General features: G+C 38.5%; 1 protein-coding gene and 1 pseudogene across 1 annotated transcript; both read right to left on the bottom strand.

The window, feature by feature from the left end:
* Positions 1–20901: 20901 nt before the first annotated feature.
* Positions 20902–27626, bottom strand: LOC102124272 (proline-rich protein 20E-like). Its single transcript, XM_065532978.1, has 4 exons — positions 27498–27626; positions 26164–26315; positions 24620–24675; positions 20902–21667 (listed from the first exon to the last, which is right to left on the bottom strand). Exons 1-4 carry the CDS (start codon positions 27624–27626, stop codon positions 21018–21020), a joined length of 987 nt encoding a protein of 328 aa, XP_065389050.1. The 3' UTR covers positions 20902–21017.
* A 5537-nt stretch (positions 27627–33163) lies between these two features.
* Positions 33164–35604, bottom strand: LOC102123869 (proline-rich protein 20E pseudogene; annotated as a pseudogene).
* Between the last annotated feature and the right edge of the window lie 36485 nt (positions 35605–72089).

Here is a 72089-nt window from a genome sequence, read left to right as displayed (position 1 = left end):
TAAATTTGTGACCTTAGATTGATTCAGAATTAATGAGCCATTTTCTCTCAGCTGGAAAAGGAAAAAAAAAAAGCACAAAGGAATACAGTTAAACATGTTTAAAAACTGAAAAAAAAAAAAAATGATGGCAAGCAGGTATTTTAAAACTTCAATATGCCAATATTTTATATTAGGCAGTCCAGAAACACAAAAGTAAAATTATTGACTACACACATTTTTATATGTTTTATAGATAGCATGACTTTTTCCCCACTTTGGGGTAGATCTTTTATAGAGAATGTGTGAAAACATATGAGAACAACACCTTTCAAACAACCTGCCAAATCAGAAAAACTGTCTTTAAGAAAATATTTATACCATCTTGGAATTATATTCTGTGCACAGTTTTCCAATCAGGCAAAGAAAGTGTTTGGCCTAATGCAGTTTAAGATACAGTTAGATGTGCTCTGATTTATAGGTCTATGTAATCTAAAACTTAGATATAAAATGATACTTTTTCAGAGACTGAATGCTATGTGTGAATTTAAATACATGCCCTTAAGATCTGGAATTTGATATGTATCATATCTCCCTAGATCCAACTTCAATTCCTTCATAAAACAAGCTCTCAAAGAACAAAAGACATGGGGAACTTAAGATTAATCATGGATATTATCAATATGCAAGTCACCTAATTTCAAAATTGGGAATACAATAATATAGTCAAGGAGTCCTAGAAAAAAAAAAAAAATGCTTCTCTGTGTATAGCAGATGTCAAAATCCTAGTTCCAGAGTTTTCTTTTGAGTGGTGACAGGATTAGCACCAGCTGAGGCATAATACAAGTGGAGATAAACTCTTAGAATTAGCATCCACTCCAGGGGTGTGGCCTTGGAGTTCAGAGCTGAAGACTACTTCCATGTGGAAAATGAACAGAAAAACCAAGACTCAGATGTAAATCCAATAAGAAACATAGATTATATTCTGTGTCAATCAGAGGTTGTACTATATTTGTAATTATATATCCATGATGGTATTCAGGGGTGCATTTCATTTCCAAGAACCAGGGCAGTAGGGTTGAGGCCAGCCAATTAAATCTCTCTGGTAGCTACAGTCTGGATATCAGGGATTCACAGAATCCATGTTCTTCCCTTGACATTAACTTTTTCATATGTGTCGTGCTACTGCCCGTAAAGTTAATCAATCACATGGGTACCTCAAGTGGGAAATATATGCTATGAAAAAAAAAAGACAGACAAGACCTCAAAAATAATATAATTTATCACGAATTCTCCTGACAGGGACATTGGCACAAATAGACAATGAGTCAATTAATAAAGAGGAAGTTTTGGGTTTCATTCATAAAGGAGAAAATAAGGGACATCTTATTTAGAATTATTACCTTAGAAATTCTGCAAATTGCTGTTTTGGGTTACTGAGTAGGAAAATATAAAGAACAGAATAGGTGACGCTTTCAACAAAATTTCCTATATTTTAATACATTTCATGTTTTGATACATAGTCATTGTAAGTAAATTTTAAAAATATGAACTTAAAAATAAGCATAGTTTCAGAATCTATAGCTATATACTGTTGTCATGTTGTTGTAAATATGTATTTATATATTAGATAAAATATTTAAATGAGATATTGATGCAATTTAATTTGGCCTTATCTCCACTGAATAAATTACTAATTCATGTTAGTGCTACTACCTGCTAAACTTCTTTTGAGTCCTTTTTATGCTATACTTTTCATTGCCATCCTTTATCACATACACCTATTGTTGAATACCTAGAAAACTACATTTTTAAACTGCTTTGTCTGTATTTATGTGGTTTTTGTTGTTTTTTCTTCTCAAGATAGTCTTTCTCTACATGTAGTCAGAGTCCTTCTGAAAAACAAAGTTTATTTATTTAAAAACATAAATCAGTCCATGTCACTGTCCTGCTGAAGCACTTCAATCCTAGCTTTCAAGTGTATCTGGAAAGACCCCTGAGGAGGTGAACTGCTCTTTACTTCTGTTCAGCCACATTACAGGCACTACTTATGACTCTCCCCATTTCTCCTGACCAACTCAATCCGTAATTTGTTTTAGTATGTCAATCCGCTGAAGATTCTTCCATGTTGAAGCACACAGATTAGGTGAGCTATAGCACCCATACTTGTCTGCCATGTTTGCTTTTGACCTTCCCGGCCAAGTGTAACGTTTCTTGAATAATAGAATGAAATGCATCTGGGAAGAATGTCAATTTTAAAAATAGCAATAATAGCAATAAAAATAAAATAATTTTAATAGTATGTATCTGCTCCCTGTGCACATATTATATCTTCTTCTTGGCATATTCTTTTCCTCTAGTATACTTGACTGACCCTTTATCCTCAAGTCTTCAACTTAAATGCCATTTCTTCAGAGCCCTTCCCTGGATCAGAAACCTAAAATCCATTACACGGTATTTTAAGAGAGTATCACAGAGCATAGAGCATATCGTTTGTAATATACATTTGTTGCTTTGAATATTTGTTTCTTTCTATTTCTCCCACTATAGAGTCCCTAAGAGCAGGAAGGTGATGATTCCATTTATTTTCTCTCTGCTCTTCCTAGCAAAGTGCTGCACAGCATGAAACGGGTGCTCGGCAAACATCTGTGTAGTGAACGGCAGATACTGAGTTTGTTTGTTTTTATTTTGTTTTATTTGGCACTTGTTTTCATTTTCTGTCTTGTTTTAGCAATAATAAATTTTTCTAACAATCTGACAATTCACAATTGTTTATACTGTTTCTGGCTTATGAAAGCAACAACCTGACAAACATTGCTGGGGAAATATGTTTTGATGTCAATAGGATAAATGCAAAAAATTTGACGTCTATTTAACTGGACATTGAAATCAAAGAAGTAACTTTTAAATTTGCATTTTATAAGTAGAATGCTGTTTGAGAATGAAATATATTTCTTATTTTTGGGACTGTGATATGACAGAACTCATATGTCACTCAGGGTCATTTTATCCTAATATCATAGACAAACTGATTCTGGGTTATTCCTTTGTTGTCACTGTGATTGTGAATTAAAAAGCGGAGTGGACATTGAAGATTTAAATTGCCTGACCACTATTAGAAAACTGTAAATGTTCCTGCTTATTTATGTAAAATAAAGATTACCTCAGCCCTGTAGGCTAAATTTATTAGCATTTCAGTGAAAACCAGTATGCAAGGTGAGTAATGTCTCCTTCTAAGAGATTAGCAGATAGTACACATTCCTTGGATAATGATAAGTATATCATTTCTAAGGCCACCTTCAAGGAGAACAGTGCAAGAAAAAGTAGTTATGTCTGGCAGTTAACAAATGAATAATTTACTTATAATAATTTGGGAATTGTAGTCACACAGAAATTTTTTTTAAAGAACAGTAACTCTTATACATATGTGTCATGAGAAATAAGTTTTATAAAATCAGTTTTAACATTGTTCCTACAGAAGTACAAATAGGATTCAACAGTAGAAATGAATTAAAAATGTTCATCTATTATTAATACCGAATGTATAAACCCTATTAAGAAAAGAGCAGAAATAGTTTAATAAGACACTATTGTACAGATATAGATGTGTCAATAACTCTCAAATGATTGGTATATTAATCCATGCTTTATTAAAAATGCATGGCTATTTAATTCCTGAGAAACTTAAACATGAACTCTGCGTTCCAGAAAAGGAGGCAAGTCATTTAATAATAGATTTTAGTTTATTTATTTAAATATAATTTGTCAGTGACACTTTTGTAGCAAATTCTTTGTCACTGAAACTGGAAATCTGGCTAAGAATTTATTAAAAATGTATTCCTATTTCTTCTTAGAGGAGTGTTTACATGATATGCATTTTAAAATACTAGAGACTAACAGAAAGCAAAAGCAGAGATATGGCCTGTGAAGTGCTATTGTGTAAATAGACTCAGACTTTCCTTTTGCACCATAGCAGCTTTCATTTGTAAAGGATCACTTTTCACATTTATTCAATTTTAAGGGATTTTAACCCTAAAAATGTTGAGTTAATGTCCAGTAATGCTCATTGAATTATAAATTAGTCAATAGAGGATGGAAATTAAGGGGTGGGATTCTAGTGATCTAACTTCACACAAAATTTGATATATAGAAACAGCAATAGCAAAACAAGAGAAATTGTTAAGTAAAATAATAAGCAAACACTGGGAAAGAGGTGAAGCAATAGGAAAAAATTAGAATTTTTTGTGGTGAAATCACACCATGTCTTTATCAGATTTTCCTTCATTTAAAAGATAATTTGGGCAGATTCTTTTTCCCCATTACACGGAGATTTGTGTAGTAATTTATTGCAATTGCACAGAATATTTGGCCACCTATTTGGTGTTTTTTTTCTTTATGTTCCTTAAATTTATTATATAAGAATAAAATAATTTTAGTTGGCCGGGCGTGGTGGCTCAAGCCTGTAATCCCAGCCCTTTGGGAGGCCGAGACGGGCGGATCACGAGGTCAGGAGATCGAGACCATCCTGGCTAACACGGTGAAACTCCGTCTCTACTAAAAAATACAAAAAAAAAACTAGCCGGGCGCGGTGGCGGGCGCCTGTAGTCCCAGCTACTAGGAAGGCTGAGGCAGGAGAATGGCGTGAACCCCAGAGGCGGAGCTTGCAGTGAGCCAAGATCCGGCCACTGCTCTCCAGCCTGGACAACAGAGCGAGACTCCATCTCAAAAAAAAAAAAAAATTAGTTATTTAAAGCCACATATTATAAATTACTAAGCTATTTTCCTATCTTGGATTATTGCTTAAATATCAATTATTATCATTATTTTTATTTTTGAGGTAGGGTCTTGCTCTGTCACCCAGGCTGGAGTATAGTGTCATGATCAGGGCTCACTGCAGCCTCAACCTGGTAGGCTCAAGTGATCCTCCCACTTTAGCCCTCGGAGTAGCTAGGACTACAGGTGTGCACCACCACACCTGGTTAATGTTTAAATTATTTGTACAGACAAATATTTTTTAAATACTATTAAAAACCTATTATATTTTACACTTTTTAAAGCACTTGGCATACAATGATGATAGACATAAAAATGAGAATTATTTTGCTACAGCTTACACTGTAAGAAGAGAAAGAAATTAAACACATATCAAATGAAAAATAATAACAAACTTGCAATTTATCTAAGGAAAATATAAACAATATGAAAATTACAACAGGGATACGAACTTTGGATTGAGGCTCTTGGAATGCATGATTGAGAAATCTGTATATAATGTGAGATCTGAAGGATAAATAGAAAGTTATCAGAAAAGATCAGTGAAGGATATTGCAGTTTGAAGAAGCATCATATGTTTTCATCTCAGAAGTAAGAAAAAAAGTTTAATGGATTACATCACCTGAAAGTAAGCTAGTAAGATAACCCGGATGTGAATTATTGAGTGGCATAAGACTGACACAGGAAGAGACTACAAAATTTCCAGATCATGACAGAACTTGTAGGTGACAGGTGGAAATTTGTTTGTATTTTGTACTAAGATCAAATAATTTTAAGAAGGAAGATGATTTGAATTTACTTCCTTCCTCTTTGTGAGTATAACTTAACTTCAGGAGAATAGAATAATAGGTAGTGTATTAAGACTGAAGAGACAAATAGGAGGCATTACAGGCAAGATATAATTGTAGATTAAATTAGAGAAATCACAATTACAATGGAGAAAATTGGACGAATTTGAGATACATTTTAATGTTAAATTAATATACCTTAGTAATTCAGAGGTGCTTCATGAAGAGAGAAGAGCCAAAGGAGCCTGTACTTTATTTTCAATAACAGCTGGATGGTATCACCACATATTTATATTGGGAAGTTGAAAGAAGAGAAAATTGATAAAAAAAAAAATCATACATTGCAGTTGTGATATATTTTGTCTGAGGTCCATTGATACATCCGTGTGGAAAAATACCAAATGTTTGATTGGAAACAGGACTAGAGCTCAGAAGAGTTTTGGACTCAATGTATATTGTTAAGTGGTGGTCAGAGTTCATATGTATTTTAACATATGGGAAAGATATCATAACTTACAAATGAGAGAGAAAGAGAGAGGAGAAAGAGAGAGAGAAAGAGAGAGCCTAAAATGGGGATTGGCAAACTACAACTTGCTGGCCAAATCTGGGTGCTGTCTGTTTTTGTAAATGCAGTTTTATTGGAACACAGCCATGCCATTAATTTCTATAATATATACCGCTATTTTTGTTATAAAGACTAAATTGAGTAGTTTCCTCAGAAACCATATGGCCAGCAAAGCCTAAAATAATTACTATCTGGATTGTTTAATTTTACTGAGCCTAAAATAAATACTTGAAGAATTTTGATACTGAATGTTTAGGTAGAGGAATATTAGATTAAAAGATAGAATAGAAGAGGAGAGGGAGAAACAGAAAGAGGAAAAGAGGAAGAGAGGGAGCAGCTGCCTGATTTAAGATACACAGGACAGGCTTGCTGGGGAGGACAATGGCAAACCCCCATCACTCTTGGATGTTGGGAATGTTGGCTTTGTTCCAACCCAGTTTCCCTTCATGAAGGTCTAGCTGTCACATGGGGCCAGAAGAAGGTCCGGGGGAAACTGAGGGTATCTGGCCGAGGCTACACCTCAAAGTTTTCCAAAGGTCCCTGGACAAACTTTAGTCCCTGACTGCCCATTAGGGTGTCAGTACTAGGACCTCCAGTCTTTCCTATTGTTCTTTCTTTCTTATTTTCATGTCTATCATGGTTCCTATCTCTTATTTATATACAATGTTAAATGTATATAATGTTGTAAACTACAGAAATATTATTGGGTAGAATGATCATTTGGCTTAGTCATCAGGAGTGCAAATGAGAACAATGTGGTGTCTGTCTACTCTTAGAATCAAGGAGAATATAACAATTGAGTTTTCCTTCCCCTGTTAGAGGAACCCACATGCATAGGGAAAGAGGCCTTTTTCCCTAAGCACCTTCCCCTCCCCTGCACTTAAGTTGTCCTTTTGGGAGGCACATTGTTAGGCCAGATCCCCAATTCCAGGAACTCCCTTTCTCTCCCTTGGTTGAGGAGGACCTGGTCCCACAGCTTTGCCTGCTTGTGAAAGGGAAGCAACGGAAGGGCTGCCCTGCTCGTTCCTGGCTGCAATTTGATGAGGGCCACCTGGGACTAATTCAATAGGTTCATACGCCTTCCTCAGACACCTTTTTTCCCAAGCTTCAGTTTGAGGCCCTAGAAAGGAAAACTAGATCTGAGGGATACAAAGGCAAAAGACAGCATAAGTCTAGGAGGACAGCACAGGTGAGCACAACTAATTCCTGCTGATTAGGCTCTTCTGCTTCATGGAGGGAGGTCATGCTCACATTCATGGCTTAGATACCGTCTAGATAACTTAAAGGTTATTGACAGTGGAAGGCTTAGGCACAGCTCAGGTGAGTGTGAATATTCCTGCCAGCTATGGCTTCCTGCTTCATGGGTGAAGGCCACGCTTGCACCCATGGTTGGCACCAGCACAGATCACCGGGACTCAGGAATATAAGGTTGGCAGAAAAAAAGGATGCCATTTTTTTATCTTCCTTATGTACCCCAGGTATTCACTGGAAAGATAAAATAACAAAATGATGCCTTTTTCCTTCTTTCCAGGTGGGTAACCAACCATCTTCAACCTGACTCCTCTTGAGTGCATCCTGAATCACTGGGACCCCTTTGACCCTCAGACTAGAAAGAGAGAGGAAGAAAACTTTTTCCTCCTCTGTCCTCTTTTCCAGATGGGTAACCAACATTCTTCAGCCTGCATTCCTCTAGAGTATATCCTGAATCACTGTGACTACTTTGACCCTCAGACTCTGAAGAAAAAGTACCTCATATTCCTTTGCACAAAGGTGTGGCCAAATTGTGTTATGCAGGAAGGAGAAGCTTAACCTCAGGAAGGAAGCATTTTTTTTAATACCATTCTGTAGCTGTACCTTTTCTGGAAATGGGAGGGCAAGTGGCCTAAGGCCTCATTTGTGCAACCCTTCTTTGTCTTGCAGGGTAGTCCAGAGTTTTGCCAACATTGTAGAATTGATTCAGTCCTCCTAATATCCACCTCAGGAGAGGCTGCAAGGGGCAATCTCAGGGAATTAGGGAAGCAAACCCCAGAGGTACCTCCAGTTAAGGAATCAACTGCCTCTAACTCCTCTCTATCAGGTTTTCTTCCAAGTTTGCCTCATCCTAAAAACCCATATTTTAGGCAGGTCTAAGTGTCACTCCTGCCCCTCCAACAGATGTCTGGTAATATGGTCCCATTAAGGTCCAAGTCCCCTTTTCTCTACAGGTCTTAAGGAAAATTAAGGGGGATCTTGGCAAGTTTGCAGATAATCCTGACAGGTGTATATAGAGGCTTTCCTGAATTTAACTCAAGTCTTTGAACTCTCCTGAAATGATGTCATGTTGCTTGTGAATCAAACCCGAAACCTGCTGAAAGGCCACTCTAAAAACAGCAGATAATTTTGGGGATGACTTTTTGCATCTCATAAAGGGCAAGGGAAGGGGATGAAACTTATCTGACTGGAAGAATAGCAGTATCATTGGTGGACCCTAAATGAGACCCCAATGATGAAATGGGAGAATGGAGGAAGAAACACTTTCAGGTATGTATACTGGAGATCTTATGGAGGACCAGGATTAAGTCTTTCAATTACTTCAAGCCATCCATAAAAGGCCAGGGATTAGATGAGAATCCCATTGTTTTCCTTGAGAGGCTAAGAGGGGCCTTGGTAAAGCATAGCTCTCTATCTGCTGATTCAGTCAAGGGACAGCTAATCCTAAAAGATAAGTTTATCACACAGGTAGCCCCTGATATCAGGGGAAGCTACAGAAACAGGTTATAGAACCAAATAGTACTTTGGAGAACTTCCTGAAAGTAGCCACCTTGGTCTTTAATATAGGAACTAGGAGGAAGTTCAAAAAAAAGAAAGAAGATACAAGCAAAAGGCAGAGGCTCTAATAACCCCTGCAGGGGTTAGCTACTACAAATGTAGCAAGCCAGAGCACTTTATGAAGGACTGTCTGAACAGCAGGAGAAAGCCACTTTGACCCTGTCCAATTTATAATGGGGACCACTGGAGGGTGTACTGTACCCAGAAACAGAGATCCCTGGGTCTAGAGCCAGTCTCTCAAATGGTCCAGCAGGACTGATGGGTCCTGGGGCTCCTCTCCCCAGCTCCAGTGGTCCAGACTACCGTTACCATCCAGAAGCCCCAGGTGATTCTGGAAGTCAAAGGGAGGAAAGTAGACCTCCTCCTGGACATTGGATTATGCCATACAGCTCTCCTCTGATCCAGGCTTTCCCTCCTCTCTTAGCATGACCATGAGGAAAGTCTCAGGAAAAACTTTAACCCCAACCTCTTAGTCGTAGTTGGGGAGACCTCTTGTTTACTCATGCCTTTACCAAGTCCTCCATGCCCATGCCACTATCTGGAAAGAGAAGGACTTCTTCACAGTCAGTGGGTCTCCCATTAATATCATTGGGAAATCAACAAATTATTATCCTCAGTTTTCCTTCCATGGGAAGTGTCATTAACATGTTGTTAAGGCCACATACAATAGCTGAGGAAAATATGTTGGCAGACCAAACAGCTAAGTCTGTAATGAGAGGGCCCCAGACTTCTGAACCAGTAGAGCCACCTCAGATCTCAGAGGGCTTAAAAGAAATAAAACCTCAGTATTCTTCTGTGGAGATAAATAGACTACCTCTTGGGGATATACCCTTCAGTCCTCAGCATGACTGCAATCACAGGATGGCAAACTTCATTTACCAGCTTCCAGCCAATGGAAAGTTCTTAAAATCCTCCACCATGCCTTCCAACTAGGTAAGTATAAAACCTATTATATGGCTCAAAGGTTGTTCTCAGGCAAAAATTTGCTAAAAATGGTCAAACAGGCCATTAATTCTTGTAAGACTTGCCTTAAAAATAATCCCTCAATCGACGGCTTCTTTTCCCCTGAAACACACATACAAAAAATGAGGGGTTAATGGGGAAGAACGGCAAATGGATATCACTCATATTCCAAAACAAGGGGCATCCAGTACCTCCTAGTATGGGTAGATACCTTCACTAACTGGGTAGAAGCAATTTCATGCTGGACAGAGAAAGCCTCTGAGGTGACAAAAGTACTAATTATTGAGATAATTCCTAACTTTGGACTTCCTAAGTACCCCCATAGTGATCGTAGTGATAATGGCCCCTTGTTCAAGGCAACTGTCACCCAGGGTTTCTCAAGGGCACTAGGCATACAATACCAACTTCATTGTGCTTGGAGACCACAATCCTCAGGGAAAGTAAAAAAAAATTTTAAAAAGACAAATGTTATCATAAAAAGGCACCTTAGAAAACTGTCTCAGGACACTAATCTCTCCTGGATTACTCTTCTCCTCATAGCCTTACATGTGTTAGCAACAACCCTATGAAACTGGGTTTAAGTCCCTTTGAAATGATGTATGGATGGCCTTTTCTCACCAGTGATTTCTTGCTATACCAAGATACTTTTGATTTAATTAAACATATCATTTCTTTGGTCTGTTTCCAACAAGAACTGAAACAAATGTTGGACTCTCAATCCCATGAACTTCATCACTATTCAATCCAGCAGACTTAGTACTGGTAATGACACTTCCTTCACTTTCTCTTTCTCTAGGCCAGGAATAGGAGAGACTTTACACCGTACTTCTTCCTACTCCTACGGTAGTGAAGATCACTGGAATAAATTCTTGGATTCATTATACCCTAGTTAAGGCCTGGGGAACTGAACAAATTGGTTCCATTAGCCCATGAGAGCACCTGAAGTATAGGCATGAAAAAATCAGTGACACCAAGCTAAAATTTTAAAAAGATAAATACTAATAATTAACACTCCATTGATATCCTATGCTTCTTATTCTCACCTTTGTTCTCTTCCTCATCATAAAGCATCTTTGTCAAAGACCCCTTCCCAAGGTATTAAATACTCGCCTAAACATCTATCTCTCTCTTAAAGTTTAATTGCCCGCATCCAAGATTCAATTTCTTCCACCAGAGTGAAAGAGCTGTAGCCCATTGCAAACTTTAACCTCCTTGTAAAATGTGTTTCTTCTTGCCTAGAAACCATGAAACTTCAAACAATCATGCAACACTGGAGCCTTGAATTATTGGCTCCCTTTTTACCTGGGACCCTTGGATATGCCTCTGAGAGAGATCTAACTGTCATTTTCCCCCAAACAATACCCCCTGTCAACATGAAGCAGTAAAGAGTGTTCATCAGCCCTATCCTAACAGCAGTTAGATGTACCACCGCAGAGGTGGGGGTTGGCAGCAGACACTCCAGATGACCTGCCATTGCTATCATGCTGGCTGTAGCAGGAAGGTGTGGCTGGGGTTGCATGCTCCATGCAGTTGGTGGGGGCTGGGGACAAGTGGAAGCCCCATCTCTCTGAGTTGGGGCAGGAGCTCCCTGGGTGCCACAGCAGCCACCCAAATTCAGATGCAGATCTGTGCCTCCAACTCTATTGTGTGGGCAGGATCACTGCCCTCCTGGGCAGGGCTGTAGTCACCCAAGTTATGGCTGCAGATCCCAGCCTCCCTGTGCTCTTGGGAGGCCAGAAGCAGACAGAAGCCCCACCCTCCTGGGCAGAGCTGCAGCTACCCAAACTATAGCTGCAAACCCAGGTCTCCCACTCTGTGGAGTAGGCAGGAGCCTCAACCCACCCCCGGTACAGTTGCAGCTGCCCAAACCTTGGCTTCAGACTCAGGCATTCCTGCACTCTTAGGTGCCTGGAAAGGCGCCCCCTGCCCTCACAAGCTCAGAAGTGCCTTCTCCTGCTGACTGGCTTCTCCCTGCTATTGGCATCTACTTCGATCTCAGAGCAAAGTCAGGGCTGAGTCTGGGAGCCATGAATGGCAGCAGGAGGCAGAGAGATTTCTGGATGGAAGAGAGAGGGTTCCCAGTGAGGCCCCACCTTCAATCCAGGGAGAGACTGAAGGCTGGGGTCCAGGCTGCCAGTCCTATGGACCAGAGGGGGAATGTGTGGTGCTTTTTCCAGGCCCACCCATGGCCGCCCATGGAACAATTGGCACACACTTTCTTCTCTCTAAGGCTCATAAAATCCCTGGGCTCAGCCAGAGCTGAGCAGATGATGATATGGCCAGGGACAGAGAGGAGCTACCCTCTCCAGATCCTCCTCTCTGCTGAATGCTGAAGACATTTGAACAACTTGCCTGGAGAGAGGAACCACCTTCTCCAGGGCCTCCTCTCTGCTGAGAGCAGCAGACATTGGGATAAGCAGTTGCTGAGAGAAACTATCCTCTCCAGGTCCTCCCTCTGCTGAGAGCTGAACACTCACTGGGATGACCTGCCAGCAGAGAGGAGTTACCCACTCCAGACCTCCTCTCTTCTGGACCTTAACACTCAATGGAATGGCCTGCCTATAGAGAGGATCTACCCACTGTAGATCTCCTCTGAGCTGTTCTAACATGCAGAAAAGCTCCTCTTCATCTTGCTCACCCTCCACTTGTCTGTATACCTTATTCTTCCTGCACACAGGACAAGAATTTGCCATCAGCCACAGAGGCAGTGGAGGATGGATAGCAGGATGGGATGTGACAAGGGATGAGACCGGCAAGTGGTGGGGACAGAGGTGATTCAGATCCCGAAGCAAGGGGAAGTGGTGAAGAATTTTAGCAGCAAATGGGGTGACCAACTCTAGTTGGAAGGTAAAAATGTGGACCGCAAGTGGCAAAGGCTGGGAGTGGTCATTGGTAAGCAGAAACACCTCCTTAAGAAGGGGAGTTGACAGTGGCCTTTTGGGGGAGCCGCTATAAGGCCAAGAAAACAGGTGTGCACTTGTTGGGAATCTAGAGGGTAAAAGTGTGAGAACCTAGAGATTGACTGTTGGGCTTGGAAGATAGGGAGAAGAGGAGAATCCAGGTTTTTCCCTGGGCTTCTGGGTGAACCATGTAACTGTTCACTGCTGTGGATGACAGGGGAGGCGATACAGACCAGACAGAAAGATAAAGACCCAGAAGTTCACCGTGGTTGAGGTGCCTGTGGAAGGCCAAGGGTAGGTGAAGTTTGCAGCATGTGCAAGGGTGTGATATTTTGAGTGCAGTTATAAATGAGAGTGATCTGTGAGATGTCACTGCAGAGACAGTGCTTGGTTCCATCTATAGGGAGTGAGGGAAGCTAGTGTGTCGATGTGGCTACCAAGAGATGGTGTGAGTAATTACAAGGGAAGGAAGGGGCCCAAGATGGAATCCCAACACACACCAATATTTAAGGGAAAACTCCAAGGTAGATGTGAAAGAGCAGCTTCAAAAATAAAAGGGAAACAGAGGAGGGTGAACTGCAGACTCCATGGGAGGAAAAACTCAAGACGGCAGAAATGGACAGTGTGTTCAAGGTTGCTGAGAAGTCAAGTCACATGAGGTCTTATAGGGACCCGTTGAACTTTCCTCAAGTAAGTTCATCCCTCCATCATTGTCAGGAGGCTTGAATGGAACAATGGAGGCAGAGTTTTCTATGTGCTGGATTGAGTGATCTGGGTCTGGCAGAGACCAGGTGGAGATAACAGGTCACCCAATGTGGTGGCAAGATGTGGAGTGAGGAGGAAGATGGTGAGAAAAACACAGAACAAATTGGTAATGACAGGGCAGAGGGACATGAGTCTTGAAGAATTTTTTTTTTTTCTAAACCAAAACATGTTTATCGATTTATAATTTAAAACATAATCATCGGCCAGGCCCAGTGGCTCATGCCTGTAATCCCAGCACTTGGGAGGCCGAGGTAGGCAGATTATGAGGTCAGGAGATCGAGACCTTCCTGGCTAACATGGGGAAACCCCGTCTCTACTAAAAATACAAAAAAAAAATAGCCAGGCATGGTGGTGGGTGCCTGTAGTCCTAGCTATTTGGGAGGTTGAGGCTGGGGCATGGCATGAACCCAGGAGGCAGAGCTTGCAGTGAGCCGAGATTGTGCCACTGGACTCCAGTCTGGGTGACAGAGCAAGACTCTGTCTCAAAAAAAAAAAAAAAAAAAAAAAAAAAAAACCACAACTATCAAGCACATTAGATGTTTATGTCAGTGGACATCTCTTTCTGAAAGAAAGCTGTAAGAAGTAGTAGTCAAGGTTAAAGATGGTCATAGCAGGGTGAGGATTGATAGCGTCATGGTCTTTTATTCCAATGAACCCAGCTCTGTCACAATGATTATTGCTCCTCGGGGGCAGGGGTGGGGCAAAAAAGTGTCCTAGGGCCCAGGGCATCCATTCCCTGGATTTGAGGAGCATGAACTGACACATTCTGCTTCCCTGGTCCCCAGCTGCCTGTGTTTCTATGACGGGACTTCTTTCTCTTGGTAGAGGAGTGGAGTTTTGAAACCAGAGCTGCGATTGTCAACCTTGGTCATCAGTGCAAGTCATCTGGAGAGATTTTGAACACCTTGCTACCCAGGCCACACCCTAAACTGATAAAATCCACCCCACTGAAGTGGTTTGAAATAGATTGGCCATTCTCCACCTCTGAGCTTCCCAGCTGATTCCCATGGATATGCAAATTTGAGATCTACTCAACAAGATGGCAGAGGGGTAGCAGCCTGGAAGCAGCATTGGGGACAGAATTGACTCAGGAATAAACATACATCCAAACAGACTCATAGTAATGTGCTCAATTCCAATAAAACTGAGAAAGTCATTGAGGAACTAACCGTCTCCCCAAAATGGATATGCCCCTCCTTTCTCCACAAATGAATAAATGGAGACATGTTTCTTTGGATACCTTAGTTTTGTGTAAGCATTGTAAAAATATATTTTCCTTAAATTAAATGTTCAACAAACCCACTTCTATTCAAAATATCACTAACAGTTGGGTGCCTGACAAAAATGATTTGTGGTGGAATATTTGTTTAAAGTATTAACAGATGTTTATTTTCCCTGTAATCTAATTTGCTGTCATATAGGGGCTTGCTGTTTGCTACCTTGTATCCACTCTGCACTTCTTCCTTAAGACAGACCCTTATAATACTTGGAACAACAATGGGGCAGCTAGTAGTTTTTGTTTCGTTTTCTCCCTTGCAGCAGGTATGACTGAAAGCAACATCGTTGTCTGGTGTAAATACCCAGGATTTGTCATCTCACGCCAAGAAGATTAAGGACACGGACACACACACAAGGAGTGAGTTTAAGAGTGAAGTTACAATCGACAAAAGAAAGAGAAAGGGGAACAGCTCTCTGTCTTGCAAGAGAGAGGGACATCTGAAAGGGAAAAGCTGGCCTGCGGCAGACTGCACCAGATTTTATATGCAGGCTTGAGGAGGAACTGTCTGATTTACGTAGGGCCCACAGATTATTTGGACCAGGTGTGACATTTATATAGTGTGAGGGGAAGACTGGCCACCCCACCCTAATCTTATTATGTAAATGGGTTTTCCACTTGGCCAAATCCATGTTTTCTGCTTCTTACTGTACACATGGTTGGCAAAGAGAAGAGAAGATAGAGCTGCATTTTTGAACGTGCCTAGTCCCAGGTAGCCTTTTCCTATTGGCACAACTGCCGGCATTCCCCTGTGCAAGCTTCCAGCTTGCCATGTCTGCAGCTCGATTTTACAGGCTGCTCTTTGTTAGAAAACACAATTTGGGGCCTGCTTTTCATTAAAAGGAAACCTTACTGAGGAAACCATTCATTAAAAGGAAAACTTACCCTCAATTCCGCCTAAATAATGTTTTAATTTTTTCTTAACTCTTATATCATGACCATGTAACAGTTTGGGCCACTAAGCTAGAAGGGAAAGAGTATAAAAGCTAGACTTCCAGGAGGGCTGTTCTAAGGGTGATGACTCAGAGGTTACTGCTATGTTTTTTGTTTTTTCTTCCTCTACTTCCTGCTTCTCAGAACTAGGGCATGATGTCTGCAGCTCCAACAGCTATTTTGGACTGTGAGGTGACTATGAGTCTGGAAGCCACATCTTAAAATGTAGTACCAAGATGAAAGACCCTAAAGCTGCATATAAGACCTAGACTACAAACCAGAGAGCTTCTTCCATGTGAGAGAGAAATAAACTTAGGTTTGTTTCAGCCAGTTTTACCTTTGTTTTCTGTCATGAGCCACAAAATGTGATCCCACTTGCTACCCCCCATTCATTCTCCCAGTGCTCTGGACCCATTAATAGCATTCTACACTCGCAGTCCAACAGTGGGGCAAGGCTATGACACCACTTTAAATTCAAAAATAATGAAATAATTCTGTGCTGCTTGGGTATGTAGTTTTTAAAACCACTTTCAAAATATATTCTTGAAATCAAATAGTTGAAAAAAAATTGAGTCTTAAAATCCTAGTTTTTGATTATCAGAATCCAAAGTCCCAAAGCACATTCTGGGGAGAAAGTTTTGCTACAGAGAATAGGCATAAAAAGATCTTTGACCATCTGGGCTGTAGTCCCCCACTTGCAGGACATGGTGAGATCCTGTGAGCTAGAGGGAGGAAGGGAGTCAGGGAAAGAGTTGGAGTGTTGGATGTGGACAGAGGCTCTTGAGAGGGGCGTGGGACTTTCCCCTCCAGCCCAGAGTGGGTGGAACTGGGAGGGAAATGACAGAGCAAAGAAAAGCAGAACAATGGATCGTGAGCTAGAATCCTGCCATCTGTGAGTAAAGAGTGGAGGTAAATGGATTTGGGGGGCATGTTGGAAAAGGGGCCTGAAGCAGACAGGGGGTCCCCATGCACCTGATGGCAGGAGGGTCATCTAAGTACTTCTGGAAAGACTCGAGTCATCTGGAAGAAGATCAGAGGACACAGTGTGACATGAATAGAAGCAGAAAGATCTCTCAGCAGTGGATCTAGACGGCCAATGTCTTCCTAGGACAGGAAGAGCCTCCTGATGCATGCATCTTGGCAAGCCCTTCTAAGAATGTGGATGACCCCCCACCCCCCAAAGAAAAAGGAGCACAGGAGCACTGAGCTAGCAGTGAAGTTGTGAATTGGCCAAGTGTATCATAAACTATGATCAAATCATGAAATGACTGAGGGTGATCTTGAAATGACTAGAAAATCATTTTCCACACTGCTGTGCAAGGTGGGCCACCTGTATGGCAGACGTGGCCCTCTGGCTGTCACGTGGAAGGAGCAGAGCCCAGGCCAGGAATCCGAAAACCAACCTAGAGGGCAGGGCCAAAGGAAGGAGTCTGGTATGAACTGAGGCTGGGCACACAGGCAGGCCACACACAGCCCACGCCAAGCCAAAAGAGAAAGGCTGGAATGAGGAAAACACCTGCAGAACTTACGCACTTTTCACATGAGTTCCTACAAATTGATAAGCAGAAGATATGCATTCCAACAGAAAAACTGTGCAAAAATGATATATTAACAATTAACAGGAAAAGATTATAATAGTGTCCAATAAATCCACAAAAAGATACTGAACTTCATTAGTAGGAGAAAACTCAAATTAGAGCAACAATGAGATAACATTTTTATCCAAGAGACTGGAAAAAAATTACAGCATCCCAACATTTATTGCTGGGGAGACAGTGGGGAAAAGAGGTGCCCTTATCACTGCTTGTTGGAATTGGTGTTGATGCCACCTAATCTGAATACAATTTCTTAGTATCTATTAAAATAAAATATGGCTCCACCCAACAATCCCATGATTGGGTATATACCCAAAGGGATATAAATCAATTATAAAGACACATGCATGAGTATGTTCATTGCAGCACTGTTCACAATGGCAAAGACATGAAATCAACTGAAATACCCATCAATGTATACAGTGTGAAATACTACATAGACATGACAAGAACAAGATCATGTGCTTTGCAGGAACACAGATGGAGCTGGAGGCCCCTATCCTTAACAAACTAACATGGAAACAGAAAACCAAATACCACAATGCTGTCACTGACAAGTGGGTGTTAAACAGTGAACACACATGGACACATAGAGGGGAACAACACACGCTGGATCCTAATTTAACTTAAATATTAAATTAAGAGTAAATAAATAAAATAAAATATGGCCATACCAATTGGTGTAGGAATCTCACTTTGAGAATTTATTTCACAAAGTTTTCTTACAAAAAAGGCCAGGTGTGGTGGTTCACACCTATAATCCCAGCACTTCAGGAGGCCAATGTGGGCAGATGGCTTGAGCTCACGAGTTCAAGACCAGCCTGCACAACATAACAAAACCTCAATTGACTGGGCATGTTGACTCATGCCTGTAATTCCAGCACTTTAGGAGGCTGAGGTGGGCAGATCAGTTGAGGTCAGGAGTTTGAGACCAGTTGGCCAACATGGTGAAACTCCATCTCTACTAAAAATACAAAATTAGTCAGGCATGGTGGCACAGGACTCTGGTCCCAGCTACTTGAGAGGCTGAGGAACAAGAATCACTTCAACCTGGGGAGCAGAGGTTTCAGTGAGCTGAAGCCACTGCACTCCAGCCTGGGTGAAAGATTGAAACTCTGTTTCAAAATAAATACATACATATATAAACCAAGAGAAATTACCAAGGGGTCTTGGTGTCTGCCTGTAGTCCCAGCTACTTAGCAGGATGATGTGGGAAGACCGCCTGAGCTCAGGAGGTACAGGCTGCAGTGACCTATGATTGCACCACTGCACTCCAGCCTGGGTAACTGAATGAGACCCTGTCTTACTCCATGTACAAATGTTTAATGAAGCATTTTGGTGGTAGAAACATCCTGGAAGCAGTCTGTCAGCAGACCATCACCTGCACAACCTAAAGCCTGTCCCTCTTTCAGACAGATATACAGCAAGAATAGTGGCACATGTGTGTAGGATGCATGTGAGGGTCTTTTCTGGCTTATGGATGACAGACACCAAGAAGCAGCTCCCACTGCACAGTGTTCATTGTGATCCATGCCATGCTTCAATTCGGAGTCGCCTATGCTTTTTTTGGAGAGGCATGGGCTCCACAGAGGTGCTGGTCCTGACCACACCTGCATTACCTGCCTGGACCCTTCAGTCACTTCAGCATGACCCCTGGCAGATGGCATGCCAAGTGTTTGTAAAATCAAGGCACACATGATGCTCTTAATGTACACTTTTGTTTGTATAGACCTGTGTGATTCTGGGGAAGATACAATAGGAATGCAGAACAGAGACAGTAGACATTATATTTCCACCTTTTTTGTAGTTTTAGTAAACACATTTTATATTTGTAATTTGCGAACTTTTAGTAAAAGAACTATAGTATAAAATAAGTCTAACAGAAGGGTCTATTTAAAAGGATAGAATACACAAGAAAAAGATCTTTGATGTAAAAAGTTATCTTTATTTTACTTGGATATTTACAAATGAGTGAAAATCAGCTAATAAAAGCATACTTAATAAAATACAAAATCCAATTCATAATACACCATTTATCAAACTCTGAAAAGATGGGAACTACCTCAGCTTAAACATCTATGAGAAACTTACGGCAAACATCTTGGTTAATGGTGAAACATTTAAAATATTCCCATTAAGGCAAGGAGGAAGCCAAGGACACTGCCATCAAATTACTGATTCGTTATTTCAGTGAGTCATGCATTCTCCTTGTTTCTATCAACCCCCCTCCCCCCCACACACACCTCTGTTTGATTCATCAAATGTTCTTTGATCCTGTTTTTCCTCAATCTGTTTGGAATTTTAGATTCTATTCCAATTCATGTAGTGGTTCCCAGTGGTTACCCACATTGAGACTCAAAAATGTGTCAGAGTCTAGAATTTCATTGCTCTTATATTCAGCCACTATATCATTTCCAGGCTCTAGATGAGAACTTCAGTAACTTCTAGCTACTTCTGAATTTTCTCATGCCCCACATGTCTATGTCAAAGTCTTCTGGAATTTTACTTCCAGGTCATCCCTGTTTCTTCCAGAATCATAGTTATCTAGACTTAATAATACAGTTTCCTAATTTCCTTGCTTACTGACTCTTGTTGCATCCCACTTCTTCCAGGATGTCTGGTTTGGCTTTTTCCTGGCTAAAACACATGACGTGTACTTTCACTGTACATAACAGGTCCATGCAAATCACCTATTACAGAAAGGGGGTTTAGCAGCTTGTACATTATAAGTTGTGTACTCTCAGTTCAGGGGAGGCTCAGACTTCAGGTCCAGTCTGAGTAGGATTCTGCCTTATTCTGTATGCCATTTCTCCCTTCAAGTGGCCTTGCCCTTGAGCTGACACCGCCTGGCACCTTCTCTCCCTAACCATTTCTTTGATTGCTCATAGAACACTAGATTCAGAGTCATTTCCCTCTCAAAGCTGTGAGGATATTGCACCATTGCTTTCCACAGTCATCCATGCTGCCAGGCAAAGTCTATCGTCACCCTAAATTCTGCTTTTCTTGTAGGTCTCAGCTCTCAGGCAGCTTTTGCAATGTTCTCTTCACCATACCTCATACTCTCAATGGGTGTTCTTCTTGTATCCTGCTCAGGATTCATATATTTCTTCCAGTGGGAGAAATCATTAGCCATGATTTCCTTGTATTTTGTTGTCATTCAAATGTTCTGGCTCTCCCGGGAGAGCTCCATGTTAGATGACCTCTGGTCCTCAGAATGACTGTTCTGTCTCACTGTCCATCTCTCTCTTGCCTAAACATCCAGTTTTTACAGATTTGTTCCTCAGTCCTATCTATTCTGTGATTCAAACCATCAACATAACTTTGGATTCCGACAACCTTGTTTTTCATCCCAAGTATCTCTAATTGGCATTTAATATAAGCACAGTAAGATTAGGGGAGCTGCTGGCCTGTTTTACCAAGCATTGAGGAACTCCATGCATGTGTAACTTTGACAGAAGGTACAAAGCAGGGACAAGAGGGGCATTGGAAGCAGGTGGACTATTGTCAGGACCCTGGGAGGAGGGCGTGGAGGCTCCATCCTGACAACACAAGGTGAGGGCTTCGATTGGGATGGGAGGGGAGGAGTGGAGCAGAAATGGGGTTGGATTTGGGGCTGGGGGGAAAGTCCAGGTGGAAGAAAGGGAGGCTGGGAACAATGTGAGTGACAGATAGACGTCAGCATGCAATGTTGGCGACGAACACTGGGATCCCTTGAACATAGGTCCCATTGGGGGTTTGAATGACCTGTAAAACAGCTGAGCCACCCAGAGCCCTAAACCCGATGCAGGGATAGATCGTCAACATGGGCTCCCGGGCATTAGCTTCAGGGCCAGAGGCAGGGAGTGGCTCCTGATGCCCCACCTCAGGATGGGCCACATCAGGGCCAGGGCCTTCCTGCACAGTTCCAGGGACAGGAGCTGTTTCAGGAAAAGAGAAGGCCGAGGTCTGCCTAATTTCCGGTTCCCCCTGGTGGCCTGGCTCTCCATGGTGGTGCAGTTGGATGTGCATGTCTGGTCCCAGCAAGTGTTCTGCCCCCTGTCTCTGGCCAGCATTCCTGCGGGCCCCACGCCCTCTACCACGGCCTCCCCCAGCCAGCCGGCTTCCTCCCCTCCGCCGGCCTCTCTCTGCAGGAGGAGCCGACTCTGTGCGAGCTGGGGGCTCCCGTCTCAAGGGTTTCACGTAAGCAATGGGTTTGGAGGGTTGGACTGGCTCTGCGTGGCTCTCCGTGGACTGGACTTCCACGGAGTCTTCGGGGTCCACAACAGAGCAGAATGGCTCTGTAGGACGCCCACCTGAGGCAAAAAAAGAAGCAGAGTGTGAGGAGACTGATCATGGGCTGCTCAGGAAGCCTTTGGGGAAGGGAGATGAGGTGAGGGGTTCAGGGAGGGCCCATAGGAACCCCGGCGAACAGAATGAGGGTCAGCAGAGGCCTGCAAGGTGAGCCCTCAGGAGTTCTGTCTGCCCAGGGGCCTACAGTGCTTTCCATGAGCTTTCCATTGCAAGTCCTTGCAACAACCTTGTCAGTCGAATATTATGATCTCCATTTTGCTAATGAATAAACGAGTCTACAGTTCCCTAGAGAGATTGAATTGGAATAAAAATGGCATGCTTCCTGCCCTCACTGAGGTTCAACTTCAGTAGGACAGACCAACAGAACACCAAAAAATGAATGATGCTAATGAGCGACCAGTTAGGAGTTGAAGGGTGTCACAAGGGAGGTGGGTCTGGATCCAGAATGCCTGGGCTGTATTCCCAGGCAGCTTAATTTACCTGGGCATCAGTTCCCCTTTTCATAAACTGGTATAATAACATGCCGACTTCTAGGTCCTTACAAGAACTGAGTTACTATAAGTGAAATGCTTACATTAGTATCTAGTTCAAGCAAGCATCTTAACATGTATTGAGAAGGAGATGATCAAAAAGTCTTGCTGGAGGAGATGACATAAGCTGGGTGATCAAGGATGATGGATGGGATTTGCAAGGCAAAGGCAGGAGAGGATTAGCAGGGATAGCAGGGAGGGAGAGGATTACAGGGGACAGAGGGGCATGGGGTAGTTGCATGGCTCCCAGGAGGAAAAAAGCCTATGGTGGCTATAGGATAGCTTAGCCGGGAGGGGAGGTGTTCAGACAGATACAGCATTGAGCAATGGAACAGAATGGGAAGCCTGGGACTAGACAAATTTCTATAGAAATTTTATCAGTGAAAGAGTAGGCATTTACGATCATGTAAAGATTCTTCCCTGGGAAACCTGCTTAGGAAGAGTCCCACGAAACTCACATCTGGTGTTGCCCTTTTTTTTTTTTTTTTTCCTTTTTTGAGATGGAGTCTCACTCTGTTGCCCAGGCTGGAGTGCAGTGGCCCCATCTCGGCTCACTGCAACCTCTGTCACCTGGGTTCAGGTGATTCTTCTGCCTCAGCCTCCCAAATAGCTGGGATTACAGGCACCCACCACCATGCCTGGCTTTTTTTGTTTGTTTGTTTGTTTTTTAGTAGAGACAGCATTTCGCCATGTTGGACAGGCTGGTTTTGAACTCCTAACTTCAAGTGATCTGCCCCCCTCGGCCTCCCAAAGTGCTGGGATTACAGGCATGAGCCACCATACCCACCCTCTTATTGCCCAATTTGAAAGCCCAAACATATGAATGCTGTGGAACTCAATCAGCTAGCCCTACCCATGGGCTTGGAGCTGGCATCAGCTTCTTCCTGGGTCCGATTTTATTTAAAACATAAGCAACAATCAGCGATCACCAAACATCAGAGGTAAGGCTCTAACACTAGAGACAGAACAATAACACAGGAAAAGCCAACTGGGAGAAAATAGTTTATGCCACAAATGAGACTTTCTAAAAATATCTATAATTAATATCCCTAGAGAGATAGAAGGAATTTTACCCATAAATTAATTATAGGATAATTAAAAAAATAAATACTCAGAGAAAATAGGGCTTTTGAAATTACAATTATGAGAGAAGAAACAAAAATTCCCACGGAAATTTGAGAATGAAGTTGAGAAGATCTGCCAGAAAAGAAAGCAAAAATCTAAAATGATGGAAAGAAGGATAAAATATAAGAAAATTAGAGACATATTGTCACTGAGACATATCACCATAAAATTTCAGAGTGCTGATGACAAAGAGAAGATTCTAAAAGATTCCAGAGAGAGGGAGAAAGAGCAAGAAAGGAAAGGTCACATGGAAAGGGCTAGGATTCAACAAGTCTCAAAAATCAGACGTCTCAAAAGCAGCAGTTAAATCTAGAAAATAACAGAAAATGTCCTCGAAATTTCAAGGGAAATGGATTTCCCACCTAAAATTTCATATCCAACCAAAGTTTCACTTAAGAATCAGGGAGGATAGAATGAACATGTTTCAGACAAGCAAGATCTTAAATAATTTCCTTTCAATGGATGCTTTATTGTTTTGCATCTATCAAACTAGACAAGATTAAAAGATTTAGGACACTCAGTGTATGACGGAGAAGAATGTGGCAATAGCCATAAAATTCCAATTCCTACAGAAAAGAACAAGGTGGAAGTACAGATCTATCATAGATGAAGATGTAGTGTGAGGACTTGCTCCACTACAGAGAAACAGTACAACAAGAAAAAAAAAAAAAAAAAAGACACCAGATTTGGGAAATGGGATACAATTATAAAAAGGGAACGTAATTTCCCAGATGATGTGGAAGCTGGGAGCTGACTTACAACGAACAGCCCATGTTGAAACAGGCTGTGAGAAGGTGAAAACAGAGAACACTTGATTGAGTTTGAATTTAAACCATTGGGTAAGAATTGGAGAATGAACTAGTGATAAGTAAGCCCATAGTAACACAAGGTAAGTATTAAGTTCTGGAAAATTCAAGTTATGCAAGAAGTGGAAAGTAATCCTCCCAATATTCTCTCCCCTTCTGGGCTGTGGGGGAGGGACAGAGGGTGTATGTCCTGGGGTACGTGTGGCATGACACTTGGGTAATTAGTGGTGGTGGTGGTAATGTGTAAACTACAGCTAAATATCTCTCTACCCTAGAGGGAAGACCATAATTAAACTCTAAATGAAAAAAGAAATAGCAGTAGTGTAGGCATGTTATTTAAAGAATGAGAAAGAATGCTGAAAGAATTGGCTACACAGATGGAGGTGGTGTTCCCAAAGATGTGGGAGACTGAGAAGGAGCAGGAGCTGCTACGTTTCATAGCATGCCACATTTGCCTCTCTAAGTTCTGTAAGTCAGTAAAAACCCAGAAAAAAATTAAAAAGAGGGTGGCAGACGTTTGATGTACCTTGATTAGGGGCCATGAGGCGCAGTCGCTTTGAATGCCTTGGTTCCATGAGGAATCTGCGGGAGGGGGTGGGGAGAAAAACACATCAGTACAGTTAAACCACAGCCTCATTCCCTGAGTGCCAGGCAGCGATGCAGACCCCCACCACACAACCTCCTCCAGGGCCTCCAATGCCCACAGGCCTCCGAGCGCTTGGCTACTTGGGTACCGACCAAGCCCAGGGTGCCACCCAAGAGGACCGTGTGAAGGTGGGGATTGGGGTCGGGGGCTGTGGTTGTGGGAGACTTCCTTCCATACCTTAAATGTGTTTCCGAGGGGACGCTAGTAGCCAGCAGGGATTGGCCTACAGGAGGTTCAATTTATCCCCGTTCCTACAGGCAAAGCTAGGAGATGGGAGACTAAAGTAGGCCTTTTGGAGGAATGATTCCTCCTCAGGGGAAGAAGGAAGGAAGGTGGGGACAGAGAACGGATTTAGGAAGACAGGGGTAAGAAGGCAGGGTGTGGCCATGGCCTTTCTAGGGGAATGAGGATTCTGTCCCCAACTGCACCCATCCAAGCCCTATTCACCCCTCAGGGACACCCACACACACACCTGATCTTCCTAGAGCTCGCCCCGGAGATCTTAAAATTAGGAGACTTCGAAGGAGAGAGGCCAAAGGAGCTGGAGGTGTCAACAGGTTCACGGCTATAGCTCTGAACTCGTCCTACCCTAGGCAGGCAGGCAGGCGGGCGGGCAGGCGGGCAGGCGGGCGCAGCAGGTTCTGTCTCGGAGCCCAGCAGAAAGCCGACTGCTCGAGGCCCAGCGCGGTCGCTCTTATGTGGCAGCAAGGCAATCACGTAAGAGACAGGCGTGGTCAGAGCGGGGCCGGCTGGGGCGGGCCTGGCTGAGCTTGGAATTTACATTGGGCCAGTCCCCTGCCTGTCAAATGGGGCACTGCTGACATGCCGCCATTTACAGAGTCAATGGTTGATTGATTAATCTAATCATTGAGGAAAAATGCGTAATTACATTTAAGTGCCACCAAAAGGGAGGTGTGGTGCCCTGAAACTGGCTAATAGGAAGATCTGATTAGATTAGATCTGAGCATGGTCAAGGAAAGCATCCAAAGGGGGGAAATTTGGGCTGAAATCTGGAATATAAAATTTGAAATTAGTCAACCTGAACCGGGTTGGGAGAAGCAGGGAGAGAGGCAGTGGAGTGAAGAAAGTGTGCTGAGACCCGGACTGGAAGGGAGCCCGGCCCATTCTGGAAATGGAGAGGAGGTCAGGGCCAGACCCAGAGGTGGTGTCAGGTGGAGGCAGGGGCCACGCAGGAGCTGGTCTTGTTCCAAGCCAGCAGAAAACCATGGAACGGTGTCCTGCAGTGAGTTAACATTTCCAAATGACCAGCCTGGCTGTGAAGGAGAGCCAACCCCGGGTGCAAAGAATAACCCAGGAGAGGCACAAAGGCTATTGCAGCCCTCGGGGTTGGGCCCAAGGTTCTATTAGACTAGGACTGTGGGAGGCATAGGAGGAGAAACTTCCTTGGTGGGAGAGAAATTTACAAGAAAATGCGAGACCGAGTGTGGACAGCCCTTGGAGAAGAGATTGCAGTCTTGGCAGCTCGTTCATTCAGACAGAGGTGGACGAAGAACCTGCTCTGAATGGGAAGATATGGAGCTTGGCTTGTGCACATTGGGCTGAAGGAGCTTTTGAGCTGCCAAGTGAGTACGTCAAGTGGCCTTTTGTAAAAAGAGTCGAGCTCAGAGAGATGGCGATGGGACTGGAGATGGGTGTGAGACACACACCACTGGCATTTATTGCTGTGGGTGCACACACGGGCGGAGGAAGACAGCAGGAAACACACCTGCACGCTGGAGGGGAAACCACAGTGGATTAGTTGGTTGGTTTGCATGCTTGTTTTTTAGAGAGACGGGTCCTTGCTCTGTAGCCCAGCCTGGAGTGCAGTGGCGTGATATCGGCTCACTGCGGCTACTTGGGAGGTGGAAACAGCAGAATCGGTTCAAGTGATTCTCCCGTCTCAGCCTCCGGAGTAGCTGGAATACAGATGCGCGCCACCACACCACGATAATTTTTGTATTTTTTGTAGAGATTAGGTTTAGGTATGTGCCCAGGCTTATCTGGAACTCCTGAGCTCAAGCGATCCTTCCCGCTCAACCTCACGAGTAACTGGGACCACAGGCATAAGCCACCATGCCCGCCTAATTATCATTATTTTTGTTTTTATTTTTTGTAGAGTTTAGGTTTTACTATGTTGCTTGAGCTAATCTCAAACTCCTGGCTTCAAGAAATCCTCCCGCCTCGGCCTCCCAAATCACTGGGATTACAGGCATAAGCCACCACACCCTGCTCCCATAGTGCTGTTTAAAAAATTCTGGCCAGGCATGGTGGCTCATGTCTGTAATCCCAGAACTTTGGGAGATGAAGGTGAGACGATCACTTCAGCACAGGAGTTTGAGACCAGCCCGGGCTACATAACAAGACCCCATCTCTACAAAAAAAAAAAAAAAAAAAAGAAAAGAAAAAAGAAAAATCTTTCTGATTCTTTTTCTCTAAGCCACTCTAGTGCCTGTGGAGTGGTGTTTCATTGAGGTTCTAACTTGCCTTTCCTTGAAGAGTAATGATGTGTTTAATAGATTTTTTAAACTGTTTTTCTTTTTTTTAGAATAGTTTCAGACTCACAGAAAAGTTGGAGAAAACACAAAAATCTGGTCCTCATCTGCCCTAAATTTACCCTGTTCCTAGAATCTTAAGGTGTGGTACATCTGTCATAATTATTATGGCAATAATAATTGTTGATACAGTAATCAATATAATACATCATTAGGGACTAAAGTTTATGTTTGGTCCTGATTTCCTTGAGTTTGACTTAACGTACCTGTTCTGTCCCACGACCCCATCCAGGGTACCAATTTACAATTAGTGATGGCTCCTCTTGGCTGCAACAGTTTCTCACACTTGCCTTGTTTTTGATGACCTTGACACTTTGAATACTGGTCAGATACATTGTAGGATGTCCTCTCCTGAAATTTGTCTGATGTATTCCTTATGATCTTACTGGAATTCTACGTTTTTGTAAGGAAGATTGCAGAGGGAAAGTGCCATTCCCATCCCATCATGTCTAGAACACACACCATCAACATGGGTTATCACTGCTGGTATTAGTCCCTGTCACCTGGTTGAGGTAGTGTTGATTAGGTTTCTCCACCATAAAGTGATTTTCCCACCTCCTTCTCTACTGTGCTTTTTGGAAGTCACTACCAATAGTCTATACTTTTAAAAAGGAAAGGTATGCTTTATCTCATTGCAGGGGAATAGCTACCTAAATTATTTGGAGTTCTCCTGTTTGTGAAAGATTTTCCTAATCTTCCCCATGTGTTAATTTATTTAATCATTTATTTATATCAGTATGGACTTATGGACATCTATTGTATACTTTGGTTTATAATCCAATACTTCAGGGGATGAATTACTTAATAATTTAACTAATTATTTTGCTAAATATTTTACTTAAATATTTAATTATTAAATATTTAGTTAATTATTTTGTTACTCAAAGTTTCCAGCTTTGGCCATTGGGAGCTCCTTTAGTTGACTTCTGTGTCCTTTTGTCACCCCCCATCACTGTGGCTTTTGGTTGGGTTTCCTTTCGGGCTGCTCCTTGCTCCCTGGCACCACAGGATGCTCCATATTTATTTGCATATTGTCATCTTTATTGGAGTTTCATGTGCCCACTCACCACACCCATAGATACTTTTGAGAAGTTTCTGTTCTAAACTTTTACTTTTTTTATTGAGTTCACCTTTTTTTTTTGAGTCAAAGTTTTGCTCTTGTCACCCAGGCTGGAGTTCAATAGCACTATCTCGGGTCACTGCAATGGTGCAATCTTGGCTCACTGCAACCTCTGCCTCCTGGGTTCAAACAATTCTCCTGCCTCAGCCTCCTGAGTAGCTGAGACTACAGGAGCCCACCACCACGCCTGGCTAACTTTTATATTTTTATTAGAGACAGGATTTTGCCATGTTGGTCAGGCACGTCTCAAACTCCTGACCTCAGGCGATCTGCCCACCTTGGCCTCCCAAAATGCTGAGATTATAGACGTGAGCCACTGTGTCTGGCCCTTATTGGGTTGACTTTCGATTATTGAGTTGTAAGAGTTCTTTGTGCATTATAGATACAGCTCTTTGATTAATATATGTATTGTGAATGTATTTTACCTGTTTATGGCTTGCCTTTTCATTTTCTTCAAAGAACAGATTTTAATTTTAATAAGCCCAGTGTCTCAAGCTGGAATTCCCAGGAAACCAACACTGAGATGGAAATTAGAGTATGAGGTGTGCCTTTTAGGGATGTGGGAGGGAAAGAAACAGGACCACACATTCTCAATACTGTGCCTCCCCGGACCCCATGGGATGTTCTGACGGTAAAGTGACCTACTAGAACGGTTCTGAGTTGTGGCAACAGGGCCAGGCTTTAATGTCCCCAATGAACATCGTTGGATGCAAGCTTCCTGGTGAATGGATGTGCCTGTGGGTAAGGACGGGTAGTGTCTCCAGCCAAGACAGTCTCTTAGCAACCATCTGCAAGATCTGAGGACTGTCGAGTGGTGGCAATTCTCACAGCTAGAGATCACAAATCTTTTATTTCTGAAGAAGGGTCTGGTGGCAAATCACAGTGCCCATTGCATAAAATGCATCAATGCTTTATTGTACAATTCATGTTTTTTGTGTCTCATCTAAGAAATCTTTGCCTACTCCAAAGTCATGAAGAATCTTGCAATATTTTCTTCTAGAAGTTTTATAGTTTTTGCTTTTACCTATAGGTTAACAAATCATTTTTGTTAATTTTTGTGTAGATTGCGAAGTAAAGGTTGACATTTATATTTTTAGTTATGGGTATCCAATTTGTTTTGACATCATTTGTTAAAATGAAAGCTGCTTTTTTTTTTCCTTTCTTGAAAGTGGTTTGTTTTAAATTTTATATGGAGAATTAATTTTTAGGGGAAAAAAAGCCATAAAAAAGAATAGTGATTTAAGCCTTTTCCAGCTATCAAAATGGTATGGTATTGGCAAAAGAATAGGTGAATTAGTTGATGAAAATAGATCAGAAACATATATCAGCTAACAATAGCTGACATCTCTTGGACACTGCCCTGTGCTAAGCATTGTTTTCAGTACTTTTCACATCTTCATGCATTCAATCCTCCCAACATTAGTATGTAAGATAATTGTCTAAAGCAAATACAGTAAGTAATATATAGTGGGTTTTAGAACATATGAAAAATAAAATCTATAACAACCAAAGCCGCAAGGAGAGAGGAACTGAAAGCATATCCTTGTAGTCCTTACACTATACATGAAGTAATATAGTATTATGCAATCTTCCAAAAGAGAACGCTGCCACAGGCATGGCTTTATTGGTTAATTCTACCAAATATTCATTGAAGAAATAATACCAATTCTACGGAAATTCTGGTGGAACAACTATTCTGAAAGAAGAGGTTTGTCTGAGGCTGCATTGTATGAAAAGAAGAATTAGAGGAAAAAGGTACAACCTAAATGGCTTTAAACGGGTTGGGCATTAGTAGTCTCCACTAAAAATACAGAATAAGCCAGGCGTGGTGGCACAAGACTGTGGTCTCAGCTACTTGGGAGGCTGAGGCATGAGAATCACTGCAACCCGGGGAGCAGAGGTTTCAGTAAGCTGAAGCCGCTGCACTCCAGCCTGGGTGAAAGAATGAGACACTGTTTCTAAATAAATAAATACATAAGTAAATAAATAAACCATGAGAAATGACCAAAGGGTCTTAGTCCCTGCCTGTAGTACCAGCTACTTAGCAGGCTGATGTGGGAAGACCGCCTGAGCTCAGGAGGTACAGGCTGCAGTGAGCTGCACCATTGCACTCCAGCCTGGGTGACTGAATGAGACCGTCTTACTCCATGTACAAATGTTCAATGAAGTATTCTGGTGGTAGAAACATCCTGGAAGCAGCCTATCAGCAGACCATCACCTGCACAACCTAAAGCCTGTCCCTCTTTCAGACAGATATACAGCAAGAAGATAGTGGCACATGTGTTTAGGATGACTGCAAGAGTTCTTTGGCTTTGGGGTGACAGACCCCAGTTGCAAGCCAAGAAGCAGCTCCCACTGCACAGTGTTCATTGTGATCCATGCCATGGTTCAATACGAAGTCGCCTGTGCCTTTTTTGGAGAGGCATGGTCTCCACAGAGGTGCTGGTCCTGACCACACCTTCATTACCTGCCTGGACCCTATAGCCACTTCAACATGACCCCTGGCAGATGGCATGCCAAGTGTTTGTAAAATCAAGGCACAAATGATGCTCTTAATGTACACTTTTGTTTGTATAGATTGTGTGATTCTGGGGAAAGATACAAAAGGAATGGAGAACCGAGACGGTAGACATTATTTTTCTACCTTTTTTTTCTGGTTTCGGTAAACACATTTTATATTTGGAATTTGTGAAATTTTAGTAAAAGGACTGTAGTATAAAATAAGCCCAACAGAAGGGTTTATTTAAAAGGATTGAATACACAAGAAAAAAATTATTGATGTAACAGGTTGTCTTTATTTTACTTAGACATTTTACAAATGAGTGAAAAGCAGCTAATAAAACCCTACTTAATAAAATACAAAATCCAATTCACAATACGCCTTTTATCAAACTTGAAAAGATAGGAACTACCTCAACTTAAACATCTATGAGAAACTTGCAGCAAACATCTTGGTTAATGGTGAAACATTTAAAATATTCCCATTAAAGCCAGGAAGAAGCCAAGAGCACTGCCATCAATTTACTGATTCCTTATTTAGCATTTTCAGTGAGTCATGCACTCTCCTTGTTTCTGTTTAACCCAACCCCCCCACACACACCTTTTCTTTGATTCATCAAATGTTCTTTGATCCCCTTTTTCCTCAATCTGTTTGAAATTTTACATTCTATTCCAATTCATTTAGTGGTTCCCAATGGATACCTACATTGAGACTTAAAAATGTGTCAGAGACTAGAGTTTCATTGCTCTTATATTCAGCGACTATATCATTTCCAGGCTCTAGACAAGAACTTCAGTAACTTCTAGCTCCTTCTGAATTTTCTCATGCCCCACATGTCTATGTTAAAGTCTTCTGGGATTTTAATTCTAGGCCATCCATGTTTCTTCCAGAATCATAGTTATCTAGACTTAATAATACAGTTTCCTAATTCCCTTGCTTACTGACTCTTGTTGCATCCCACTTCTTCCAGGTTGTCTGGTTTGGCTTTTTCCTGGCTGAAAAACATGACTTATACTTTCACTGTGCATAACACATCCTTTCAAATCACCTTGTACAATAAGGGAGTTTAGCAGCTTGCACATTATAAGTTGTGTACTCTAAGTTCAGGGGAAGCACAGGCTTCAGGTCCAGTCTGAGTAGGATTCTGCCTTTTTCTCCTTTTTCTGTATGCCATTTCTCCCTTCATGTGGCCTTGCCCTTTAGCTGACACTGCCTGCCTCCTTCTCTCTCCAACAATTTCTTTTTTTTTGAGATGGAGTCTCGCTCTGTAGCCCAGGCTGGAGTGCAGTGGCCGGATCTCAGCTCACTGCAAGCTCCGCCTCCCGGGTTTACGCCATTCTCCTGCCTCAGCCTCCCGAGTAGCTGGGACCACAGGCGCGGCCACCTCGCCCGGCTAGTTTTTTGTATTTTTTAGTAGAGAGGAGGTTTCACCGTGTTAGCCAGGATGGTCTCCAACAATTTCTTTGATTGCTCATAGAACAGTAGATTCAGAGTGATTTTCCTCTCGAAGCTGTGAGGATATTGCACCATTGCTTTCCACAGTCATCCATGCTGCCAGGCAAAGTCTAACATCACCCTGGTTCTGCTTTCCTTGTAGGTCTCAGCTCTCAGGCAGCTTTTGCAATGTTCTCTTCACCATACCTCATACTCTCAATGGGTGTTCTTCTTGTATCCTGCTCAGGATTCATATATTTCTTCCATTGGGAGAAATCATTAGCCACGATTTCCTTGTATTTTGCTGTCATACAAATGTTCTGGCTCTCCCGGGAGAGCTCCATGTTAGATGACCTCTGGTCCTCAGAATGATTGTTCTGTCTCACTGTCCATCTCTCTCTTGCCTAAACATCTAGTTTTTACTGATATTTTCCTCAGTCCTATCTATTCTGTGATTCAAACCATCAACATAACTTTGGATTCCGACAACCTTGTTTTTCATCCCAAGTATCTCTATTGGCTTTTAATATAAGCACAGTAAGATTAGGGGAACTGCTGGCTTATTTTAAAAAGCATTGAGGAACTCCATGCATGTGCAACTTTGACAGAAAGTACAAAGCAAGGACCAGAGGGGCATTGGAAGCAGATGGACTACTGTCAAGGTCCTGGGAGGAGTGCATAGAGGCTCCATCCTGACAACACAAAGTGAGGGTTCCCGAGGGGAGGAGTGGAGCCGAAATGGGGCTGGAGTTTGGGGGTGGGGGAAAGTCCAGGTGGAAGAAAGGGAGGCTGGGAACAATGTGGGTGACAGATAAACGTCAGTATGCAATGTCGGTGATGAACACGGGGACCCCTTGCACATAGGTGCCACTGGGGGTTTGAATGACCTGTAAAACATCTGAGCCATTCAGAGTCCTAAACCTGATGCAGGGATAGAGGATCAACATGGGTTCCCAGGCAACAGCCTCAGGGCCAAAGACAGGGGGCGGCTCCTGATGCCCCATCTCAGGCTGGGCTACTTCGGGTCCTGGGCCTTCCACAGTTCTAGGCACAGGAGCTGTTCCAGGAAAAGAGAAGGCTGAGGTCTGCCTGATTTCCGGTTCCCCCTGGTGGCCTGGCTCTCCATGTTGGCGCAATTGGATGTGCATGTCTGGTCCCAGCAAGCGTTCTGCCCCCTGTCTCTGGCCAGCTTCCCTGCGGGGCCCATGCCCTCTACCACGGCCTCGCCCTGCCCGCGGGCTTCCTCCCAGCCACCGGCCTCTCTCTGCAGGAGGAGCCGACTCTGTGCCAGCTGGGGCCTCCGGTCTCAAGGGTTTCACGTAAGCAATGGGTTTTGAGGGTTGGGCTGGCTCTGCGGGTGTATCTACTTCTAAGGAGTCTTCAGGGTCCACAACAGAGCAGCTTGGCTCTGTAGGATGCCCACTTGAGGCAAAAAGAGAAGCAGAGTGTGAGGATAGTGGGCATGGGCTGCCCAGGAAGCCTTAGGGGAAGGAAGATGAGGGGAGGGGTTCAGGGAGCGCTCCGGGGAGCCCCTGGGAACACAGTGAGGGTCAGGAGAGGCCTGCAAGGTGAGCCCTCAGGAGTTCTGTCTGCCCAAGGGCCTACAGCACTTTCCATGAGCTTTCCATTGCAAGTCCTTGCAACAACCTCGTCAGTCGGATATTATGATCTCGATTTTGCTAATGAATAAATGAATCTACAGTTCCCTAGAGAAATTGAATTGAAATAAAAATGGCATACTTCCTGCCCTCACTGAGGTTCAGCTTCAGTAGGAGAGACAAAGAGAACACCAAAAAATGAAAGATGCTAATGAGCGACCAGTTGGGTGTTGAAGTGTGTCACAAGAGAGATGGGTCTGGATCCAGAATGCCTGGGCTGTATTCCCAGGCAGCTTAGTGTACCTCGGCATCGGTTCCCCTTTTCATAAACTGGTATAATACCATGCCGACCCCTAGATCCTTACAAGAACTGAGTTACTAAAGGTGAAAAGTTTACATTAGTATCTATTTCAACCAAGCACCTTAACATGTGTTGGAAAGGAGATGATCAAAAAGTCTTGCTGGAGGAGTTAACATAAGCCAACTTGGAGAAAATAGTTTATGCCACAAATGAGACTTTCCAAAAATATCTATCAATATCCCTAGAGAGATAGAAGGAATTTTACCCATACATTAATTATAGGATACTTTTAAAAATGAATACTCAGAGACAACAGGGTTTTTTGAAATTAAAATCATGAGAGAAGAAACAAAAATCTCCATGGACATTTGAGAATGGAGTTGAGAAGATCTCCCAGAAAAGAAAGCAATAATCTAAAAGATGGAAAGAAGGATAAAACATAAGAAAATTAGAGGCATGTTGTCAGTGAGACGTATCACCATAAAATTTCAGAGTGCTGGTGATAAAGAGAAGATTCTAAAAGATTCCAGAGAGAGAGAGAAAGAGAAAGAAAGGAAAAGTCACATGCAAAGGGCTAGGATTCAACATGTCTCAAAAATCAGACGTCTCAAAAGCAGCAGTTAAATCTAGAAAATAACAGAAAATGTCTTCAAAATTTCAAAGGAAATGGATTTCCCACCTAAAATTTCATATCCAACCAAAGTTTCACTGAAGAATCAGGGAGGGGCCGGGCGCGGTGGCTCAAGCCTGTAATCCCAGCACTCTGGGAGGCCGAGATGGGCGGATCACGAGGTCAGGAGATCGAGACCATCCTGGCTAACACGGTGAAACCCCGTTTCTACTAAAAATACACACACAAAAAAACTAGCCGGGCGAGGTGGCGGGCGCCTGTAGTCCCAGCTACTCGGGAGACTGAGGCAGGAGAATGTCGTAAACCCGGGAGGCGGAACTTGCAGTGAGCTGAGATCCAGCCACTGCACTCCAGCCTGCGCGACAGAGCGAGACTCCATCTCCAAAAAAAAAAAAAAAAAGAAGAAGAAGAAGAATCAGGGAGGGTAGAATCAATCAAGATGTTTCAGACAAGCAAGATCTTACATAACCTGCTCTGAATGGGAAGATACAGAGTTTGGCTTGTGCACACTGGGTTGAAGGAGCTTTTGAGCTGCCAAGTGAAGATGTCAAGTGGCCTTTTGTAAAAAGAGTCGAGCTCAGAGAGATGGCGATGGGGCTGGAGATGCATGTGAGACACACACCACTGGCGTTTATTGCTGTGAGTGCACACACAGGAGGAGGAAGACAGCAGGAAACCCACCAGGACACCGGAGGGGAACCCACAGTGGGTTAGTTCGTTGGTTTGCATGCTTGTTCTTTAGACAGAGGGATTCTCGCTCTGTAGCCCAGGCTGGAGTGCAGTGGTGCAATCATGGCTCACTGCAACTACTCGGTTCAAGCGATTCTCCTGTCTCAACCTCCCAAGTAGCTGTAGTACAGATGCGTGCCACCACACTGGGCTAATTTTTGTATTTTTTGTAGAGATGAGGTTTCATTATGTGCCCAGGCTTGTCTGTAACTCCTGAGCTCAATCGATCCTTCCCGCTCAACCTTACGAGTAGCTGGGACCACAGGCTCAAGCCACCATGCCCAGCTAGTTATCATTATTTTTGCTTTTATTTTTTTGTGGAGTTTAGGTTTCGCTATGTTGCTGGGGCTAATCTCAAACTCCTGGCCTCAAGCAATTCTCCCGCCTTGTCCTCCCAAATCATTGGGATTACAGGCATAAGCCACCACACTCTACTCCCATCGTGTTGTTTAAAAAATTCTGGCCAGGCATGGTGGCTCATGTCTGTAATCCCAGTACTTTGGGAGATGGAGGTGAGAGGATCACTTCAGTTTGAGACCAGTCCGGGCTACATAGCAAGACCCCATCTCTACAAAAACAAACAACAAAAAAATTACCCTTGTGGGGTGGTGCCTGCCTGTGGTCCCGGTCGCTAGGAAAGCTGAGATGGGAGACTTGCTTGAGCCTGGTTGATCAAGACTGCAGTGAACTGAGATTGTATGGCTGCATTCCAGTCTGGGACAGAGTGACACCTTGTCTCAAAAAACAAACAAACAAAACAAAACAAAAAAACAAAAACAACAAAAAATGGTGTATAAATAATACAATTCCAGTTAGATTCTCAATATTTTTTATTTTTGTTGTTGCTTTTGTTCTTTAAAAAATTCAACTTTATTAAGGTACAATTTACACATAGTAAAATGCATCCATTTGAAGCACACAATATGGTGAGTTTGATAAACATGTAGACATGCAGACATGGGTAACCGTCTCCTCAATAAACATAAGAATAATTTCATCACTGGGACAGTTCCCTTGTGTCCCTTTGCCATCAGCCCCATTCTCCCATTCTCTGCCCTAGGAAACCACTGATCCGCTTCTTATCTCTATAGATTATTTTTGCCTGTTCTAGAATTTCACATAAATGGAAGCATACAGTATGTCCTCTTTTCTGCTGGGTTTCTCTTGCTTGATAAAATGTTGTTGAGGTCTATCTATGTTACAGAATGCGTGAGTCATTCATTCATTTTCATTGCTGAGTAGTGTTCCATTCCACAAATAAACCACCATTTGTTTATCCAGTCACTACCAGCTGACAGACACAGATTGGGTTGTTTCCAGTTTGCAGCTATTGTGAATGAAACTGCTAAGAACACTCATGTACAAGACTTTGCATACACATATGCTTTCATTTTACTTGGGTAAATATCTACAAGTGAATTTTTTGGGTCAAATATCAAGAGCTTTTTTTAGATTTTTAAAAAATTATCAAATTGCTTTCCAAATTGATTGTGGGATTTTGCATTCCTTCCTGAAATGTATGAGGGTTTTAGGTGCTCCACATTACCTGTCAACTCTTGGTGTTGTTGATTCATTTTCTCTAAGGCACTCTGGTGTCTATGGAGTGGTGTCTCATTGAGGCTCTAACTTGCCTTTGCTTGATGACTAATGATGTGCTTAATAGATTTTTAAAAATCAGTGTTTTTATTTTAGAGTAGTTCCAGACTCACAGAAAAGTTGGAGAAAACACAGAAAGCTCTCATCTGCCCTAAATTTACCCTGTTCCTAGAATCTTACAGTATGGTACATTTGTCATAATTATTATGGCAATAATAATTGTTGATACATTTATTATCAACAATAATAAATCAATATAATACATCACTATTAATTAAAGTCTATGTTTGGTCCTGATTTCCTTGGTTTTGCCCTAACATGTATTTTCTGTCCCAAGACCCCATCCAGGGTACCACATTACAATTACAATTAGCCATGGCTCCCCTTGGCTGTGACAGTTTCTCACACTTGCCTTGTTTTTGATGACCTTGACACTTTCAATACAGGTCAGATATATTGTAGGATGTCCTCTCCTAAAATTCTTCTGATGTATTTCTTATGATCTGACTGGAATTATATGTTTTTGTAAGGAAGATTACAGAGGGAAAGTGCCATTCCCATCCCATCCTGTCTAGAGCACACACCATCAACATGGCTTATCACTGCTGGTATTAATCCTGGTCACCTGGCTGGGGCAGTGTTGATTAGGTTTCTCCACCATAAAGTGATTTTCCCACCTCCTTCTCTACTGTGCTTTTTGCAAGTCACTACCTATAGTCTATACTTTAAAAAAGGGAAGTTATGCTTTATCTCCTTGCAGGGGAATAGCTACCTCAATTATTTGGAGTTCTCCTGTGTGGAGGATTTGCCTGTTCTTCCCCATGTGTTTATTTATTAAATCATTTATTTATATCAGTATGGACTTATGGACATCTATTGTATACTTTGGTTTATAATCCAATACTTCAGGGGATGAACTATTTAATAATTTAGCTAATTATTTCATTACCTATTTTACTTAAATATTTAATTATTAATTATTTAGTTAATTACTTTGTTACTCAAAGTTTCCAGCTTTGACCACTTGGAGCTCCTTTAGTTAGCCTCTGTGTCCTTTTGTCACCCCCCATCACTGTGGCTTTTCGTTTGGTTTGGTTTGCAGCTGCTCCTTGCTCCCTGGCACCGCAGGATGCTCTATGTTTATTTGCATATTCTCATCCTTATTGGGGTTTCATAAGCTCCAAAGCCATGAAGAGTTTTGCAACATTTTCTTCTAGAAGTTTTATAGTTTTTGCTTTTACTGATAGGTTAACAAACCATTTTTGTTAATTTTTGTGTAAATTATGAAGTAAAGTTTGAGATTAATATTTTTAATTATGGATGTCCAATTTGTCCCAATATCATTTGTTAAAATAAATGCTGCTTTTTTTTCCCTTTCTTGAAAGTGGTGAAATGTTTTAAATTTTATATGGAGAAGTAAGTTTTGGAGGACAAAAGCCATAAAAAAGAATAGTGAGTTGAGCCTTTCCTAGCTATCAAAATGGTATGGTATTGGCAAAGGAATAGGTGAATTAGTTGATGAGAATAGATCAGAAACATATAACAGCTAACAATAACTAACATCTATTGGACACTGCCATGTGCCAGACATTGTTCCCAGTACTTTTCACATATTCATGCATTCAATCCACCCAACATTAATGTGTAAGATAATTGATTGTCAAAAGCAAAAATAATAGGTAATATATAGTGGGTTTTAGAACATGTGAAAAATGAAATCTATAACAACCAAAGTCCCAAGGAGACAGGAATTGAAAGCATATCATTGCAGTCCTAACTCTACACATGAAGTAGTATAATATTATGCAAACTTCCAAAAGAGAACCCTGTCACAGGCATGGCTTTACTGGTTAATTCTACCAGACATTCATTGAAGAAATAATACCAATTCTACAGAAGTTCTGGTGGGACAACAATTTTGAAGGAAGGATTTTGGTTGAGACTGCATTGTATGGAATGGTGAATTAGAGGAAAATGGTACAACCTAAATGGGTTTAAACTGGTTGGGCATTACTAGGACTGCTTGGAAAGTTTGAATATTAATTCCATACTGGAAAATAATATTGTGTAAAGAAATGTGTTAAACATCCTGAGTGTGAAAATTGAATTGCAATTTTTATAGAAAAACTCCTTAAAGTTTTAATTTAAATAAATTCAAGCCATCTACTAAGGTGGTGGCATGGAAAAGGATGAAGACAGGTAGAAGGGGGAAAGTCAAAATGCAGTTATTTTATTTGGGAAGATAATGAGTTCAATTGTTAATGTTTTGTTAGAAGCCATTTATAAGGAAATCCAGTTAGAAATTTATGGTAGAATAGTATCATCTAATACGGTTAAGAAAATAATATAGTTTCTTCACATATAATTGGTTTGCTTTTAGTGCTGAACTTAATTATTGATTGAATTTACCCATTCTCTTTCCCAAAACAGTTTTCTTGTATAGATTCCCAATATTGAGCTTAAATAATAATGTCTGGTTTTAGTAACTCCAGAATATATTTTCTCAAATTGATCTTCTAATTGCATCTATAATAAAGCTTTATTATCTGTTTAAAACTTCTCAATATCTCTCTTTTGTCCTAAATATTTAATATATAGCCAGAACTTACAAATATTTATAATCTTATCTTCATGAGACGTCTAAGCCACATTTCCAGTTAAACTTACCCTAACACTCAATACTCTACACTCAGCTATTTCAAGTTTCAGAAACATAACATATTCTCTTGCAGCGTCTGAACTTGTGCATATGGTTTCTCTTTTCTAAAACCCCCATCCACACCCAAGTAAATTTGACATTAACTCATCTATCAAGAGACTTAGAGTCTTCCCTGGTTTCCAGGCTATGTTAGTAGTCATTCTACTAATATGCTCCCATGCTACTACCAACTTACTTTTACTATGGTACGTATAATAATCTGTTACAAATGTTTGCTTATACAAGTTTTTGCAAGTAGGTAGTAAATATTCTAAATTTGGAAATGCATTATCTTTTTATATATTTGTCTTCCTGACTCAATGGCCAGATCATGGAAGTTGTTTGGTAAATGTTCACCTAATTAATAAATGACTAATTTGGTAATGTAAAAATAGTTTGAGTAATGGCATTAATGATAACAAAGAAAGCATAACCAGGCAGCTGTAGGCTTTAGTGTAGTATTTATGAGTATTTAAGTGTTTATAATTAGTATCTTTTAATGTTCAATACACTTTTATTCTTCTAGATCAGCACATTTGTAAAGATTCATAACTTGCCAAAATCTAAATCTAAGCATCAAAAGTTAAGAATATAAAAAAGCAATTTTACAGTTTAGAAGTCTATAAAAACATCAGTAAGCAGATATCGTAAATCACTAATAGATACAAACTTTCTCAGAACACAACATAACCATGCTGAAAAGTGCTGTAGATATAACTTGTAGCAAACCTTTCAAGGAAAACTCTATTAATCTTAATTTTTACTGTTGCGTTTATCAAAATTAATGCATGGAAGATTATATATGTGAGCTATTTATATGATAATGAAATTGTGTAAAATCTGTGGTATGCACAAATCAAACATTTATATTTGCTTCCTTTCTTGCTTGCTTATTTTGTTATATTTGTGACTTGTAGTTTATTTTCATATGTCACATTTATGAACAGGAAATTGTAATCTATATAAACTATATTCACAGAAGATATTGTATTATAATGACTTTTTTGGTGTTTTCTGATGCATTTTCTCATTCTCTAATATATTATAAACATATTCTCGAAATCGTTGTATATATTATTACATTTTCAACAGACAAAATCTACACAAGTACTTCTAAATGAACTTGGAATTTGGTCAGGTCATGCCACAGAACATGTTAAACATATTCAGTCATTTTGTAAATTTATGCCTACTTAATAAAATCAGAAAGTAGCGTCACCTTTTGAATTAGGAAAAGTAATTATAGAAAAATATTTCTCAAGTTTAAAAGGGGCATTTTTCTGCCATCCCCATGCCCCAAGTAATGTGAAGATAATGAGAATCTGACATAAATCAAATTATCTACATCTTGAAACTGTAAAGTTAATCTCTATTCTGTATTTTGTCCTTTGACTTTCTATAGAACTTTCTTACACAGCTGCCCAGGAGGACAATACTACCCTTCATGTTCTAATGAAAATTCCATCTCAAAGGCATTCATTTCTTAGCTTCGTTTTAAAGTTGTGAACTGGTTGTATTATCCACATATTTTTATGTAGATATTATTTTGCCATTTCTCTTTTCTTCCAACTTTTCTAATTGTACAAATACTATAAACTGAGAAATTTATCTTTTTGAACTACCTCATTAGATTGTTTGATTTCTTTCTATAGCCTTGGCTTTTTCTGCAATTCTTTGAGTAAATAAACACTTTTGACATCAGATCTTTTATTCCATTCTATATCTTCTGTATTCTCCCGCCTTTCTTTACTCATTTAATCCTAGACTTCAAAAGACTTTTTTTTTTCTTGTTGGATTGCAAACTTAATTATGTAATAATATTCAGTAGGAAATTGGTCAGCAAACAATTCTGATATACAAGTAACTTCTCAAAACGTGTTAATGTATTCTCTTTTGTAATATAAAGATTGTAGTTTCTACTACAATATTTAAATTTTTATTATATACATACATACATTTATTGAATATATTAAAGTTTAAAACTTTTATCACAAGGGGCTGCAAATATTAATAATGCTTTTCTTTTCTTTTATTTTTTTCTTTGAGACAAAGTCTCACTCTGTTGCACAGTGGCACTGTCTCAGCTCACTACAACCTCTGCCTCCCGGGTTCAAGCGATTCTCCTGCCTCAGCCTCCCAAGTAGCTGAGATTACAGGTGTCTGCCACCATACCAGGCTAATTTTTTGTGTTTTTAGTAGAGACAGAGTTTTACCATATTGACCAGGCTGGTCTCAAACTCCTGACTTCGTTTTGCCCGCCTCGGCCTCCCGAAGCGCTAGGGTCACAGGAGTGAGCCACTGTGCCTGGCCTGATAATGCTTTTCAAAGTATTTTCAGGTAGGAGTTTAATTAGTGTGTGCAATAAAATCACGAGCAATTTCATTTGGGGTTTAATATTCTGAGCTTCAATTAAGTCATCAGAAATTCTGAGGCAAGTGAAGCGTGTAAAGTTGAAAATGCTTTTAATTGTTTATAAATTTTATTTTGAACATTACTATAGTTACTGAATCTAAACCACTTTAAAGCAACATTAGCTTTAATTATATGATATATTTGGTCATTTTATCTAAAATTTGCAGTCTGAAATAGGTGACTAAATATTATATAAATATGTATAAATATAACAACAGCTATTGCCAGGAACCTTTTAAATTATGAAGATTTCTGCTGATTAGGAGTAAATCTTTAAACTTTACACCACTATTAGTTTCAAAGGCAAAACAATTTTATGTGTTTTATTTCTTATCCATTATTTTCCTCCTTTATACTTCAATTCTCTGTTCTTATAAAAATACAGTTTAATTTATGAATGCAATTTGAGTACACTTATTGAAATAATATTGCAACATTTGAATAAAACAAATATTTTCACATCGTCCCTAAGCGTATATTTTATTCTTATTCCTGTATCTATTTGCTTAAGAATTAGTGGCATATTGTCAAATAACGTTTGTACTTTTGTGCCTGGAGTTTTCAATTTAGACATTGTTTATTGAATTCCAACTATGGAAAATAAGAAATTATTTCTTTTACTAGTTTTCAACCTACGTTTCCACTTCTATCATCATTGAAAAAGAGTATCAGTTTTCTAAATTACTATTTAGTGCTCTCATTGTTAATACTATTAAATGTAGTTGACAGCTAGATTGGTATAATTGCATTTCTGTTTCTTTAATTATGTCACTGATTTTTATTTGAATTTATTCTCAAGGGCCTGCTGATTCTTGGACCTTTGTTCATACTTCAAAAACTCTAAATGTGGTTCTGAGCTTGACTTCTTTCAGATTTCAGGATAGGGAGAAGGTCAAGAACTGAATTGTTTGCTTTAAAGAGACTCAGAAGTCAGTGAGTATTGGTTTTTTTTAAGCAGGTTTTTAAATAATTTAATTCAGATAAAATGCCTCCAATCTGCTTATAATTATGAGAATTCTGAGATGTTAGCAGGGGAAGGGGCCAGTGTTACTAACTATTCAGTATGGAAACTTTCAACGAATCTCCTTGTTTTTATTGACATCTTATCCCTCCAATCCCCTCCTCCTTGAGCTCTTCCTTATATTTCTAGTCCAAACCTTTTATAGCCCACCCTCATCTCAATAATAATCATTTACTCTTTGCCTAGGGGAGGCTTCAGGGGAATTAAATTGCCTATCTATCTGAACTAGAAGTAGGATTTGGGATTCCGTCATTCTCTCTAAATGATTTCTACCCAGTCCTCTTCTTTTCAGCTGCACTTCACACTTAAACCTTTGGGAAAGCAGTACCTAAAAATTCAAAGGTTTTATTCACATATCTACAGCAATAATAGTCTTATTGAGAATGATATTCAAGACTCTTTATCTTGGCCTTATAGGCAAGTCGATTTTACATTTCTTTGCTTTTTTGAGTCAGTTACCAAAAATTATTGATTTCCATCTTCTGAAATCATATTTAAATTTTTAATTGGCTCTCAGATTTATTATTGTCTGATGAAAATTTTAACTAATTAAAAAATTCTTGATGCTACATTAGTAAGATTGTGAAAAGAAACATTAATAAATACAGTCAATAAATTTGCCATTTTTATCAGAAGACTCAAACTATTCGTTTTCATACTTTAGGGTGAAATTGAACAAACATACACTCTGATGCATAAATTTTTATATAGCTAAATATATATATATATCACACAAGTTTGCATATATCTCATATACCCATATAGAATATATGAGTTCTCTAAATCTATATCTTCTTGCCTCTATCTAGAGAATAATAGGATTGAAAAAGAAAATACTGTTATAGTACCAAAAATAATAATGTAAATTCATTCATTATTTTTAACTTTCACTTTTCAGATATCACTTCAGTTTCAGTTCATTTTGGTCCAGTAGAAGACGTCCTTATGACCATTTCTGTTTCTTTTTTTTAGGGATTCCATAACAAATTGCCACAAATGAGGTGTCTTGAAACAAAGAAAATGTATTCTGTCAATAGGGAAATAAATTCCTATTCAATACATGGTGCTGGGATAACTGGCTAGCCATATGTAGAAGAATGAAATTGCCTATCACCATATACAAGGAAACCTGCCTATCACCGTAAGCAAAAATTAACCCAAGATAGGTTAAAGACTTAAATGTAAGTCCTCAGACTATAAAAATCAATAGAAGAAAGACTTCAATCATTTGTGTTGCTTGGTTTGCAGCTGAATAACTGGAATCTCTGCCTCCTCTCTCCCTTGGTCTTCTTCCCTGTGTGTGTGTGTGTGTGCCTGGCTTTCTAATGGTGACACCAGTATTGGATATAGGGACCACCCTATCCTGTGTGACCGCATCTTAACCAATTATATTTGCAAAGACCCATTTACAAATAAGATCACATTGCAATTTTGAGGTTGGCGTTAATCTTGAGTGGACACTATTCAATCTAGTACACTATCATTTTCTGATTCTACTGACTTTAAGATTCTTTAGGATTCTCTTTCTCTTTCTGAAATTCATCCTACAGTAGGTAATTTTACTACATGTTATATATATATATATATATTTAATAACTGACCTACCAGATTTAGATCAATCATAAAATAAGCACAACTGCTTTTTCAGTTGTTATTAAATTACCAGAATAGCTAATGCTATATTCTTAAGGTTTTGGTAGATTCCAGTTGCTTTTATGTCCTCTTTTTGTTTTTGTTTTTATTTTAAAAATATGATCAAATGAGTTTCTAAATCTAAAGCTTGTAATATATCAGAGGTTTGCATTTTTTCCTGATTCTGAATCATCAAAATCAGAAAAAAAAGCATATCTATTCTTATTTAGTTGTAAATATCCCAGTCATTTACATAACACCTTGATAACAGATACTTTAAACTGCAACTTTTTTGACCATTCCTTCTGAATTAAGTAGAAAATGCTAAAAGCTTACCAGAAAGTGAAATAGAAGAACTAGTTCATATCTTCTTTTTAATTCAAGCAAATGACAAAATATAGCTCTGCAGGAGAATATAATGATCTCAGCATATGTTCATCTGCCTTGTATGTATAATCATTTTCTTTTGTATCATGTCTTAGAGAAATTATTATTATGATTTGAATATTGGGAAATCACAGGTATAATTACTGACAGGGAAGTATTAGTTTGCACATTAAGCTATGATTTTATATAGAAATATGTATATGTTTTTATAATATTAAATATGTATTAAATTTACAATATTAATAAATAAATCCTCAATTTTTATGATCATCTTATTTAAATCAGGATTAATTGTGGGTACAAGGATTTAAGAAAAGTATATTTTGAGCAAATCTGAGGAAAATGAACATACTAGTAGTGGAAAAGATGAAGATTTATGATCCAAAGTTCTCAAAATGTCCATTATTTTAGCAAGTCCATAAGTAGCACAAAAATCATGGGTTCCCTACTAGAGCTACTAAACACAATAGGTGGTCTTACTGCAGTAGGAGTGTCTAAATAAAACCTGATGATCTTCAATATCTTCCTTGAGGAAGTAGCAATTGAGGGATGTCATGGGCAGGTAACTGGGATATGATGAAAAAGTAGAATAACATATGTAAGCTATTTCTTTTTCCTTTTAAATCAATAAAAATATATAAATTTATTATATAATATAATAAATATAGCATGTGTAGCAAATAGAATTGGGAGCAGTAGAGATTCTAAAATCCCATATGTTTGATAGTATCATGTTCTGGCAATTCCAAACAACTCAATTATAAAAGAAAATGTGGCACATATACACCATGGAATACTATGCAGCCATAAAAAGGATGAGTTCATGTTTTTTGCAGGGACATAGATGAAGCTGAAAACCGTCATTATCAGCAAACTAACACAGGAACAGAAAACCAAACACTTCATGTTCTCACTCGGAAGTGGGAGTTGAACAATGAAAACACATGGACACAGGGAGGGGAACATCACACAGTGGGGCCTGTTGGGGGATGGGGGGTTAGGGGAGGGATAGCATTAGGAAAAACATCTAATGTAGATGACGGGTTAATGGGTGCAGCAAACCACCATGGCACTTGTATAACTATGTAACAAACTGGCACATTCTGCACATGTATCCCAGAACTTAAAGTATAATTTTTTGAAAAGTAAAAAAAAAAAAAAAAAAAAAAAAAAAAATTCCCTCACCCCTACTCCACTCATCCCACAATCCTTCCAGTTTTTGTACCACTGGGGAGAAGTATTCCTGATGCAAACTTCACTGCTTCCTGCTTTGAAGGAATCCTCTATCCTGTGGATATCCCTCCACAGATAGTAAGTTCTTAATGCAGGGGATGGAAGGGCACACACAGAGGTGGGAGGTGGAGGATATGATGGATAAGGTGGATGGGGTAATGAAGATGGCATGGAAGACTATACGGTATTTCATATATAATTGCTAAATCTGCGTATTTTGCATCTGAATTAAGAATCCAAACATTTTTAAAAGTTCTGAATTTCATGCAGGTAAGAGAGAAAATAAGCAATAGTAACTAATGTTGATACTTGTGAATTTTCTGTCTCTGTGTTTTTAGAAGTATTAGACATGATTGTATTAATTGACTGAGAACCCAATATCTAACCTGGTTCATCCTCACCTTTCTGCCTCCCTTCTTTCCTCCTTCCTCTTCCTTCCTTCCTTCCTTCCTTCCTTCCTTCCTTCCTTCCTTCCTTCCTTCCTTTCTTTCTTTCTTTCTTTCTTTCTTTCTTTCTTTCTTTCTTTCTTTCTTTCTTTCTTTCTCTCTCTCTTTCTCTCTCTCTTTCTTTCTTTCTTTTTCTTTCTTTCTTTCTTTCTTTCTTTCTTTCTTTCTTTCTTTTCTTTCTTTCTCTCTCTCTCTTTCTCTCTCTCTCTCTTTCTTTCTTTCTCCTTCCTTCCTTCCTTCCTTCCTTCCTTCCTTCCTTCCTTCCTTCCTTCCTTCCTTCCTTCTTTCTTTCTTTCTTTCTTTCTTTCTTTCTTTCTTTCTTTCTTTCTTTCTTTCTTTCTTTCTTTCTTTCTTTCTTTCTTTCTTTCTTTCTTTCTTTCTTTCTTTCTTGTTGTCCTTCCACTGATGACCCTTTAATGACTATGGATTAAGCAGTGTCTAGGGACTAGGGGTAAAGTATTGAGCAAAACAGATACTATTCTGCTTCACATTGTGTTTACGACTTAGAAACAATGTTGCACTTGGGGGCACCTTAGTTTTTAGCAATTATCACTGTCTGAATAGAAAAATTATGAAGTAATAAACAATTTTGGGAAACGTATGTATTTGGTTCAAAATATTGTGGAATCCCCAAATTTAGGTTAATGTTCCTGATGCATAGTAAAACAAAAACTGACACCTCAGCACCTAGGAGCAGAGAGAGGTTTATTCAATTTGGCCAAAACAAGAGGGCAGGAGACAGAAATCTCTCAAATTCTACCTGTCTTTGAACATATTTTGTGGCTTTCATGAGTAAGGTAGGTATCTGTGGAGTGAGATAACATTATAATCAAAGCTGTTTGCGTCCCTTGGCCTAATCCAACTTCTAGATGCCATCAAGGAGGTCTGCATGGTCTAAAGTTCGTTATTCTTTGAAAGACCAACAAGTTTATTAACCCTTTGGGCAGCCCTTGGAGGCTGGGATGTGAAGTTAATAATTACTAGTGACTACTCCCTACTGAAACTACTACATGCAAGTAAACATGCATGGAGAAAGAAAAGAACAAAGAGAAAGAAAATAAGTAAAACAAAGTCTTGGGATTTTTATGAAATATAGGCTTCGTTACAAAAACACAGAAGAGATAAATGAACAAATAAATAGAATTACAGATACTTTTATTGAGATATATTTGCTTGAATAGTCATTAGCTATTAGATATATTTACTCAGGTAAATGCATTTAAAGGATTGTAACTGTTTAACAAGATTTAAAAATGCAACTAACTAGCATTGTTTCTGATAAGAATGTGAAAATGTACTACAAAAATATGCTTGATTTTAATGCTAGCAATATTCACTATACTGATTTACATTATGAGATTCTGGAGAAGCATAAAGTTATAGGAAAATTAATATGAAAGGCAAGTTAAAGGCAATAATTGCCTTATAAAGGCCTTTCATTAAATATCAAAATGCTGAGTTGGCCAATGCCATGATTCAGAAAGCAAAAACCATATTTTTAAAAAAAGGAAGTGTTTTTTAAGCTCTCCAAGACATGTTTGCACGTTTTCTTTTCTTTCTTTCTTTTTTTTTTTTTTTTCTAGGACTCAACTTTGAAGGTTAGGAGGAACTCCATAGTGAAGACAAACTCTCAAACTCTCAACTACATGAGAAAAGAGTAAAACTTTAATTGATGTGTTAAGAGATTTATTGCATTTCTTCTTAAATCACAGTCAGAAGATTCTAATTTTAGAATTGACTTCTTTTTCAGGAAACATGACAGATGATATTTTGTTTGCTATCTCATTAAAAGCTCTGTCTATCAAAAGCTCTGTCTATCAATGTTGCTTATATGTGTTCATTATGTAATTTATAATGAAGATAATTAGTCATATAAAGAATTGGAGGAAAATTAAAGTCAATATCAAAAAAAAAGCAAATTCCCCAAAGTAACATAACCCAGTTGTGAAATAAATAATAATATATTCAAGTTGATAAAACAAATACGTAATTTAAACTCTTTATTAATCTGTACAGTAAAGACCAAATTGTAATCAAGTATAAACCATTAAAAAATTTACCAGATATAATTTTTTGGTTATTTCAGTTTTTCAAATGGCGTTTAGTGTCTAAAGGATTATTTTATTTTATTTTATCTCCGTACATATACTCATGCCCCTTAAAGGTCTTTTGAAATATTGACCAAAAACAACAGTAACAAACAAAAATGTATAGGCATAATTTCAGGTTGTCCAAGCTTTTAAATAGAACTGAACATTCAGTGATGTATTATAATACTACAGTATTACTCAGTTTTGTTTCATTAACAAATAAGTCTCAAATCTCAGTGATTTACACAAAAGGTTTATTTTCAGATTATACTACTCATCAGCAATTGACATTCAGCTATTGAATTTACTCCACACTTGTTTTTCTGAAATTGATGTTGAAGTTTGAGCCCTTATTTGGAACTTGTTGCCCTTCAGGACACGCGAAAAGGGCAAGAAGGGTCAAAAACATGAGATTCCTTTAAAAGTCTCAGCTCAGAACTAGCACCTTGTCACTACTGCTCACATTGGTTCCAGAAAGTCATGTGACAATGCCAGAAAATGAGGTAAGGAAGGATACTCCGCCTACATGTGACATTGGGAGGGGATGTTGATCTTCTAACAGGGAAGAGAATGAATTAGTTGCTGAGAAAAATAATATCCATTATTGAAGTATTTTTAATTTCCTGCTTCCCTTCCAGTATATCTTTGAAAACATTTATGATCTTTTAATTATCCTAATAACTTCCCTTCTCCACTAGCATTAATAGTGCTTTTAAAATATATATGCTTGGGAAACACTTGGAAGTTAAATTAAAAGGGAAAGTAATTATGAATAAGCTATATCTCTGCCTAATTCCGTTATTGCTATTACTCTTTCCACTTTTCCTTTGATACTGAATACAAAGAAAGAAAGGAACGGAAGAGAAAAACAACCAGCTTGATGTTCTAGGAAATGTTGATCATTTTCTAAAACAATATAAGCCTGTATGGTCACAACTGATGGACACAATAATGTTCTCGCCATGTGAGCAAAAAGGGTGAAATTTGAAGGGTCACAATTTGTAAAAGCTCTGCATCCTGTTGACAGAGTCTAGAGGGACATTTAAATACTGAAACTGGGGATTCTTAGTAGTCCCAGGGTGGAAAATTTCTATAATTGGGACTCGCACTGAGAATATAAAGAACATTAAAATGCCATTAACTTCAACAATTCACACTCTGATAACACATTGAATCTAATTATTATGACGTTATAGAAATATGTATAGTATCCAAATGTTCTTTAAGCTGTTTATGAAAACGAATATAAAAGTGCATTTGGTACCAGAGAGCAGGTTAACTTTATTGTAGAAAAAAAAAGCCAGCTTACTCCATATAGAGAAAATTCAGTATAATGTGTTTGATCTATATTCACAATTCTCACGAATATCATGGCCAACTGAGTTTATTGAAAGTGAATGACTTTCAAATGGACTGATTTCACAGGACTAAAATCTGTGATGGAAGCATGAGAAGAAATGGAGAGTAGTATACCTCAGTTACTTATTACTTGTTTTGTTTTCTTCATTTACCATTTGTTACTGTGTTTTTTTCTCTTTATAAGTTGCCTTTTGACTGGCATTGCTTTGATATCCCGAACAGGCAGCTGCTGCCAAATTTACCAAAAGTGAAATGTTGCAAACTGCCATCGAGTTTTTAATGTTTGGTTTTCTGTCAGTGTTGTTAAAATCATGAAATTATTTTCTAACAAATCACACCAGTGGACTATAGTTTTTTGTCCTGCAAAACAATCTGCCTGAACAAAGATCTCCCTGTTCTGATAATAATTTAAAACAGGTAGGCATTTAAAGGTAAATATCCTAGGTTTATGCTTAAAACTAGATGTAAAGCACAAAAAATAATAATTAATTGCATAAAACCGGTTAAATTGGAAAGGATTGAAGTCTCTCTCTCTCTCTTTCTTTCTCTCTCTCTCTTTCTCTCTCTCTCTCTCTCTCTCTCTCTCTCTCTCTGTGTGTCTCTTTCTCTCTGTGTCTCTCTTGCTCGCAAACATTTCTGTCTTTTTACGAAGAGTCCAACCATCATTGAGTGAAAAGAATATCCTCCAACAAATGTGCAGGCAACGTTCTATTCCTTGTTGTGTACATGTAAAAGAGAAACTGGTTTAGAAGCAAAAAAAAAAGGGGACTTGTGTTATTTATTAATATAATTAAAACAGAAGCCACTGAAATCTCCCCAATTTACAATCAGACTCACAATTTAAAATTGCTCATTTATATCTCATATCCAGAAACTGATAAAACTTTACTGTATCCATAAAGTGTATATATAAAGCATCTTAAAAAAAACCTTGTTTGCCATTCAAAAAAATTTTTTTACACCATTTGGATAGATCACTGGAATGAAAGTTCAATTATAGGTCAATATAAATATAAAATGTAGTTTGCCTACTATATAAATAGAATGTACATTTCTATAAGCAGGATAAAATTTTAAATTTTCCAGGGTTTTACATACATAAACAGAATTTCTAAGTTATGTGACAATTCTATATTTTGGGGGATATATATACATATATATATGCACATAATATTTATATGTATGTGTATATAATATATATAATTGTTCAATCCTGGATATATTTTTTAAGACTTAAGAGGAAAATAATAGTCTTTTATACTTACATAGCTATTCACTATTTCTGCTACTCCTTCTCCATTTTAGAAGATGCACGTTTCCCTCAAGTATCATTTACCTTTAGCCTGTAGTGTTTCCTAGAGAACAATTTTATTGGCAAAATTTTCTAATTGTTTTCTGACATTTGAGAATCCCTTTCTTTCACCTAAATAATATCTTTAAAGATATTAAACTTGGATTTGACAGTTCTTTCCTTTCAGAGTTTTATGTATACTTTCCAAATGTCTTTGCCTTATGTGATTTCTGTTGTGAAATTTGGTGTCATTTGAACCATTTTCCCCTGGTAGACACTGTTTTGCTCTATGTTTTACTCTATATGCATTCAAATTGTTTTCTTTATCTTTTGTGTTCAGTCATTTTATAATGATTTGTCTTGTCGCGGTTTTCTTTTAGATTATCCTTTTGGAAGTTATATGAGTGTTTTCTGTAAATCTTTAAATTTATGAGTGTTGCCAAATCTAGAAGTTATTTCTTCAAGTATTTTTCTCTGTCCAAATTTTATTCTCCTCTACATTTGATGTTTCAGTGACATATGTTATTCTCTTGGATATCAGAAACTCAAGTCCCTGGAGTTCTAAGATATTTTTCTTTTAAAATATTATCTGTTCTTCAGATTGGCAATTTCCATTGTTTTGTCTTTAACTGAGTTGTCTTCTATGGTTTCCATTCTACTATTATGCCCATTTAGTTTATTTTTTAATTTTAAATTGTCTCCTTTTCCATTGTATAATTTCCATATGGCATACTTTTAATTTATGTTATTTTTGAAAGCCTTTTTTTCTATTCATTCCAAATGAGCTTATCTTAATTTCACAGATCATAGTTATAATAATATTCATTTTATAATATTTGTCTGAAAACCCATTATCTGTATAATATCAAGGATTAATTTCTGTTGATTTTTTTTTTCTCTTGAGATTTTGTTACATTTTCTTATTCTTTGTATGGCAGGTTATTTAGGACTATATTCTGGACTTTATAAGCAATGTGTAATAAAATGCTACATTTGCATTTTCAACATATAAAAGGAATAAATAGAAAATCCAAGGAAATACTGCAAGACAACAAAAAATGTCGGGAAAATAATGAACACATACAAAGGATATGAATGGCAATTTCTCAAATTAAAACTTTAATGCAAATGATTAAAGGTAATGCACATGGTAATTAGATATGGGCAAATTTAAAAGCAATAAAATACCACAAAATTTAAAAAAAATCAAAATTCAGTAGTAGCAAATATGAGTAACTGTGCACTACTTGTAGAAGTAAAAATCGATGCAAGCATTCTTAAGAAAAATCTGATAGGAATTATTGAAGTCAGATAATAATTTCCTATTATTCAATATTCTACTTTTGGATATATTTATTTTTGAGGAAAACTCATGCAAATGTGCAATAGGTCTTGAGTTACAATGGTCTTTCATCATTTATTGTTTTGTCAGACAGATGGAAAGAATCTTGTCATCTAGCATTAAAATATCAATATATAACATGTTATGTGTATTTGCTATGAAGTACTATGAATCACTTAGAAGTGATTAAATTACCATCCTACGGCATACAGATAGATGTTTAAAGCATATTATACAAGCACAATAGATAACTATGTAATGGAGAATACTGGTAAAAAATCTGAAAAGTTATAGCTATCTTTGTTGGTGTCTTAACCATATTATGTCAGCATTCATATTTCTGTATATGGCAAAGCTTCTCAGTGAAAACAACTGAATTTCTGCCCAAGGACTTCAGTAGTTTTATTAATGTGCATAGTTCATGTTCAGGGAAAGTCAAAGTGAGAGGGAGTTAAACCTCTAAAAGTCACTTTCAACCCATAATTACTAATTACTAAACATTGGTGAATATACACTACAATATCCTTACTCCTTGGGAAAGACAACTCAGCCAACTACATTTTTCAGGAGGACCCAAAGGAAACTACCTTCATAAATGGATAACTAATAGAATAGTGAGATGGGATCAGTGACGTCTCTGAGAAACTCAGTGGTGGCTCTGCTCAGCAGACCAGGTGGTAGACAACAGGTGCCACTAGAACTTGGTGGCTTAAATGCCAATTGGTATAATGGGATTATGGATTTACAGAGGTGGTAAAAATGGCACTTAACTGTTGTCAACCTGTTGGATGCAATTCTCTTATTAATCTGCGAACTAGAAATGGTTGATAGGAACATTGATACAGAAGGATCTGTAACAATGGCTAATTGAACACAGTTTTCCTAAAAGGCATAGATCGATGGTCAATGAGAAAGTTATTTTGTTTACATAGCCAAGAAAGTTCAAGACATGATCAAATATTAGATTCTTCAATAAAGAGTTCAAATTTCCTTGTGCGATATCCAAATTTGAGCCAGTTCTTAGATCCGGCAGTTTACCAGGGAATGGAAGGTTGTAAACTCTGGAGGTCTACATATAGCATTCATTGACCCCATCCTTCCCTAGAGGTGCATATGGTCATTTATCAGATTACCACATACTGAAAACAGGAGGAAAGGGCAGAAAAATATATTTGGTGGATGTTGTTCTTGGCTGACATTAATTGCAGGAAACCACAAATAACGTCATGTACCTACCTTAATAGTAGGACCACATGGAGACAAAATGATAAATGGAGCCCTGAACCAGTTTCCTTTCCTAATGGGTCCAATGGATGGGGAGAACCCTTGCCCCAAACCATTTCCTTGTTCCCTAAGTACATACTTAGAGTATATGTGTAATATATAAATCTTACATTGATCCCTGATTGTTTAGTAAAAGCTGTAATGAAAGAAAAGGCAGGGAAAACCTCCAAAACTCTCACCCAGCACAGCTGAGAATGTAAATTCAAAACACAATCAATCCTGGCAGAAATGGCAAAATTAGTCCCACTTTCAAAGACTCATGGAATGCAAGGGCATTAGTTCCTGTAAAATCACAGTTTAATCCAGTCTGGTTCCTGCAAAACTTCAGATAGATCTTATACAGAATCACAGGCCACAATTGTAACTACTGGCATCTTTGTTAGAATAATGGCAATAGATCAGCAATTTGGTATGTGACTTTCATATGTGATGAATCAGTTTGTTTTAATTTTAATTAGAAAGAGACATTAAAGACTACTGTCCTCATGTTTTTATCCAGAGCTATATTAACTCACATATGTGTATACTATATAATTCAAAGAAACTTTAATTACCTTTACCTGGTCCAGTTCATCACACTATATGGATAATGTGTTGTTCCCATTTCCCCATAATATTTTAGTAAATATTCTATATAATAGAAATTGGACATTACAAGGGAACAATACTCTCTAGATTTTCTATTCTTTTTTTCTTTCTTCCTTTCTTTTTTTTGAGATGGAGTTTTGCTCTTGTTGCTCAGACTGGAGTGCAGTGATATGATTGTGATTTCAGCTCACTGCAATCTCCACCTCCTGGATTCAAGTGATTCTCATGCCTCAGCCTCCTGAGTAGCTGGGATTACAGGCATCTGCCACCACAAACAGCTAATTGTTTGTATTTGTAGTAGAGACAGGGTTTAACTATGTTGGCCAGGCTGTTTTTGAACTCCGGATCTCAAGTGATCTGCCTGCCTCAACCTCTCAAAGTGCTGGGATTACAAGCATGAGCCATCGCACCCAGCCTACTCTCTTGATTTTCAACAATTGATCACTTTATCTTGACTTTTCTTTCCTAACTACTCCAGGAAAAATTGGAACTGATATTACATTCACCACATATTGTGTTACTTTTGTTTGCATGTATTTACCCTATTAAATCAGGGTGTACTAATGAACAAAACCATTTTATTTCATTTTCATCTCGATATTATTAAAATTAGGAAGCTTATCTATATATGGTAGGCCACAACACTTGTTATTGAATTTTATTTTATTTAAGTTATAATATCAATTTTCAAAGTGTTCTATACAATTTTAGCTAAAGTCATACATTAAATAGCAAGTTGTTTTTTCTTTCTTTGTTTAATAAAAAGATAGATTCTCATTGTCTTAGCCCATTTTGCATTGCTGTAATAGAATATCAGAGGTTAATTTATAAAGGAATTTTTTTTTAGCTCAAAATCCTGCAGGTGGGGAAGTTCAAGAGCATAGTACTCGATCTGACCAGCTGCGGGTGAGAACTTAGTGCTGGGTGAAAACATGGTCAAATTTGTTCTCTTTTGTGTGGCTAAATAATACTCCATTGTGTCTATAAAACCAGAAAACTAAGAGAACATGTGCACAGAGATCACATGGTAAGAGAGGAAGCAAGCATAAATCTAGGAAAATTGGCTCGCTTTTATAACAACCCACCCTCGTTGTAACTAATCTAGCCCTGAGCCAGCAAGCACTCACTCCTGAATGAGCGAGACTTTAATTCCGCCATAGGGCATTAATCTGTTCATGAAGGATCTGGCCCCATGACTCAAACACCTGGCTCTGGACCCCACCTCCCAGCATTGCTGCATAGGTAATTACGGTTCTACTTGAGTTTTGGCAGGGACATACCACATCCAACCCATAGCTCTCATCAAATCAGGAAGACAACAGTTTGTTCTCAAAATTATTTTTGTAAGAAGTTTGCAGGAAATTTTGTAGTGACTGTTCTCACGAAAAGGACGATTGTTCTATTGAGATACTGCAAGTATCAAATAGCAAATGCAATATATTAGCAGCTGTTAAAATAATTTAAAGATGGAGATGACCCCTTTCATAATAAAAAGTCATTAAAATATTAAATCAATAATAAAGAAAGTGTGGAAATAACTAAGGAAAAGTTTTGTTTTAAAAAAATCAATATTTTTTCATTATGCATAATGAAGAAACCTATTAAGAATTTGTGGATATCAACTGTGAATAGTAGTTCAGAAGCAGACAGTATAGAAGCTTCAGCATTTTTAAAATTGTTGTTTTGGTGGTAATACTGTAAACCAAATAAGAAATGAAGACTCATAGGTGGGAATTGAACAATGAGAATACTTGGACACAGGGCAGACAGCATCACACACCGGGGCCTGTTGTGCGGTGGGGGAAGAGGAGAGGGATAGCATTAGGAGATATACCTAATGTAAATGATGAGTTAATGGGTGCAGCACACCAACGTGGCACATGTATACATATGTAACACACCTGCACGTTATGCACATGTACCCTAGAACTTAAAGTATAATAATAATAAAAAAATAAATGAAGACACGCACATATCTATACATCATGTACACACATGCATGTTACAGCCATATATTAAATAACACATATGTATAACAAAATGAGCAGCCAAAGATTTTGGATCATCAAGAATTCCTGTCCCAAATAATAGAAATTCTCTGAGTTAAAAATAAATGGCAAAATTTTGTTCCTTAATTGACATCACTATACTGTTTCCTACTCTTCATATAAAAAAGATTGATTTTTATGCAATTACAGAAATGAAAATGTTTATTGCACTGTTTTTCCCCTGTCTGTGTTGAGGTTGTGGTGTGGATGAGATAACAGTAGGTGTAGCTAAATTTATAAGCTAGAAAGGAGAGAGGTATATGTACATGGTATCTTAGCTGTTTCTTCAGTATAGAATGTAAAGCCACTAGTCCAAGAAAGCATGTAAAGAATCTTCAAACTGTGCCAAAACTGAGATGCTATGAATTTATAATGTTGATAGTCACATAATAAGTCAAGTTACTTCAAATATTATAGATTGTCTATATGTATTAATATAGTTAGAATGGAAAAACATGATTAGTTGTTTCATTTTTCTTACAGATACTTTAATAAAAGTCAAATGAAACGTACATGACATTGATAATCACATAAGATGGCTAAAACACAAGAATCTTCCATTAAAAGCTATCAGTTATATAAAGAAATAAACATGCAGGAGGCAAAAGTTTTTATATGCTGATCCTTACAATCCTCTTCCCTACTCCTCCTGCCAACCAACTAAAAATTAAATAGATACAAAGTACATCTAGACTAGGCAGAATCAAGGACTTGCTTTGCTTGGATGAAAAACAGTTATATATTGCACATAAGATTTATATATTCCTTAGAATCCTGGGTTTGATGGGATGGAAAGAACATATGCCTCAATTTTATTCTTCAGGCACAGACTGCCTCATGTTTGCCTCAGTAACATTTACAAGCATGTCATATTATTCCTTTCAAGGATCCATAAAAACTAGCACCATCATTTAAGAATTTTATTTTTTCTTAAAGTAGGCTCTCTTCTCAGATTTTGAAACATCCCTTTTCACAGAATGTGGAACACAAATAACTTTGGCTTTAAAACTACTAAACCCCATGTAGGCTGGATGCATTGCACAATGTAGCCATTTATTTTATCACATTTGTAAGTGAATATCATATGATGCTATCTCCAAATAGAAATGTTTATAGAGCTCATGAAAGAATACAATGTAGACAGTTGGTAAACTGCCAATTAACAGAACCAAACTATAGGAAATAAAAGACTCCAAGAGAAAAAGAGTGATGACATGGCTAAAAGTCAATGCACTATTATGTTATATCAGGCATATAATTTTAAATGAATATACAATTCTATAGCATGTTTAGTAATTTATATTTAAACATGCATTCATTATTTTAAATAAACATACTAACATATAAGATTTCTATACTAACATTCCAGTTAGCATTTAATTATTGGAGTTATTAAATTCTAAGGATTGACAAAGTAAAATGAACAATAAAATTTAATTGTTATAATCTCTTCCTTATCTTCACTGGTTTGTTCAGGGTGCTGGCCATTGACATATTTGGTGGTTAGTTGGAGAATTTCAATATTTTTGTCATTTCTTTTTTCTTTTCTTTTTTTTTTTTTTTTTTTCTTTTTGAGACAGAGTCTCGCTCTGTTGCCCAGGCTGGAGTGCGGTGGCGCGATCTCCACTCACTGCAAGCTCCGCCTCCCGGGTTCACGCCATTCTCCTGCCTCAGCCTCCCGAGTAGCTGGGACTACAGGCGCCCGCCACCTCGCCCGGCTAATTTTTTGTATTTTTAGTAGAGATGGGGTTTCACCGTGTTAGCCAGGATGGTCTAGATCTCCCGACCTCGTGATCCGCCCGTCTCGGCTTCCCAAAGGGCTGGGATTACAGGCTTGAGCCACCGCGCCCAGCCTATTTTTGTCATTTCTTGAAATTATCCTAAAATGTATTATTTGCTAGTAGGAAAACATTTTTATTTATTTTAAAAACAGAATTTTGACCCCTGCAATTCTAGTTTTTCTACTAATCTCAAGATAGAAATGAGAATTTTTAAAATTTTAGTACACTGATACTAGATTCATAGCAGAAAGGATCTATTTCTTTGGTCATGCTTCTTCTGGTATATTCTGATATGAGAGAAGCATCATAATCACGCCTTTCATAATTGGGATGTTAAATATGAACAATTTCTCTAGTGATTTATCATTTCTCATCGTCTGTTGCTATTAGTTCTCTCCAGCATAAATTGCTAGTCTCAAATCCTCAAAACTTCTTGTTTATAAGTAGCATATTTGCCTACTTCTTCCTGAGTTGACGTTTAAGAATTTTGATACCTCTGTTGCTAAGTCTGATGCTTTTGCAATATATGTATTTTCACATACTTGTTTAGTCTTCTTTAAAACGCCATTTGGAAACAACCCTCTCTTCTTAGTAAACACTTTTGCCAACTCAAAATTTCTCTGTAAATCTCCTTCTATGTGCTAATTAAAAGTCACCATTCCTCAGATGACACCATATTCAGAAATCATTATTTCAAATAGGATAGTCTTACTCCCTGTCAGGGAAACTCACCTGAAAGGGTTAAAATACAACTACTTTAGTAGTTTTTATTACTTAAAAAAAAATCAGCATCGTAATATCTTCATTGTTGATTAAAAACAACACACTTTTGCAACTTTTGCTGCAAATCAGTCCTGAACCTACTTAGAATTTTGTAATACTTTGATCTCTTTTTTCTTCCTGTCAGCTATCAACCCTACATCAAATTATAACAAAATATGTTTGAAAAACAGTCCTTGTAAAACTTGAGGTTTAATTGGATAGTTAAGTCCCGATTTTCTTTCAAATTCAAAATAATTAGAATTTTTCGTACAAAAATAGTAACAAACTGCCTAAATTTTATTGGTGTGCCTGAAGTTTGAAAACTAACTAATCATATAAATAAATAGAAAAATGATAAACAAGTAGGTAAATAGGCAGATAGACTAAATTACATAAAATAGCAATCAGTAACAGAAGCACCTCAGACCCTAATATTCAATTTATATTACCACCCTAATTAAATATGAAAAATATATATATATGAGTTATATACGAGGTGCGTGTGTGTATATATATGTATACACACACATATGTATTTAAGTGTATATACCTATACTTACTATAATATGTGTTCAACACAGGGGTCTTCCCTATATGTAGAAGCTATTATGTAAGTCCTTTTATATCAGTTGCTTTTTTCCTGTATATACCTATAATTATGCATTATGTAATACATTTATATATACCTTATATTAGGTATATAATACCATATTATTACGGTATTATAATTACATATTAATATAGTATATTCTTAATATTTATTATATAATGTATGAGGTATGTATATATTATGTAATATATTTATAGCATATGAGGGTACATGTGAAGTATATATAAGATATATATAAAGTTATTATATAAAGACATATAAGGTATAAAAGTATTATAAGGTATACCTTATAAGGCATATAATATCTATGTATATATTACTTAATATTATATAATTATAAATTATATCATATGTAATTATTATATAATACCTTTATATATATACCTTACATATGTTAATCTATGTGAGTATATATATGCTCATATATAGGTATATATAAATATAGCTGTGTGTGTGTGTGCATATATCGGTATATATATAGTGTGTGTGTATGTTTGTATATATATAAATATATATGTAATGCTTTTAATTGGCAAAAATTGCATACATTTATCATGTACATTTTTCATGAAACATGTATACATTGTGTTATGGCCAAATTGAGCCAACCAACATATGCATTACTTCACATCGTCATAATTTACATCCCTAAATTCAAATCTCTTTGATAAAATATTTTCTTCTACTTCTATTTTCTAAATTATTAAATCCAACAAAATAACTCAGAGCTAGATTCACGTGAATTTCTGGAATTGTCTGAGGACATCAATTACCTTCATGAACTATATAACTATTAAGGATGCAGAATCCTAGTAATATTTTCTTCAGTGCTAGAATCATCTAACTGACAGTAAATTTTATTTTTCCTTTCCATCATTTTTTCATCATCTTTAAAATCACTTCTGAAATAAACTAATTCTTATCAGGCAAATTGAGCTTTGGTTATTAGAAAAATATTGGCTACTTTGTTTAAGACATCATTACATTTGTAAAAGTTGAAAAAGATAACTTTCTATTATGTTGTTTGAAATAAAAATTGAGGTAGATTAAAAACAATTGACAAGATATGATAATAATTAAACTTTTGTTTGTGTGGTGGTTCCAATTATTTTTGATGCACTGTGATTACCTAAATTGAAGTCAATAGTAAACCAGGTACTGGGAGACGTGACTGTCGACCAAATACATCTTGTATATGAGAATGACAACTATATATACTGATTCAGAATGAATTATGCCCATGCTTGCAATGCAAGTATTTGCATTTTGTCATCACGTTTCTCTTCTATTTAACTACGCCAGTGACTACCAATGAATCTATTTGAGCTTAAACGCTATCCTTAGATTTAGATCTGACGACTGTAGGTAGTAATCTTTTAACTACCATTAGTATTTGGAATTTCTGGCCTTATTATAAAATATTTTGAGATGAATTGACTGTTACTGCCTTTAGCCTTGTTTTCTGCTACTTAAATTTGGGGAATCAATTGCCTCCTCACTCATATATCCTGCCGACTATTGATTCAACTGGTCATAAAGTAATTATTCCAAATGTAAAATCATTTCCATCCTGTCTGCACATAAGAAGCAGCAGGATCCCTTTTTGAATAGTTTTCCAACTATAAGTGGAGTTCAATTAATATAATATGTAATTATATAGGAGCAAAAATTAAAATCTCCACAGATTTCTCTCAAATTCTGGCTCCTTGCCTTCAGTACAGGGTTGAGTGAAAAATATGGCAGTAAGCCAACTTGCCCTTCTTCCAAAATCAGCCACAATAGAATCTGCTGGATTGAAATAGAACATTAGGAGTTTAGTTTGGCACTCAGTATATTCAACCATTACTATATTTGTGACGTGATTCACTGGGCCAGCAGCCCAGAGGAACTCTGTGTCTGGATGCCCAGTTTTGAAATATGGAGAAGAGTTCATGACCACCGTGCTTTGTAAACCCACATTTCTGAAAATTATATTTCTCTATTTAAAAAGGCTGTGAGATAGCCAGATGTGTGTATTGGGAAAAATCAACCATTTTATGAAAAGGCTTTTGTGTATAATTTCTAAAAACTCGTTGGTATCACTTGAATTGGTTACATGTTGTTTACTGGCAGAGTAATTTCTGTATTTCTGTAGTTGGCTAAAAATGATCAGCATTCAAATTTCATTCAGAGATTCTACAAATATATCATTAGAGATATTGTGCTTTGTTCAATGTGCTCTTAGGAAAACTATATAGCATAGTGGAAAGAGCATGAACTTTGTATCCAAGAAACCTAGATAGGAATTCAAATTTATTTCACATACTTGCTATGAAAGCATGAGCAAATTTATTAACTAAATTTCCAAAGATTTAGTTTTCCAATTATCTGCAAAATTGCCTCAATGGGAGGTTGTAAGGATTACATGAATTAACCTATGTAAACCCTGTTAACAACCTTCCTAACAAGCAGGTTTGTTACATATGTGTACATGTGCCATGTTGGTTTGCTGCACCCATCAACCAATCATTTACATTAGGCATTTCTCCTAATGCTATCCCTCCCCCAGACCCCACCCCACGACAGGCCCCAGTGTGTGATGTTCCCCTCCCTGTGCCCATGTTTTCTCACTGTTCAACTCCCACTTAGGAGTGAGAACATGCAGTGTTTGGTTTTTCTTTTTGTGTTATTATTTTTAATATCATTGACATCATTTTCTCATGGTTGTTACATTCATCCAATTGATTATTACACCATAATCAGTAGCAGCAGCATTATAAACACAAGTTATAGAACCTAGAGCCCAGTTAATGTTGCAGCTTGACAATTTCTTATTCATATAAATGTGGACAAATCGTAAGTTTTCTAGATTTTGGTGCTCCCATTTCCAAATTGGGGGTTATATTTTTACTTTCATTATAATATCACTGTCAAATTTAAGTGAAAATTTTTGAGTTAAATATTCAGAACACCGAATAGATACAGTGATTATAAAATATGATTATAAAAACAATTTGAATAATTGTTGTTTAGATGAAGTATGACCCTTGAAGAGTATTTGGCCTCAGTGGGTGCCCAATAGTGACAGTGTTCAGTAGGTTCACTTATACTTATTTTAAGTTTGTTGCCAAACTAAAAACACATCAAGTTAAGCTCGTATTTGTGATTTACAATTAAATATATGAAAAGTCAAACAATTGTGAGTTATGTTTTAAGATTGTCATTAATGAATCACATGAATCTTTGTAAAAGCTGTAATCAATTGAAACCTTATCTTCATCACCAAAATCTTTCAGCGTGGCAAATGGACTCTTATGTACTTGCCTTCAAGAAGAGTGAAATTATATTGCATCATCAGTAATGTGAATTAAAAGCCAATATTTAGGTAGTATTATTTAAATTGTTAATCATTTCCAATAGCTATTGTTCTAATTTTTGGATTAGAGTAAGAAAGATGAGTAGGCGTGTCTCTTGATCAAATCATGTGGTAGATGAATTTGATTAATTTGGGCACAAAGGTAATTAATTTGTTGGATTTTCAAAGAAATACAAATAGAAATATGGCTATAAATTTTACCACAAATATCAGTGTTCTTTTAATTGTCACACATCAGAAAGCAATCTAAGAGAAATAGCAATAGTTTTCTCTATACATGAATAAACAAACTATTAATAATGTTAATAATTAGAATTCACAAAGCACAGCAGACTATATGGATGAAATAATATACTTCTTTTACTCTAAAATGTATTTAGTCTTCATTTTTTCAAATGATTCTAATGAGGACAGTGCTGATTGAGTATTTTGACCCTTTGCACATTACTTTTTTTCCAAGGCAAAATTTTACTTGGTCTCTTTCTCATTAAGCTTGTGTTTGAAATTGATTCATATTCAGAACTGAAGGTGAAGAGACCTGGGCATTCATTAAGATGATTAATTAAGAAGAAAAAATTTATTCAGTCTGAAAAAATGATACACAACCCTATTAGCCACTCAACTTTGGCTGAAAATGATATGTGATTCCCAGAAGTAAGATTCGTTTTCCAGGGGATAATGAAATTAATATCAGGATTAGACTTCTACAAACTGAGTTGACTTTACCACACTGGCAAGACATTCCAAATGTGCTCATGACATTGACTTACAAGTACTTTGCTTATTTAAAGCACAAAATTTGAACTGTGGAATGGATTTAGTCGCATCCTTCATATTTAAGTTAAAAGATGGAATAAACTTTTTCTAAAACAGAATACTGATATATAATTGGCTCTTGCTTAAGGGTTAGTATTTTTTTTCCACCATAAAGGTTAATAGCCTATATTTTAGATATATACGTCCCGTAGATATCTGTGGTTGTTTTTTTTTTTCATCTATTGATTTAATTTCCATTTAATATACTTTACTTACTACAATAGCCACAGGTAATGAAGAAGTCTACTTTACATGTTTTTAAATTACATTTAACAGTAAATAATATAGTCCTACTTTGTGCAGCATGGTTTTCTCAGGTGCTGATCGTTTTCAAATAAGAAATTGAAATGAATTTCATGGATTCTAATTTCATAGAATTAGCATTTTCACTAGCCTGTTTATTTCTAGATTTTTATCAGGTATATATATCTGAAACAATTAGGGAAGTAAATCTTTGTTTTGACAAATAAAATAAGCCATCACTGGATCATTTAAATACATTTTTTTTTCTAACTAAAACTAAAATCTGTTGCTATAATACTAAGGTAAAGCTGCAGGATGTTTACTAGGCACAAAGTGTTGAAAATGCAGGATATTTAGAGATGAAGGGAGAAATAGCAAAGGAAATAAATGACATTTGTAGTTTAAGAATATTGTAAACTGAGCTAAAACAATTTTTGTAATAAGATCTATTATCACTTTCTTTTGTCATATATAAATAAAATTTAATAATTATAGTCAAGTGAGGATAAAGGTCTTCTATTTCCCCCTCTACTCAAATCTGCTACTAACAGGAAGCAAGTCTAGAATGATATTTGACACACACAAACACATTAGCAAGTAAGCGTGCAACTTAAATGGCCTATAATTTCGAAAAAGCCTCAGCTGTGTCATTTTACCATTCTGAAAAGCACCTTGAACGAAAGGTTTACTTCAGATTATTGTAAGAATATACTGGAGGCCGATTTTAGTTTACATTTTAACTTAACTATGTGAGACTATTCTTTTTGACAAAACACAGGACAGGATGGGGATACATACATGCCTGGGGCATCATTCTGAAGGGTCACTTTCTGATTTGTACAGGATCTTAAACTTTATTGAAGGAAGGTGAGGGTGCTTGAACAATATTTCCCTACAAACCACAACTTGAATACCATTTCAATGGACTAAAAATGTATAATATATACTATGCAAATTAAGAAACTCTTATACTGATGGTCAGAAGTAATAACAGCTGAAATATCTCTGATTCAAGTCTTTTAATCTTAATTAAACATAACTACCGTGTGGGGTGTGTGTGTGTGTGTGTGTGTGTATATATATATATATATATATATATGCACGTGTGTGTGCGAGTTTGTGTATGTATATTTTAGATTTCTTCAAATATAAATGATCCAACTGAAGGATGTATAGTAAAACTAATTTAGGGGCAGAGCAAGATGGCAGAATAGAAGACTCTACCGGTCATCCCTCCGACAAGAGCACTAAGTTAACAATCTACACACAAATAAGAACAAAAATCAGGTGAGCACTAACACTACCTGGTTTTTACTTCATATTACTGAAAGAGGCACTGAAGAGGTGCAAAAATAGCCTTGAATCACAAATGTCAGTCCTCCCACATGCCCCAGCTGTGGTGATGTGGTGCAGAGAGGAATTCTGTGTGCTGGGGAGACGGGGTGAGCGGCAATTGTGAGTCTTGGAACTCAGTGCTGCCCTGTTATAGCAGATAGTGAACCTGGACCAAACTCAGGGGATGCCCACACATGAAGGGAATATTTGAACCAGCCTCAGCAGGAGGGGAATTCCTGATCCCAGTGGCTGGAACTTGAGTTCCTGCAAGCCTTGCCACCAGAAGTTAAAGTGCTCTGGGGCCATAAATAAACTTGAATTGCAGTCTAGGCTACATGGATTGCAACTCCTAGGTGAGTCCCAGTGCTGAACTGGACCCAGAGCCAGTGGACTGGGAGCATGTGACCAATTGAGACATCAGACTGGGTGGCTAAGAGAGCTCTTCCCTAACCCCAGGCTGTCCAGCTTATGGCTTCAAAAGAGACCCCTTCCTGTTGCTTGAGAAGAAGAGAGGAAAGACTGGGGAGGACTTTGTCTTGCACTTGGATACTAGCTCAACTACAGCCAGACAGGGCACCAGTTAGAGCTGTGAAGCCTCTTTTCTAGGCCTTATTTCCTGGTCAACAATTTTAGATACACCATGGGCCAGAAGTTAACCCACTGCCTTGAAGGGAAAGAACCAATCCTGGCCAGATTCACCACCTGCTAACTGAACAGGTGTTGGGCGCTGAATAGCCAGCAGTTGATACCCAGGTAGTGAGACTCTGAGACTTACTGGCTTCAGATGAGACTCCACACATTATTATCTGTGGTTGCTAGGGGGCAAGACTACTTCCATTTAAGAAAACAGGAGGGACAAGTAAAGTGGACTTTGTTTTGGACGTCAGGTACTAGCTCAGCCACAGGGATGTGGAGCACTAAGTCGGCTCTTGGGGCCCTCGATTCCAGGACTTCAGTGGAACATTAGTGGTAGTCTGGCAGGACAACTCATTGTCATGGTGGCCATAGCCTGAGACTCCTCTGCCTTTGGAAAGAGGAGGGAAGAGTGGGAAGAAATATGTTTTGTAGTTTGAGTGCCAGATAAGCTGCAGTACAATAAAACACCAAGCTGATGCCTAAGATTTTTTACTATGATCATCTCTGGCTTCTGGACAGCACCTCTAGACCTGCCTGGGGCCTGGTGGAACTCATTGCCCTGAAGGAAGGACGCAGGCCTGGCTGTCTTTTCTAACTGCTGCTAATGGAGCCCCAGGACCCTGAGCAAACATGAGCAGTAGCTGGAGAGTAGCTACAGGGGACCTTGGGTGAGACTCAATGCTGTACTGGCTTCAGGTCTGACCCAGCACAGTCCTAGAGGAGACCCCTTCCTTTTGCTTGAGGAGAGGAAAGAGACCACAAGAGTGCTTGTATCAAGCTACTCCCAGCCTCAGGTGGTTCAGAATAGAGAGACTTCATTTTAGAGGGAGATATTAAGTGAAGAGGGCAAGAGTCTCTGCCTGGTAATAGAGAAATTCTGGATCTTGTCCAAGGCTGTCACGGTGGTAACTATATGAGTCTTCAGGGACCACAGCATTACCCTGGGCTCAGGGTGCCCCATGTAACAGATACAGCTCAGATTACAGCTCTTAAGTCCTTTTCAATATCTGGAAAGCCTTCCTCAAAGGACAGGTGCAAACAAGCCCATACTGTAAAATCTACAATAAATAGCTAACTTTTCAATGTCGAGATACAGAAGAATATCTACAAGTATCAAGACCATCAAGGAAAACATTACATCACCAACTGAACTCAATATGTCACCAGGGAACAATCCCAGAGAAACAGATATGTGACCTTTCAGACAGAAAAGTCAAAATAGTTGTTTTGAGGAAATGCAAAGAAATTCAAGATAACAGAGAGAAGGAACTCAGAACTCTCCCAGATAAATTTAACAAAGAGTTTGAAATAACTATTATAAAAAGAATAAAGCAGAAATTTTGTATTTGAAAATGTAATGGTCATAATGAGGGACACATCGGAATCTTTTAATAGCAGAATTTATGAGGCAGGAATAAAAATTGTGAGCTTGAAGACAAGCTATTTGAAAATACTGTCAGAGGAGACAACAGAAAAAGAAATAAGAAAGTAGCACACTTACAGGATATAGAAAAATAACCTGAAAAGAGTAAATCTCAGACTTGTTGGCCTTAAAGAGGAGGTAGAGAAAGAGATAGGGGTATAAAGTTTATTCAAAGGGATAATAACAAAATTTCCCAAACCTATAGAAAGATAGCTATATCTAGTTAAAAGAAGGTTATAGACCACCAAGCAGATTTAACCCAAAGAAGAGTACCTCGAGGAATTTAATAATCAAACTCCTAAAATTGAAAGATAAACAAAGAATCCTCAAGGGAGTAAGAGAAAAGAAACGAATAACATGCAATGGAGCTCCAATAGGACTGGAAGCAGACTTTTCAGTGGAAACATTACAGTCAAGGAGAGAGTGGCACAATCTTGGCTCACTGCAATGTCCGCCTCCTGAGTTCAAATGATTCTCCTGCCTCAGCCTCCTGAGTAGCTGGTACTATAGGGGCCCACCACCATGCCTGGCTAATTTTTGTATTTTTATTAGAGACAGGATTTTGCCATGTTGACCAGGCTGGTCTCCTACTCCTGACCTCAGGCAATCTGCTCACTGTGGCCTCCCAAAGTGCTGAGATTATAGACATGAGACACTGCGCCTGGCTCTTATTGGGTTGACTTTCTATTATTGGGTTGTAAGAGTTCTTTGTGCGTTATAGATACAGGTCTTTGATTAATATATGTATTGTGAATATATTTTCCCTGTTTATGGCTTGCCTTTTCATTTTCTTCACATTGTCTTTCAAAGAACAGATTTTAATTTTAATAAAGCCCAAGGTCTCAAGCTGGAATTCCCTGGAAACCAACACTGAGTTGAAAATTAGAGTACAGAAGGTATATGAGGTGCATCTGTTAGGGATGTGGGAGGGAAAGAAACAGGACCGCACAATCTCAATGGTCTGCCTCAGCGGACCCCATGGGATGTTCTGACAGTGAACTGAGCTACTAGAGCTGTTCTGAGTAGTGGCAATAGGACCAGGTTTTAATGTCCCCAATGAACATCGCTGGATGCAAGCTTCCTGACGGATGGGTGTGCCTGTGGGTAAGGATGGGGAGTGTCTTCAGCCAAGGCAGTCCCTTAGCGTCCATCTGCAAGGGCTGAGGGCTGTCTAGTGGTGGCAATTCTCACAACTGAGATCACAAATCTTTTATTTCTGAAGAAGGGTCTGGTGGCAAATCACAGTGCCTGTTGCATGAAATGCATCAATGCTTTCTTGTACAATTCATGTTTTTTTTTGTGTGTCCCATCTAAGGAATCTTTGCCTACTCCAAAGTCATGAAGAGTTTTGTGATATTTTCTTCTAGAAGTTTTATAGTTTTTGCTTTTACCTATAGGTTAACAAACCATTTTTGTTAATTTTTGTGTGGATTGCAAAGTAAAGGTTGATATTTATATTTTTAATTATCCAATTTGTTCTAACATCATTTGTTAAAATGAATGCTGCTTTCTTTTTTTCTGTCTTGAAAGTGGTGAAATGTTTTAAATTTTTTATGGAGAATTAAGTTTTAGAGGAAAAAAGCCATTAAAAGAAGAATAGTGGGTTGAGCCTTTCCCAGCTATCAAAATGGTATGGTATTGGCAAAGGAATAGGTGAATTAGTTGATAAGGATAGATCAGAAACATATATCAGCTAACAATAGCTGACATCTATTGGACACTGCCCAGTGTTAAGCATTGTTTTCAGTACTTTTCACATCTTCATGCATTCAATCCTCCCAATGTTAGTGTGTAAGATAATTGTCTAAAACAAAAATAGTAAGTAAAATGTAGTGGGTTTCCGAACATGAAAAATAAAATCTATAACAACCAAAGCCCCAAGGGGAGAGGAACTGGAAGTATAACATTGTAGTCCTTACACTATATATGAAGTAGTATAGTATTATGCAATCTTCCAAAAGAGAACGCTGCCACAGGCATGGTTTTACTGGTTAATTCTACCAAACATTCATTGAATAAATAATACGAATTCTACAGAAATTCTGGTGGGAAAACTATTTTGAAAGAAGAGGTTTGGCTGAGGCTGCATTGTATGAAAAGATGCATTAGAGGAAAAAGGTACAACCTAATGTCTTTAAACTGGTTGGGCGTTATTAGTCTCTACTAAAATCACAAAATTAGCCAGGCATGGTGGCACAGGACTGTGGTCCCAGCTACTTGGGAGACTGAGACACAAAAATTACATTCAACCCAGGGAGCGAAGGTTTCAGTGAGTTGAAGCCACTGCACTCCAGCCTGGGTGAAAGAGTGAGAATCTGTTTCTAAACAAACAAACAAACAAACAAACCAAGACAAATTACCAAAGGGTCTTGGTGACAAAGGGTCTTGGAGCTCAGGAGGTACAGGCTGCAGTGAGCTGTGATTGCACTACTGCACTCCAGCCTGGGTGACTGAATGAGACCCTGTCTTACTCCATGTACAAATGTTTAATGAAGTATTTTTGTGGCAGAAACATCCTGGAAGCAGTCTGTCAGCAGACCATCACCTGCACAACCTAAAGCCTGTGCCTTTTTCAGACAGATATACAGCAAGAAGATAGTGGCACATGTGTGTATGATGACTGCTAGGGTGCTTCGGCTTGGGGATGACAGACCCCAATGGCAAGCCAAGGAGTAGCTCCCACTGCACAGTGCTCATTGTGATCCATGCAGTGCTTCAATACGAAGTCGCCTGTGCCTTTTCTGGAGAGGCATGAGCTCCACTGAGGTGCTGGTCCTAATCACACCTGCGTTACCTGTGTGGACCCTATAGCCACTTCAACATGACCCCTGGCAGATGGCATGCCAGGTGTTTGTAAAATCAAGCCACAAATGATGCTCTTAATGTACATGTTTGTTTGTATAGACTTGTGTGATTATGGGGAAAGATACAATAGGAATGGAGAACAGAGACATGAGACATTATTTCTCTACTTTAATTTTCTGGTTTTAGTAAACACATTTTATATTTGGAATTTATGAAATTTTAGTAAAAGAACTGTAGCATAAAATAACTCTAACAGAAGGTTTTATTTAAAAGGAGTGAATATACAAGAAAAAAATCTTTGATGTAAAAAGTTATCTTTATTTTACTTGGACATTTACAAATGAGTGAAAATCAGCTAATAAAAACCTACTTAATAAAATAGAAAATCCAACTCACAATACAGGTTTTATCAAACTCTGAAAAGATAAGAACTACCTTAACTTAAATATCTATGAGAAACTCACAGCAAACATCTTGGTTAATGGTGAAACACTTAAAATACTCCCATTAAAACCAGGAGGAAGCCAAGGACACTGCCATCAATTTACTGATTCCTTATTTAGCATTTTCAGTGAGTCACGCACTCTCCTTGTTTCTATTAACTCCCCCTGCCTCTCCCACCACCACACACCTTTTGTTTGATTCATCAAATGTTCTTTGATCCCCTTTTTCCTCAATCTGTTTGAAATTTTACATTCTATTCCAATTCATTTAGTGGTTCCCAATGGGTACCTACATTGAGACTTAAAAATGTGTCAGAGTCTAGAATTTCATTGCTGAATATAAATTCAGCCACTATATCATTTCCAGGTGCTAAAAAAGAATTTCAGTAACTTCTAGCTCCTTCTCAATTTTCCCATGCCCCACCTGTCTATGTCAAAGTCTTCTGAAATTTTAATTCTAGGTCACCCATCTTTCTTCCAGAATCATACTTATCTTGACTTAATAACACAGTTTCCTAATTTCCTTGCTTACTGACTCCTGTTGCATCCCACTTCTTCCAGGTTGTCTGGTTCGGTTTTTTCCCGGCTGAAAAACATGACTTGTACTTTCACTGTGCGTAACAGTTCCATTCAAATGGCCTTATACAGAAAGGGGGTTTAGAAGCTTGCACATTATAAGTTGTGTACTCTAAGTTCAGGAGAAACTCAGGCTTCAGGTCCAGTGTGAGTAGGATTCTGCCTTATTCTGTATGCCATTTCTCCCTTCATGTGGCCTTGCCCTTGAGCTGACACCGCCTGCCTCCTTCTCTTCCTAACAATTTCTTTGATTGCTCATAGAACACTAGATTC

Source organism: Macaca fascicularis, chromosome 17, assembly GCF_037993035.2.
Source record: "Macaca fascicularis isolate 582-1 chromosome 17, T2T-MFA8v1.1".
In the NCBI taxonomy this organism is placed as follows: domain Eukaryota; kingdom Metazoa; phylum Chordata; class Mammalia; order Primates; family Cercopithecidae; genus Macaca; species Macaca fascicularis.
Note: the sequence above shows the minus strand (reverse complement) of the source record. Positions and strands in the feature narration are given on the sequence as shown.

Excerpts from the sequence above, each read along its gene's own strand:
- LOC102124272 (XM_065532978.1), bottom strand. The coding sequence starts at position 27,626 with ATGTATCTGACCAGTATTCAAAGTGTCAAGGTCATCAAAAACAAGGCA. Across the intron at positions 26,316-27,497 it reads GGGGTCGTGGGACAGAACAG|CTCAAAAGCTCCTTCAGCCC; the intron begins GTACGTTAAGTC and ends CTCACTTGGCAG. Across the intron at positions 21,668-24,619 it reads CCTCATGGCCCCTAATCAAG|TCTCCTCACACTCTGCTTCT; the intron begins GTACATCAAACG and ends GCCCATGATCAG.